The sequence below is a fragment of the Rhinatrema bivittatum genome, chromosome 1, assembly GCF_901001135.1.
Source record: "Rhinatrema bivittatum chromosome 1, aRhiBiv1.1, whole genome shotgun sequence".
Lineage (NCBI taxonomy): Eukaryota > Metazoa > Chordata > Amphibia > Gymnophiona > Rhinatrematidae > Rhinatrema > Rhinatrema bivittatum.
In genome coordinates, this window is record NC_042615.1 from 803,538,241 (window position 1) to 803,610,329 (window position 72,089).

Consider the following 72,089-nt stretch of genomic DNA (forward strand, 5'->3'; position numbering starts at 1 on the left):
CAGTGAGTGAGAGAGAGAAAGACAGAGCACTGTAAGAGGATGACCATAAATCGATATATCTACCCCTTTACCTTGGTCTGCCTAGTGTGCTACAGACCCTTATACCAGCTCTGGTCTTAGGGCAATTTCCAGAACTGTCTTTTGATACAGAGTTCACCAGGTCTCATACAGAAAGTGCATCCATATTTCACCTTTAAAAATTACACAGGGGAAAAATTACCCACTGAGATTTGCATCTGCTTTTTCCGAGGTTACTTATTTTCACTGAAAAACAATGGGACCAGTTTTGAAAATGCAAAATGAAGGCGCATTGTTGCATTCTCTTCCCTACCCCCACTGCACGAGTACGCCCTCCAAGCGATGCAGGTAAAAGTATGCAGATTGTGGCTCAATGCACAGCCTTTTATTCACACACAGTTTGTTGTCAGTTTTTTAAAAAAGCCCTTTTACCTTGGTAAATAGTCATTTATATTAGTAAATGGCTTTTGGAAATGGCTTACTCTCTGTGTTAAGGTTTGCATGGGACAGGAGAAGAAGGAACAATGCGAGGAGGGGGGTGCATGACTGTCTGCATTCATGGGTGAGGAAGGAGTAGGAGCGCAGTGAGAGTGTGAGCAGCTGAAGGAGAGGGGTGGGGTGAACATGAGGAGGAGAAGAAAAGCAGTGGAGAGAGAAGGTCAGACTGGTGAGGGTGGAGAAAGGGAGAGGAGAGGAGGAAAACAGAGGCAAGAAGGGCATGGGAGGAGATGGCAGGGAAACAGGGGAGGCAGCACCAAGTGCCAGCAGTGATGCTGAGGCACGGGCGCAGCTGGAGATGCCCCCAGGAATTGTAAAGAATGAAACAATCTGGAACCAGCTCCTGTCCAGGAAATGTGAGCCACTCCGTTCCCTGCCTTGAAGGCGCATGACTGGAAGTGATAACAGCGGAAGTCAGCAAATTAGGAATGGCGCCCAGGACCAGCAAGCACGTCAGACACCAATACCAGGACTGCGAAGGCACCATCTGGGAGAAGACAGCCAGGACATAGCAATGGGAGAGCAAGACGGACGATGTTCATTCTTGGGTAAGTCTATTGAGCCTGTGCATCATGGGACCACAATCTATCTTCCGTCTCTCAAGTGGGTCTCATACAGCTGCACAGTCACATCATAAGGGAGCAGGGTCAGTAGCTGTTTGGAATTATCTAAAGAAAGATATTTGTTTTTTATCAAATTATTTTTTTTCTCAAAGCTTTTTAAAGACCTGACAATTCTCCAAAACCTATAGTGATTACTGTCTTAAGTACTAACATTTTGTTATTGTAAGAATTATTTTAATTATGATTCTATTGGTTTATTGTGCTTGCATTGTTTTATTGTATTTTATGTTGTTACATTTGTTTGAGGATTCTTATTCTTATTATTTCTGTATTATTGATGAGCTTCGTTTATTGTATTATTATTCCATATTCTATACCTTGTGTGCATCTGTGGTGAGAAGTAAATAGTTATTATTATTATTATTATTATTATTATTAACCCTAAACATGGACACGAGGGAGGGGAATTCCCAGCCCCCATGATATCCTTTTTTGGACAGCAGTGATGAGGCAGGGAATACCCCAGCAGGGTTTTACATTTTTTGACTGTGTGGAGGCATAAGGGGAGGTGGAATGACTGAATGGATATTTTTACAAATCTTTTTGAAGCAGGGACATAGGGAGAGAGAAGAAGGAGCCAGTGAGGTGTTTTTTGTTTTCTTTTTTGAAGCAGGGTGACGAGGATGGTGGAGAAGGGATTGGCAGAGACAGTTTTTAAATAATATTTTAAAGTGGAGATTCTGGGGGGCGGGGGGGGTGGGCATGGGGACATTTTTAAATGTTTTAACTGTATGATAGGATGTAAGCAAGGAAGAACAGTAAGGATTCATGTTTTGTTAAAATAAATTCCAGGAAGGTGGTAGGGAAAGAAGGTTGGCAGGAAGGGAAGGGGGTTGGCCAGCTAGATTTCAAGCTCTTATTGCGGTGCCTACCTTTGGCCAGCCAAGTTTGGTGGCTAGTGCTGAAAATCATTGTTAACCACCTTTCTTTCTCCAAACGAATTCAGCCCCCAGGTTGCCCAGAATTTCACTAGGTCAATGTTGCCACCTAGTGAAATTCATTAGCCTTTACACTTTCCACATACTTTGATCTAGCTAGCTAAGTTCTTATTTATTTATTTATTTTATTTATTTATAGGTTCTTATATACCGTGGTACGTATAATCATACATCACCTCGGTTCATAGTGAAACAATAAATTAGCAACAGGCTTTACATATAACAGGTTAAACAGTAGAACAATTAAACGGCTACAGGCTTTATAGCTGACTAGACCTCTTTGAATATTGACCTCTATATTAGTATGTTAGATGGGGGTTAACCCATACTCCTGGAGAGGAGTGCGTGGGGTGGCAGTGTGGCCTGTGTCATCCAAACATATGGCATGCTTCTTCCTGCTTTAACACTTGTACCTCTTAAAGCAGGAATGCACTCTGATGTCCAGAGTGCATTCCCAAGTCCAGGCAGAGACGGGAGGATGCCAGTGCAGGACACCAAATGCCATCACCCTGGGGACTCAGGAGAAAACGTTTAGTCTCACATTCCTAACGTAGTGCCATGGAATCCCATATTCCCCATGCGAGTCCCGGAGCAGGTAGAGATATCTTCAGACTAAAGGCAAGAGCAGAGATCATGACATCAAAGACATCCCACACCAGCCCCCCACTGGCTAACTCCGTTGTCATCTGGGCAAGATCTTCCAGCACTGAACATCAAGGGTCAGATTATTACATCCTTCCTGCTTGCTAACCACCCAGTAGTGTGGGGCTGAGCAACTCATAGAGAAAACACAGTCCATCCAGGACTCAACTCTATGCTAAATGAACTGTGTTTTTAGAACCATCAAATGGAAATGTTGCAGAATCTCATGGACAGAATGGCAAAGCTTTGTATGACCAGTGTGACTTGGACAGACTGACAACAGCCATCTCAGACCTCTCCTTAACCTTCCGGTTCGACTTTGACACCCTTGTTTAGCACTTCCTTCAAGACCACACCGCCCTTAACCCCAGAAGTCTTAAGCATCATAGGGCTCCAGACCAGAGGTGGAAGATCTGGAGCTGGACCTATATTCAATGGGGGCAAGGGGCTGCATACTGGAGCCAACCAAAGATGAAGGTGTCCTGTGGTGCTTTACTGCTGAAGGACTGTGCCTTTTGCACTTCCCTTTCATAAAAGGATGAAAGTCATTGTATCTTGGTTTTAGTACGGTACATGACATTTGCAACGTTATTTCTATACGGATTGTCAATCTGAGTTTTTTGGAAAAAGTGTGTGTTAATGGGTTTGGTTGTTAGGGGAAGGGAACCTTTTTTTTTATGCCTCACCCCAAACCTCTGATTGAGACATGAGAAGCAAGGAGAAAAAAGTGAAACTTGAAGAGTTATTGAGAAGACGTTGCTTCCCCTTTCCTGCCCCTTGTATCCTTCTCTTCCATCAGTATATACTATAACAGGAATGAATGACCAGCACCTCTCGGCAGAGCCCAGGATTTTGCTTACTTTATTAACCTTAGCTGATATTTTCAGTCCTTGGCATTCTTAGCCAACCAAATTTTTTTCATTTTCCTTCTCACTCCAAGTTATTGATTTCCTTGTTATATGTAACTGCTTTTCTGCACTATTGTTCAAATTGTAAAGTTTGTTATAATTGCACCCCTGTTTCTTGTGAACCAGCATGATGGGACTACCGTCTTGAATGTTGGTATATAAAAAACTTAAATAAATAAATAAAAATAAATAAATGGCCTTTTGCTTTACTGACTTGGAATTCGCATCTAACATGAAATCTGATAAAATAGACACATTTTTCATTGCAATTTCATCATTAAGAGGCTGCAGGCTTTTGTTGTACACATCGCTACCACTTAATGAAAGCAAGATTGTCTTTACTGTTTCTGGATTAGCACTGGAGTGGGTGCACCCAGCATGGGAGGGTTGCCTAGGGATGGTGATATGCAACACATAAAGAGGGCCTGCAGTCTATGTACCTGCCTGCTTTCCACTCCCGAAGGGTTTCAAGGATGGCTTCACAAATTGTTATGCTACTGCTTTTTTTTTTTTTTTTCATGGTATATATCAGCTCAAATGTTAATCTTGGGAGCTGGTGTTTGATGGCCAGTGACTAATGGATATGAATTTTCCCCATTAGCACCCATTCCCTCCCTCAGTTCTCCTCTCTAATGCTCTAATCTTCCGAAGCTTCTTCTGTGGTAAACAGGCTGTGCACTAGGGATGTGAATCGTGTGCCATATCGTCTTAACGATTGAAATCGTGTGGCAGGAGAAGAAAATCGTGTTAGGCACGATTATTTCGTTGAAAAATCGTTAAAAATCGTTTTTTCCGATTAGTGCGCACTAACGGGAGTTAGTGCGCACTAACTCCCACTTAGTGCCCACTAACGGGAGTTAGTGCGCACTAACAGAAATTGATAAAATTTGACACTTTTCAGGTCAGTTAAGGTCAGTTTAGGAATGAATATGTATTCCTATTGGCTGCCCTCTTATTTATTCATGTTACCAAGGTTCCCACTGACAGTATATGGGGGATGGGAAATGGAAACAGTTGGTAGCTTGACAAAAAAAGTAATGTGATCAGTCAATGTGACTAGAACTTGTGCCCTAACCCTGATACCAGGGGTGTTGTGATCTTCCTGCACACAGTGCCCTAACCCTGGCACCAGGGGTGTTGTGATCTTCATGCACACAGTGCCCTATCCCTATTAATACCAGGAGTGTTGTGATCTTCCTGCACACAGTGCCCTAACCCTGGCACCAGGGGTGTTGTGATCTTCCTGCACACAGTGCCCTATCCCTATTAATACCAGGAGTGTTGTGATCTTCCTGCACACAGTGCCCTAACCCTGATACCAGTGGTGTTGTGATCTTCCTGCACACAGTGCCCTAAACCTGGCACCAGGGGTGTTGTGATCTTCATGTACACACAGTGCCCTATCTCTATTAATACCAAGAGTGTTGTGATCTTCCTGCACACAGTGCCCTAACCCTGGCACCAGGGGTGTTGTGATCTTCATGCACACAGTGCCCTATCCCTATTAATACCAGGAGTGTTGTGATCTTCCTGCACACAGTGCTCTAACCCTGGCACCAGGGGTGTTGTGATCTTCCTGCACACAGTGCCCTATCCCTATTAATACCAGGAGTGTTGTGATCTTCCTGCACACAGTGCCCTAACCCTGATACCAGTGGTGTTGTGATCTTCCTGCACACAGTGCCCTAACCCTGGCACCAGGGGTGTTGTGATCTTCATGTACACACAGTGCCCTATCCCTATTAATACCAGGGGTGTTGTGATCTTCCTGCACACAGTGCCCTATTCCTATTAATACCAGGAGTGTTGTGATCTTCCTGCACACAGTGCCCTAACCCTGATACCAGGGGTGTTGTGATCTTCCTGCACACAGTGCCCTAACCCTGGCACCAGGGGTGTTGTGATCTTCATGTACACACAGTGCCCTATCCCTATTAATACCAGGAGTGTTGTGATCTTCCTGCACACAGTGCCCTAACCCTGACACCAGGGGTGTTGTGATCTTCCTGCACACAGTGTCCTATCCTATACCAGGAGTGTTGTGATCTTCCTGGACACAGTGCCCTAACCCTGACACCAGGGGTGTTGTGATCTTCCTGCACACAGTGCCCTATCCCTATTAATACCAGGAGTGTTGTGATCTTCCTGCACACAGTGCCCTAACCCTGACACCAGGGGTGTTGTGATCTTCCTGCACACAGTGCCCTATCCTATACCAGGAGTGTTGTGATCTTCCTGGACACAGTGCCCTAACCCTGACACCAGGGTTGTTGTGATCTTCCTGCACACAGTGCCCTATCCCTATTAATACCAGGAGTGTTGTGATCTTCCTGCACACAGTGCCCTAACCCTGACACCAGGGGTGTTGTGATCTTCCTGCATGCAGTGCCCTATCCCGCCTGCATTACTAGTGAGAGGCTGGCTTCACAGACAGGGGGGAGCTTCCTGACCCTCACTCCTCCCCTCCCCATGTCCCAGCCAGTGAATGGTGTGTGGGTGAGGGGGGGGAGGATGGTGAAGGGTGAGACAGCTCCTTCCCTGCATTACTAGTGAGAGGCTGGCTTCACAGACAGGAGGGAGCTGCCTGACCCTCACTCCTCCCCTCCCCATGTCCCAGCCAGTGAATGGTGTGTGGGTGAGGGGGGGGAGGGAGGATGGTGAAGGGTGAGACAGCTCCTTCCCTGCATTACTAGTGAGAGGCTGGCTTCACAGACAGGGGGGAGCTGCCTGACCCTCACTCCTCCCCTCCCCCTGTCCCAGCCAGTGAATGGTGTGTGGGTGAGGGGGGGGGGGAGGATGGTGAAGGGTGAGACAGCTCCTTCCCTGCATTACTAGTGAGAGGCTGGCTTCACAGACAGGGGGGAGCTTCCTGACCCTCACTCCTCCCCTCCCCATGTCCCAGCCAGTGAATGGTGTGTGGGTGAGGGGGGGGGAGGATGGTGAATGGTGAGACAGCTCCTTCCCTGCATTACTAGTGAGAGGCTGGCTTCACAGACAGGGGGGAGCTGCCTGACCCTCACTCCTCCCCTCCCCATGTCCCAGCCAGTGAATGGTGTGTGGGTGAGGGGGGGGGAGGATGGTGAGGCTGAAACAGCTCCTTCCCTGCATTACTAGTGAGAGGCTGGCTTCACAGACAGGGGGGAGCTGCCTGACCCTCACTCCTCCCTTCCCCCATGTCCCAGCCAGTGAATGGTGTGTGGGTGAGGGGGGAGGAGGATGGTGAAGGGTGAGACAGCTCCTTCCCTGCATTACTAGTGAGAGGCTGGCTTCACAGACAGGGAGGAGCTGCCTGACCCTCACCCTTCCCCTCCCCATGTCCCAGCCAGTGAATGGTGTGTGGGTGAGGGGGGGGGAGGATGGTGAAGGGTGAGACAGCTCCTTCCCTGCATTACTAGTGAGAGGCTGGCTTCACAGACAGGAGGGAGCTGCCTGACCCTCACTCCTCCCCTCCCCATGTCCCAGCCAGTGAATGGTGTGTGGGTGAGGGGGAGGAGGATGGTGAGGCTGAAACAGCTCCTTCCCTGCATTACTAGTGAGAGGCTGGCTTCACAGACAGGGGGGAGCTGCCTGACCCTCACTCCTCCCCTCCCCATGTCCCAGCCAGTGAATGGTGTGTGGGTGAGGGGGGGGGAGGATGGTGAAGGGTGAGACAGCTCCTTCCCTGCATTACTAGTGAGAGGCTGGCTTCACAGACAGGAGGGAGCTGCCTGACCCTCACTCCTCCCCTCCCCATGTCCCAGCCAGTGAATGATGTGGGGGTGAGGGGGGGGGGAGGATGGTGAAGGGTGAGACAGCTCCTTCCCTGCATTACTAGTGAGAGGCTGGCTTCACAGACAGGGGGGAGCTTCCTGACAAAAATAACAAAAATAATAAACAAACAAGTTCTAGTCACAAGATCATGACGTTACTTTTTTTGTCAAGCTTCCAACTGTTTCCATTTCACATCCCCCCAACCATTACCTCAGTGGGAACCTTGGTAACATCAATAGATAAGAGCACAGCCAGCCAATAGGAACACATATTCATTCCTAACTGACCTTTACTGACCTGCAAAGTGTCAACACTTTGTTTCATTTTCTGTTGGTGTTCGTGAGTTTCCAGTTCCATTTCCCATCCCCCCAACCATCACCTCAGTGGGAACCTTGGTAACATCAATAGATAAGAGGGCAGCCAGCCAATAGGAACACATATTCATTCCTAACTGACCTTTACTGACCTGGAAAGTGTCAATTTGTATCATTTTCTGTTAGTGCGCACTAACGGGAGTTAGTGCGCACTAACTGGGAGTTAGTGCGCACTAACACGATTTAATGATTTTTAACGATAAATCGTTAGAATTTCTATTGTATTGTGTTCTATAACGATTTAAGACGATATTAACATTATCGGACGATAATTTTAATCGTTGAAAAACGATTCACATCCCTACTGTGCACCTCTTGAGGACAATTTGTGGAAGAGCCTGACATCTCATAAGGAACAGAATTTAAAGGAAAATCTTTCCCATGAGCTGTTCAGCAACGTGGCGCTCGGATTTTCATTTTTCCTTAAGCTGTCAGTCTTACCCATACCCATTGACCTGATGAGTACACATTGTGTTTATAAATGGTTTCTATATATAGTCCTGCCCTTTAAACATGATTGGTGAGGTCAAAAGTACTACCGCATGAACACAGTGCACAAGGTCATGATGCCCAAATGTCGCTGCATGGAAGTTTCAGAAGATCAGTTGTTCACAAAGTTTGGATAAAAGTTTACCATATAAACACATCCAAATTAATACATGTGAAAGAACCTTCATTTTCTAGCCTGATCTTGTTAAAAAAAAAAAAAAAATTCTGAATCTCATTGGATCATTCATGCATGAATACCTTCTTATCTATAATGTATAAGCATCTAAAAAGACCTACTATATGTCCTAACCCAAGGGTGGGCAACATCAGTCCTAGAATGCCACAGATAGGTCTGGTGTTCAGCACAGCCGCAGTCAATATGCATGAGATAGATTTACATACAATGGAGGCAGTGCAAATATACCCCATGCGTATTCTTTATGAATATCCTGAAAACCCGACCTGTTTGTACACTCCAGGCCCGGTGTTGCCTATATCCGTGCTAACCCATGATGAACCTTCATATTTACTACAGTATATTTTATTTTATTTATTTATTTAAGGTTTTTATATACCGGCAATCATGAGAACATATCTTGCTGGTTTACATGAAACGGGAGTGCATTAAATACATCAAACTAGAACTGAGGTGACCGAAGGTACAGTTACAATTAACAAGGGTAGCAAAACTTATATGAATAGGTCCTTGCCTAATAACAAGGGGGTGTGTTATTATGTTCATGGTAATGCTTGCCTTGATAGCTGTAACACTTCCTTTAGATATGATAACAGACAGTGTTACAATACGACAAGACTGCTCTCACCCAAAGACTAGACAAGAGACTGAGATGCAAGGGGGAAAAGAATTAAAAATCAATCAAAGTAGTGGAGCAGGATGGCAGGTTTTCCTCTATCCATTTCCCATATTTTGCTTTTATATGCCCAAGCCGGGGACAATATTCAGTCACTAGTCAGACTACAAAGGTAGCCAGACAAACTAATCCAGCTAACCTTGAAGGGATATTCAGTGGTACAGACACACTATTGAATAATATAGCTGACTATATGAAAGATGGCCAGATCACTTTTTCCAGCTAACCTTAGGACTACTCTTTGGCACAGCCAGCGCTATCGGATAATTTATCCGACTAGCTCTGAATATTGGAGTCACCCAGATTACTTATCTGGCTGACTTAATTCCTCCTAGGAATGCCCCTGGAATGCCATTATGTTATCCAGCTAAATTTTAGGGAGATAATGAGTTATCCATCTATAATTTAGCCAGATAAGTGCCAAAAATATTCAAAAGTCAGCATTTAGTTGGATAACATGTGAGTTATTCAGCTTAAATGGCTCTGAATATTGACCTTGCAACATTTTACGAAGCACGCTCAACAGCATGTCCCCTATCGGTTTTCAATGAGCAATACAATAGCACACATTATGAATGTTGCATCATTATTCATCAGTTCTTTATTAATTTTTTGTTTCATGAATGTTTTTTATGGTTTGAACTCTCCCATTACCTGCGGAGTCACCAGGCCCCATTTTGTCTAAGATTTGTTTGTACCTTTTTCTTTTAAAAATGGCGCTTTATTAACCTTGCAGTTGCCATCTTTCAGCCAAATTTTAAATCTCCCTCCCCCCCCGCACGTAAAAAATGAGGGTTATGCGCGTGGCCAGGCCTTGCGTGCACCGCACGCAACTTCAAAGGGGCCCGGCCATGCGCGTAACCCCCGTTGTGCGCCAAAGTGCCTGGCCCAATTAAAGGAGCAGTCCGGGGAATGGGGAGGGGCGTGGCTGGAGGCGGCCAGTACAGCGCCCATTGCTGCTGTACCGGGGAAGGGATCGCCGGCGAGCGCATGTTGTTACAGCTCCAAAGGAGCAGGAAGCAACAACATAAAAACAAAGAAAGGTAGCACAAAGGGTTTAGAGGGTGGGGAGGAGAGGGGAAGTGTAGAGGAGTTTAGATAGAGGGGTAGGGAAGTTCCTTCCCAGTCCGCAGAGCACACCAGAACACCTGATACACAGTTGTGTAATCTGGAAACCCTGGCCCAGAGTTGGGTTTTCCAGAGTGATTTGAGCCATCTACGGTGGATTATGAGATAAGTGGTTTTCTCTGCATACAAAAAAAAGTGGTATTGTATCTTTTGGTTGCTATAGCACTTTCCAATTGGCAGTAGCCTTTAATGGAATTAAAATCGGTGTATAAACAAAAAATAGAAAATAACAAGTTCAATGCTCTTATTATTTTTATGACGGACTGAATTCCGCCATCAAATGTATGAAAATCGCTACTCAGCTATCTCCAGCATCTAATGGTTGCTAGAAGATCTCACTGTCATCCCAGCGTGACTGCATTTCAATCAAGTCCTTCTTCAGGGGATGTTTCTCCAATGTGAAAGTGCCACTTGGCAAAACGGGTTATTTCAAATGCATTAGGCAGCTTCCAACTCACAGCTATTTTTTTGTTTATACACCGATTTTAATTGCAAAAAAAGTTTTTCAAAAATATTATATGTGGTCTCTTAATAGAGATCAGGAAGGTGGATGGCTGTTGATGATTACACCCTCTTCCATACAAATCTTTTCATAATATAGAAAAAGATTTTTTTGTGATAGTGAAATATTTTGGTGATAGTTGATTTTGTCCATTGCCCTTGCTTGATTGAGGGTGTTTTTTGGGATTATTTTTATTTGTTGTTGCACCTTCAGTGGAGTTTGTTAGTTTTTTTTGAAAATTGTCAGCATTTATTTATCCAAATAAGTCATTATCTGCATCAAATGTAACCAGATAAATGAGAGTTATTTTGGGGACATTCTGAGGTGGAGCTGAGTTAACTGTCAGAGCAATGTTAGACATGCCAGGAGCTGGATGATTCTTCTGAGATCTGGGCCAATGGTAAAGCATTTGGGGAGGTACTGGATGGGTTAGGAGGGGTCAGATGAGTTGACTTGAGCAGGGTGAGGGTGGCCTTGTTGATGATCTCTTCCTAATTATTTTATTTGGATAATTCATGGGGAAATGTGGAGAGAGGTTTTTTGGACCTAAAGACCCACAATGGTATGTCAATATTCGGGGAGGGGGAGGAGGCTTGGGGAATCAGGAAGTTTGGCTGTATAAGGCTGGTGGGAGTGGGAGACATTACTAGCAGCCCTGTTCTTTTTTTTCTTTAAATTTGGAATCACTGCTTAACTGGATAAAGTTATCCGGGTAAATATACCTGGATAAATCTAAAAGCTAACTGACAATTTTTAAACATAGGGCCACATTTTCCAAGGCTTTTCTCTCATTCTGTGTCTATAAAGAAAAAAGCTTAATAAATCAAAACCACAGTCAGGTTTAAAAGTCATGTGGGTAGGTAATGGTATACCTGGGTAATTTTATCCGATGATAGAGAGTGGAATGATTATCCTGCTGGATATATCTGTGTTGGGGTTTGAGGTAGTTGTGGGTGGATCCTTGGGCTGGTGGCAGATGACCACGCCCCCAGGGGAAGATCCCGAGAGGGACCACCAGTCAGGCTCAGAGTATGGAGACAGACACACACTAGTTCTTTTATTAAACAGTATATTGAACCACCAGAGGTGGCAGCAGTGAGCTGGAAGTCCAAGGAGGCAGAGTAGCTTAGGTAGAGTAACTCTTGCTAACTCGATTAGTTAGCGATTTCTGAGACCTTATATATCCGGTACTGATGATGTCATCTCAGGGGGACGCCCCTGAGGTTCGCGCCATTGCTGGTACATCAGTCGGGGCCGCACCACACGCGCGCCCTTAGGCCCTTGTGAAACATGGCAGACTGCAGCGTCGAGCCGCTCCAGAGACGCTGGAGGAAGACGGCAGAATGACGCCGCGGCAGCCAATCTTCCACTTGAGCAAGAGGGAGTCACCAAGGAGGTGAGGAGGGCGGAGTGGAGACGTTGGGCAGTGATGGTCGCAACAATCTGATAACTTTCCTGGCTAACTTCAGCTGGATAATTTATCTGTTTATGTATTCATTTGAAAATTGACTTCATTTTAATTATAATGTTTGGCTTAGCATGGCAATCTTTTGATGAATATGACCTAATGTTTATGATCTCACCATTTTTTATAGTGGAAGATTGTCAGGGGGAACGAGAACCTCTAGCTGGCTTTCAGTGAGGGTCTGCCCTGAGTAAGAGCCGGAGCCTTGTTTCTGAGCTGCTGGGTGACCCCCTTCATCAGAGACTGAGCTACCTGGAAAGGGTTTGTCTGCAGTTTCAAGAGGGCACTTACAACCTCGTCCCTGAGGATATAGCTAGGTCTTCAGAGGTTCCAGTGGGATTGTTGAGAACATCACGGTGTACCTGTCGAGTCGATGGTTAGAGGGCCAAGAAGAGCTGATCTGGCAGACCAGGAGAACCCTGTGACTGCTCAAATATACGTAGCTGTGTACTTGTTTCTGTAAGTGGAAGAATATTTTGGAAGTTCTGTTTTAAATATTGAGTCTGCCTGTCAAATAAGTAGAAGATTGATGTAACTGGATTAATTGACTCAGACTAGTTTTGGATGGTGTTTGGGTTATCCTTAATCTGTATAGACTTACCCTGCAAAAAAATAAAGTCAGGCTGCTGTTTTGGTTCTGTTTATAATTCCTCAGATTAAACCTCTGCCTATACTCTAAACTGGAGCTGACTCGTATGCTGCAGGGACTTCCTCAATCTGACAAAGAGATAGAGACTGGGGAAAGCTGGCTTGGGTTTCGATTGTGTGTTCATTGTTTAAAGTTTTACAGCACTGAACATGACCTTCATCTTTCAGCCACAATGCCTGTCAGTATCTGAGTCCATTTAAAAGGGAAGGATTGTATAGTGGCCTGTCTCAGGCTGAAGTCCACGTATAGAAAGTACATGGAGACTTCAGCCAGAACTTTCAAAGCAGACTTATGAGCGCAAGTGCGTTGTGAAAATTACAGGGTGTGCGCTGAACCCTATGTGCACACGTTCATGACTGTTTGCGAGGAGGTGAAACTATGTACATCTGCACTTATGCTCATACTTTCAAAACTCGAAAGAGTGCTCATAAAATGGTTCCCTTACTCCAACTCCGCCTCTTTGTAACACGCAGAAAAGTACGTACGGAATCACTACCACGTGTATTTTTGCTCATCCTGCCCCAGGTCAGTTTTCTAAAGGCCAGTTTGCTCACATAAAATGACATTTTATGCATGTACATGCTTTTGAAAATCAGGCCCTAAATAGTGAGCATGGTCCAGGGCAGGCGTTAAACTGTAGGCTTTGGTGAGTACCTACTAAATAGCATGTGGAGGAAAGCAGAGCACACTAAAGCCAAGTTTGCACTTGAAATTCCCTTCATTAACTCGCTAATTTTAGTGCATATGCACTAATGTCACAGGGGCTTGATTTAGCATGCACTCTGGGGGTCTTATAGGCAAATTTTAAAAGTCCAGTGCACGCCATAGCCGAAGATACACACAGACATCAGGCTGCTGCGTTCCACGCAGATTTTAAAAGGCGATCCGCATACGTGTGTATCTCTCAGTACGCACACAAAACATTTTTGCTGAAAAAGGGACCAGGCATGAGCAAGATCCAAGTGGGGCATGGGCATTCCTGGATTTATAAATCAAACCAGCATGCACACAAGCACACGCTGGAGTCCGCTACCACATAACTTTACTTCTGCTATGGATGGCATATAAGTTATAAAACAAAAAAAAAGTAAAGAGCTGAGCAGGACTTTAAGGGTAGGGGCAAACAGGGTAAAAGGGAGGCAATTTAACTAGGTGGGTTAGGAAGTCCTATCCATTACCCGGGTGAACTGGGAATGAACTGGGGAAACTGGCAATTGAGTCAGCACATGTGCCTACTGAAATCCTCCCACTTATGCAGTAGAGACGACATTTGCATGAACATGCACGTTTCCATATAAAATTGTGCGCACATGTATACACATGCAGCCTATTTTATACCACACATGTATATATGCGTATAAGTTATAAAATGGCTGTATACTTTGGTGCAAGCCGGCATAAATGCATACATGTGCACCCACACAGCTTTTTCAAAGTTACTGTCCCAGTCTATAATGCACTGCTCCACATGGATGTTAAATGGTCTTTGCATGCATGCTAAGTTGCTAGTGCATAGATATATATACCTTTGAAAATGTATCTCTAAAAGATGAAAAGGAAAGAAAAGAAGAATCTGTAATTTCTCCTTCTCCCTCTCTCAGCAGATGTGGGAAGTTATTTTAAGCAGTTAGCTTTTATGAAGAATATTGTACCAGGATAGAAAGTATTGAAGCAGAGAATCACTGGTATTATTAGTGTAATTATTTGATATAAGGCCTATAAGTTCTGAGAACAAATATGCCATTTTTCTTAGCCTGCTTCTAACAAAAACAAGTCATGGGATCCAATATATTAAAGAGCAGTTACTCAGCAGGCTATGTGCACATCTCAGAAGAAAACAGGACAGTAGCCACTTGGCCACACCTAACTGCTTGCTGATGTAATAAGAACAGACAGTAGCAATTTGTGTGCAGATATTCAGTGGCATAGCCGTGCCACTGAATATCCTTATAACATAGCAGAATACAGCTGAATATTGAGCCTCTACTTTTAAGCCTACAAAACTCAGCCAATTTTCATAAATAAGGTATCCATATATACTACAATTGAATATTGGCTTTTAATGTAGTTAAAAGTATGTACATATATACTCACATCATCTAAAAGGATAGTATGTAAAATAAGCATGTGTAAGGGTGGCACAAAAGTGTTTCTATGTATATCACATAGGGATGTATGCCCCAAAATTTGTTTCATTTGCTTTTTTAATTTCAGGTTTTTTTCTCATTTTATTCGGTTTGTTTAATATTTTTTTTCATTTTGGTTCAAATGAAACCGAAATAAAACATTAAACAAGAAGAAAGAAACCCAAAACAAAATAATAACTGAACCACTTATTTAAAAAAAGGGGGCTTCCTGTGGCCCTAAATAGCCTTCATAGGCTAAAAAAACTGCCCTAAGTCTGGCCTCAAGGCCTAGTCTGGGGATGGGTCTGGTACTGAGGCTGAACCCAGCTCTGAGGCCTAGCCTTGGGCCTGGCCCAGTGAGGAGAACTAGCTCTGGGCCAAGCCCAGTATGAGGACTAGCCCTAGTGACTAGATCTGGCCCTGGGCCAGACCCAACACTAAGGCCTAACCCCAGACCAGAGCCAGCTTTGAGGCCTTACCCTGGGCTGGTCCCATTCAGAGGCCTAACCCTGGGCTGGGCCCAGCTCCACAGTCTAGCTTTGGGCTAGGCCCAACTCAAAAACCTAGCTCTGGTCTGGTTTCAGAGCCCGGGCATAGCCCCAGGGCCTGCCCGGAGCAGGCTGGAGCTGGATCTTTCACATGTGCCAGCGCTGGAGAGCTCCCATCCTGGCCCATTCTTACCCTCTTTTCAGATCACATATTGAAATGAGCAGGAGCAATGCCCAGTTGCTTCCTTCAGGGTCCTGGTGCTTTAAAAATGGCACCGTCTGCCTAAGGACAACACTGAAGTGAATGTCACTTTGGTGCCTTCCTCCATTGGGACCAGCATCATTTTGTTGTACTACTGTAGAAATATATGGCCATAGATCAAAATGTTATCAAGGACATTACTTCAGCACTGTTCCCAGGCAGACAGTGCCATTTTTAAAGCACTGGGCCCTGGGGTATAGTAACTGGGTATCTCTCCTGCTTGTTTAAATGCAGGAAGGGGATAAGAGGGGGCCAGAGTAGGAGCTACCTGGTACCGGCACTTGTGAAGGACCCGCACCCATTCCACTCCAGACAGGTTCTGGGGTTAGGCTGCTGTGCCGCACCACCAGAGACCCATTATTTATAATGCAACAAATAAGAACATACCTGAAATTTTTTAAATATTTTCATTGGAGGCTATTTTTATTTTGTTCCATTTGCTAATGCACTAAAAGTCATCTCAATGTGCATTTGTTAAAAACAAATTGACATCGCTGGTATCAAGGTCTTCATAGGGAGAGAAGGAGTGTATAGTGTTCCCTGACACGCTTCAGAAAAGGGGAGTTTCACAAAACTCATGGGCCCACTTTGAGTCATGTTCTTTTCTTCCATACCCTGTCCCGAGGGGAAGCTTGGACTCAAGGCTGGGGTTCTTGGACCCTAGGAACTTGAAAGATTGTTTTTCGATCCAGAAATGATCTTTACATGGAAGAGACAGAAGGAGATCTTGTGGAAGAAGGGAGTCAGTCCCATACTCCTCATCTGCTTTGAGAGATTTTCTCACTGTACAAATTCCAAGAAGTAGTGTTCTTACAGGAGTCAAAGGGAAGACTGCCAAGCATTGAAACCTTGCTTCAGACCTGCTGTGAGGGAAGCTTGCAGAAGCTCATCCTTGCCAGTTCAAGAGATTTCCAGTGTTCAAAACCTGGGTCAAAACTTGGCCCCAGTACCTCCAAATGAGCTTCTACCATCCAGCAGAACAGGGTCTACACATACAGGCTTATCTTTATCCATTTTTTAAATATTACTTGACTGCATGTAGGTTTCAAACAAACGTCTGGCCTTCGCAACCTACTTCATCGTGCCCTCTTATTTGGATAAGGCTGATTTGGGTGTGTAAACTCTTGTTTTTACAAGTACAATGGAATTGTAAGTCTTTGAAAACATATCCCTGTGAGTGCTAAGTATATTTTGGAGGCAACTTTCAAATAGGATATTTAGTTGCTAACCTCACAGTTATTGTACTGTATGGGCTCTATAGATAATTTGTAAAGGGTAAAGTGCATTTGCCAAACAGCCTGTGTACTTTTCGCCTGCTAAAATAGCAGGCATGCTTTTGAAAATTCCAAAATAATAAAGGGGATGGAACAGCTCCCCTATGAGGAAAGGCTGAAGAGGTTAGGGCTGTTTAGCTTGGAGAAGAGACGGCTGAGGGGGGATATGATAGAGGTCTTTAAGATCATGAGTGGTCTAGAAAGGGAAAATGTGAATAGGTTATTTACTCTTTCGGATAATAGCAGGACGAGGGGGCACTCTATGAAGTTAGTAAGTAGCACATTTAAAACTAAATGGAGAAAGTTCTTTTTCACTCAATATACAATTACGCTCTGGAATTTGTTGCCAGAGGATGTGGTTAGTGCAGTTAGTGTAGCTGGGTTTAAAAAAGGTTTGGATAAGTTCTTGGAGGAGAAGTCCATTAATTGAAATTAATCAAGTTGACTTAGAAAATAGCCACTGCTTTTACTAGCATCAGAGCATGGGATCTACTTAATGTTTGGGTACTTGCCAAGTATTTGTAGCCTGGATTGACCACTATTGGAAACAGGATGCTGGGCTTGATTGACCCTTGGTCTGACCCAGTATGGCAATTTTGTATGTTCTTAAGTTCTTATGTATGTGCACTCTTTTCCTTTCGTAAGCCAAACATATCCCCAGGAATACTTCTTTTTAACATGGCTGTGGAAGCCTGCATGCATATACTTTAAGCCAGACTAAGGGCAATTTTAAGGCAGGGTCAGCTTACCTGGATAACTGGCTCTGGAAACTGAACTCTTTGAGGGAGGCAAGCTCCATACAAGCCACACAGCTACAGGGCCCATGGGTGCTTTCTACCGGCAGTTTTTGCACACGGTTTGTGAACTGAAGGCACGCCCGTGCTTTCATGCTGAAAATAACCTGAGGGGAAAAAAAAAGTTCCCCGCAGGGGCGAGCTCCTGCTTTCTCTGCCATTATACATTTTTCAACCAGTACCAGTGGTGTAGTTTTACAATCCCATACATAGTTTTCTCTTCTCCCCTGCGCTAGTCCTGCCCTAGGAACGCCTCCGCTGCCATGCGTAATTTACCTGCATGCAAGACGGGCAAATTTCAGGCAGCCAGTTCACAGGGGTAAGGTGCTTTCTGCCCTCTTATCAGGGCAATTTTCATACTACCCCCTCCGGCTGCAGAGTCCACGAGTAATTTTTACCCACAGTTCTTTGCACCAGATTTCAAAGTAAAAGCAGGCGCATACTTCACCTTTGATACTTGCCGAAGGGAAAATTACCCACAGAGGTTGCGCCAGCTTTATCCTGTGGATGCTTTCCTTGATGAAACTATGCATGCTCTTTCTTCCCTTGTCCTAGCCCTGTCGTGGGAAAGCCTCCGGTACAATGTCGGTAGACTTATTCATATGATCTGGAATTGCATGCATTATTTTACACACAGTCAGGGTGGATGATTTTCAGAGGACCCTTTTGCACAGGCTTTACCTATGGAATTGGCTTTGAAACTTGCTCTCTTGGGGGGAGATAATTGCATAACAGCCCCATATACAGTACGCCACACCCATTTTCTAAGCAAATATATGTGTGTAAGTTCACTTTAAAAATTACCACATCAAAAACTATCTGTGTACATTAGGATGAATGTCAATGCTCAAGGATGTGTTGCTGTAAATATGAATGGACTGTGGGTTTTGGAAGTAGAAGTGTGTGGACTGTGGATTTGTAAGGAAGTGGTGGGAGTCTGGAGATAGAAATGTGTGTGTGTGGCGATGTGTGTGGTTGCAGGGGGTTTGTGGTGAGAATCTGCTTGGGGGGAGGTCAGTGCTTATGGTGGATACAGGTGGGGTATGTGTGCATTTGTGTATATGTGTGGGTCGTGTAGTACATGTGAGTGGGGTGTTTTGGGCTGGTGTGTGGGTTAGAGTAGGAGTGTTGGGATTTGTGTGTGGAAGGTGAAGGAGCATGTGGTGTGTGTGGGTTTATTTGGAGGAGTGTGGGTTATGGGTTTGTGTGTGCATTTGTGGAGGGTATTTAGGAATAGAAATGTGTGTGGTGTGAGTTACCATGTGAGGGTGTAGAGTGGTGGCTGTAGGAATGTATGTGGATAGGTGCGTAGGTGTAGGAGGTTTTTGATGAGGGTCTGTTTGGGAGAAGTGTAAGTGGAATTGAGGAGTGAGTGTGGGGGGGGGGTGCGCGGGGGGGGGAAGTCTGTGATTGTGAATTTTCATGGAGAGGTGTGGCTGTGTGGGAGTAGAAGTATGTGGGATATGGGCTTGTGTGTGTGAATGGCAAGTGTGTAGGAATGTGTAGGGAATATGCAGTGCGTGTTTGTGGTCTGTGGTGTATGTGACTTTGGATTTGTTGGGAAGTGGCTTTGAAGATGCCTTTTCCAGTTGCTTTAGTGATTATTGCCTGTTTCTCTCTCTCTGCCTGTGTTGCTGGAAGGGTTGGGGGTTTTAGACTGCATTGGTGGCCAACATTCTGCAGCTCTATCGGTTTCCCATAGAAAGGAAAAGGGATTACTTTGGGTGGCTCAGATCTCCAAAAATACTAGGGATGTGCATTCATTTTGTTTTGTTTCATTACTTTATATGCATATGCTTTGTATGTGCATAAAATCATAAATTTGATGTATACATACTGTATATGCAAATTGATCTGCGCTTCAAAATTCATTTTAAGGATGTAAGTTATGAAATGCAACAAAAAAAACCCCAAGAAAAACAAAAGGAATTTTTTGTAGTTATTATGCCTACAGATAGGCAGATGGATGCATGGACAGATAGATATCATCCCTTTTCTACAATTCATTTCAAGATTCCATTTCTTAGACTGCATGAAAAGTGTCCGCATGAATGGAAACCCTGCCCAGACCCCGCCTTCCTTACAACCCTTCTCCAGAATGCAAGGAAACAGGTACACACAGGTCTTGTGCACACACTTTTACCATACCGGGTGGGCAAGTCCAAGAAAAGCCATTTCTTTGGAAGAAGCACTAATTTACTCAGAGAAATAGGTTTTAAAATTACCTTCCCTATGGATAGAATTTAATTTACTTACAAATCTATGTTGAATTTAGAGCAATAGCCCTGAATATACCATACATGTTATGGGGAGCGCTGAGAGAGCGGTCCCCCTTAGAGGGAGTGTGCCCTTGGGGCCCTGGCACGATCCCAGGTGGATCAGGACCGCACCAAGGGTAGGTGTAACGTGGGTGGCGAGAGACAACCCGACCCCCAGCCGGACCTGCATGCCTCTGGAACCAACTGTGGAGTGGTGGTAATGAACATTCCTCCGACCGTTCCCGGCCCTTTCGGACCTGCTGCTGGGATGGCAAAAGGCAGCAGGCCGGGCTCAGGGCTAGGGCAGACGAAGGTTCAGAAACAGGAGATGAAGACTCGGGAACCAAAGACTGTAGACGTAGACTCCGGAACATGGAAGGTTCAGACATTAGCACGGTCCCTCAGGGCGCCCTACACAGCCAGTACCACTGGTCTGGTCACGGACCACCCTGTCCTACATCCACAGGAGCAGAACCAGCGCAGGACAAAAACAAACAAAGGTTCAGGAACTGAAGACAAGGACTCGGGAACTGTAGATTGTAGACATAGACTCCAAAACATGGAAGGTTCAGACATTAGCACGGTCCCTCAGGGCGCCCTACACAGCCAGTACCACTGGTCTGGTCACGGACCACCCTGTCCTACACCCGCAAGAGCGGGACCAGCACAGGAAAGGAGAAGTGCTGCAAAAAGCAGTCCAGAGCAAGGTACTGCACACCGGCAGTCTGAAGCAGGGTTGGAACATCAGGATCAGGAACAAACATCAATGAACAACAGGAAACATCAGGAACATGCAAGACACCAGACACCAGACACCAAGCTGAAACAAACAATGAAGACCTGATGGAAGCGCTGGAAGAGGATACATCGAGAATCGTGTAACTCCAATGCAAGGCAATGCATGCGTGCTGGAGAAGAGCTTTTATACCCCAGGAGCAGGCAACTCCCTGGGAGGAGTCAAGATGGGCCGCCCCTCGCTGACCCTATAAGAATGGAGAGAAGCCGCAGGCTCGCCCCTTAGGGAGAAGGGCATGGCCCAAACCAGAACATCCAGGCTGCAGTGGAGCAGGCCTTGAGTAGACCCTGAACACCGAAGGCCTCCCAGGCCGTGGAGCAGGATCCGGACAATTGCTCAGGCGAGGCCCTGGCTTCGGTGCGGCCTCCAGAGAAAGGTGAGAGGCCTCCTGTGGCATAGCTACAGGAGGAATCATAACAATACATACATAAATACATATATTTAGCTTCTGAAAATGTTTCAAAATCCAAATCCAATTTAGTTTTCTAATCCACTATTCCAATAGTCCCACAGAGGCTCACAACATCCAATATATCCTCAGCACCTCTTATTTGATTCACTTGACTCTGGTTTTCTTTTCCTTGGATGAAATTAAAGTTAGCCTATCAAATCTTTCTTTACCTATTAAAGCAAGTAAAGACCTTGTTTCAAAAAAATTGTATGTTCGAGTCACAAATAATGCCCCTGTGAAAACAGAGCCCAAACTACTAACTGTTGTTTTATCTTACCTGCAGCTAAAATTAGAAAAAGAAGAGAGAGTTTGTTGTTTACTTGTATACCTTACAGATGAAACTGCTTCCTACAAGAAACATGTCTTATTAGAGGAAAAACAAAATTGAAAAACTATGAAGGCAGAAACAGGTAGATTTATGAGGGCAGTAGATAGGGAATCTGTGATTCACTATTATTTGTAGAAATCCTCCCGAGGCATGAAGCCTTCCCATCAATGTGCTCTGAAAGGCAATTTCCTAGGCCTCTCTGGGGGTTTTCCAGAAGAGAGGGGTCACTGGCTAAAAGTACGAAAGGAGTTTTATACGCCGGAAAGCAAGTCAGCCACCAAACGGACTCTGTACTGGAGGCACGTGCTGTGTGCACAGATAGTTCTGCTGGGCAGAAATAGGTCACAGACATCCTTCCTCTGCTGACTAGTTTTTGGCCCATGCTGGAACTGCTGAGTACCCCTGATATACTGGAAAAATGAGTCCTGGAGGAAGACCGGAGGAAAAACTGCTGAGGGAGTTTACTGACCCACTATGGCAATTCTCTACGAATTAATCTCTTCCAGTCTGTATGAGGAAGCAAATGACTGACTCCCCCTCCTTTGCGGGGGATCTCCAAAGAGATAATTCTTTATTACATTTAATACCAAGCGCAGGACTCTATGTAGGCTCAAAATATATTCTATTGGCTCAATTCATGCAAATGTTTTTCTTTCGGCCAGGAAAGAGCAAACAGTGACAGATACTCTGGTTTTCATGACATTGAGAGAAACAAAAGATGTTCAGGATGGGGAGGAAAAAATAATTTGCCATGACTCGAAAAAAAATATCTAAACTGCAGAGGAGGAGAGACCAGGACAGAGAGTCTTCTAATGTCCTCAGTTCTAACCAAAGAGTTTTTCCCCTAGAAGTGATTCACTTAAAGGCATGAAAGAGCCATACAGCCCTCATGGAGCCACGGGCGTTATGTACTGTATATTAATAATACATTCTGTATGGCATCCTACCTAGAAGTCTGCCTCAGGCAGCTGTTACAATCACATAGTCCTTGTGTGCTCTTTTTCACTCCTTTACACTTTTTCTGGAAGTCCATTTTCAGCTCCCACCTCCCTCCTCCCTCTGCTTAGATTGCAGGCTCACATGCTGATGCCACGAGGATTTCTTTAAACCATAGATTACAACCATAATGGTTAAACAATGCACGGGGATTTTGAAATGAAATCCCCCTTGCATAAGACCGCTCTCTGTTCTGCTCCTTTTTTTCCACTGAGAAAAGTAGCATGATGTTGACAACGCACTTTTCCCTGGGGGGAGGCAATTTTCAAAGGAGAGTTTTCCACGGGTAAACACCCATCTATGCTTGGATATCTCTTTGAAAACTGACACCTTGAAATCTTTTTCTAAAAATTCTTGCATGCTTTTTCTTGCTTTACTCATGACTCATCTCCTAGCCTGGTATAATAACACTGAGGTTAATCTCTTAACTATAACTCTCTATATCTCTGTCATGAACTCATGAATTGTTTCAGTTAAAAAGGTATTGCTATATAGAAAGGATGATATATGCTGTTCAAATCAAAACCTTGAATGGACATTTGTTGTTTTAATTGGGTTGTATGATTGTGTGTGTGTGTGTGTGCTAGTTTAGTTTTTAAAGTGTCTATATAGGTGAATATGTGAATGTTTGCAATAAATATTACACATGTTGTAAATGTGTTGGCTCTCTATTTGTGTAGCAGAGTTCATCTCCTAGTCTGCCATCTTTTTCAAATGCTCCTGTTATCTTGGTTGACCGAGCCACTACGTACATAATAAACTGTGGTGCAGATCCTGAGCAAAAGACTGAGTGTAATTCATCCAACCAAGTCTCCAGATGACCATTCGCAAACATCTTTTCTGCTCATCATCCCACATGGCCTGCTGCGTCGTACAATTAAGAAATGAATTGACCAATCTTCTTCATTAATCTTCTGCAAATCTTTGGTCATTTGTACCATATGCCAAGGCATGTCCATGTGATGCGTCAAGAGATGGTACAATGTTCCCGTGATGAATCAAATTATGTTTCATCAGATGTGAATGTGGCTGCATCATTCATTACAATGATGTCTGGAAATTCTATTCCATTATATATTTTCATTATATAGGGAGATCCTTCATTATGCCCTTTCTGCTGTTCTTGTTGTTGCTGCTGTTTCTTGGATGACTAAGATAGCCTTGTTCCTGCACTTTGTCGTGTCCATCCTGAGCAATTGTATGTTGAGTGTAGTGTAAACAATTAAAGCCAATCATACATAATGTTTTTAAATCTTTCTTTTATCTTCTTCTTTGCTGAGCTACTGGGCTAAAGGAGATGCTAAAAAAAATATATAATAATAATTGGCATAGCAATATTTCATGTTAACGACTGGCAAAAAAGACCTGAAGATAATATCTGCTTGGCGCAGAGTTTAAAATAACTAGTTTGATACCTGCATGGCAATGTTTGTTTTCCTGTAAATTTAGATTCAAACATTAACTTTGTGGCAGGTATGTGATGGCATGACAGTAGAATTTTGTCATGAGAACACAGATTGTCTCTTTCTTGGACCATTGTGGAGTAGATTAAACATTGCATCTTTGTAGTGGCATACACGTTTGGAATAATAACATAGTAAATGATGCCGGAAAAATACCAAAGTGGTCCTTCCAGTCTGTGTAGTTTTGATTCCTCTGCTTTGGATAGAGGAGCATAAAATGGGTAATTTTTTAAAGGGATTTGCCGCTGGTAAAGCAGGGTAGGGCAGGAGCATGTGTGTTATGCTCGACGCCCGCGACAGCCCAGTGGTGCGGCCCTCTCACCTCTCTGCACATGCTTCAGGGTCCAGCTCCTCGTCGCTGGCGGCAGTGGGCCGCCAGTCTTGACCTCAGACTCCTGCCAGCACCTCCAGCCCTGTTCCACTTCCTGGGACCTCCATCCAGGATGCCTCCACTCCTCGGGCCTCTCCGCGGGCCTCGCGGAGAGGCGCCGCCGGCAGCGCCACACTCCCTAGGTATGCAAGCGCGCATCAGTGAAGGATTTAAAGGACCTGCGGCGGGAACCTGGCCGCGGGCCCGGATGCTGACGTCAGCTCCTTCAGCACATAAATACTCAGCATCGCCTTTGCAACAGGTCTCCTTGGTCTCCTGTTCCTGGTTTCCGAGTGCACGTTGCTGCAGTACTTGTTTGTTTGTGTTCCTGATTCTCCAAGTTCCCGGTTCCTGGTTCCTGTTCCGCTTTCGTCTCGTCTTATGTTTGATTGACTTCCTGGATTTGACCACTGCTTCACCTACCTGCCTTCTCTAAGCCTGACCACTGCTTCGCTTGACTTCATCTACCTGCCTTCTCCAAGCATGACCACTGCTTCATCTGACTTTGCCTACCTGCCTTCTCCAAGCCTGACCTCTGCTACATCTGACCATGCCTGCCTTCTCCAAGCCTTGACCATTGCTACATCCGACCATGCTTATTTTCTCTGTGCCTTGAACTTTGCTACGTACAACTTCGCCTCAGACTCTCTTCCAAGTGCCGCCTGCTTCTACTCAAGTTTGACAGTGACACTTTTGTCCCTATCCTCTGGACATGGACTATTAAGGCTTCGCCTTCCTTTGCTCAGGCACCTTCAGTATCCCCCTGTTTCTTGGTGCTAGGGTTTCTGTTCCACATCTGTCTGGGATAGGATCATGCCACCTGCTGGCTGCTGTCTCTGGGCTGAACCAGCTACTACTGATATCCAACCTCAAGGCCCACCTAAGTCCTGCTGGCCCCGACACCCGAAGGCTCAACCCTAGGGGAACGTGGGCTGGTATAGGTGAAGCTCCAGTAGCCTCCAGCTTCAGTCCACTCCGCCTGCTGACGGTGGGGACCAGTAGGCCCTCGCCTGTTGGTTGCATCAACCCTACCTCAGCCCAAGGATCCACCTCCGGCGCAACAGTGAGGGGATCATTCCTATCACTTTGGACCCTCCAGGCTATGCGGTAAGCTGGGTACAATAGGGGGCTGGGGAGCAAACCTCTTGATGGGGGAGGGGTTGTGAAAGGGAGTAGAGGTTAAAGGCTGAGAATGGGGTTATTTGCTGGGGAACAAGGCTTGACCTGGGCTACTGTTAGTATTATTTATGTGCCAAACTGGGGGGAGAAGCCCAGGGATTATATTCCCGCTCCCCCCCCCCCCCATGTCACCAGGGATATTTTGGCAGCGTTGGATGGGCATGTTGCAGAGTCTTGCAGCCCCTTTAAAGGGTAGGACCTGTAATGGAGGGGACCACCTTCACGTGCTGCTAAGGCCAGGAATGCACACATTTCCTAACCATGGCAACGCATGCAAAAACTCATCGAGATTTATTAAACTGCAGTTTTTGGTACCACTTCTTAATAAATCCTGCAAAGTATTTAACTGTGGTTAAATGGCACGAACTGAGCAGTTTTACTGTGGCCTAGGTAAGCAGGTCCCTTAGATGCCTGCATCTAGGCAAATGAATTGCATTCCTAAATTTCAAACCTTAAATTTTAGGTATATTTTCAACTGAAAACGTAGGTCCCTAAATTCAGCTGACAATCTCCTAAATTTAGGATGCAAAATTTTAGGGACACAATTGAGGCACTGAATTCTTTTTTTTTTAATTTCTCCCATTGGATCTAAGCATGGATTCCTGAGTTGATGTTTTCAGATGTCAGAGCCTCTAACGTTTCAAAAACAGCCCCCAGAAAATTGCTATTTCTAGAAAACAGAAAGATAAATATATGCAATAGTGACAAGTTCTTTGTCAAAGGATCAGAATATTAGTAGTTAAACAGAATGTTTTTGCTAAGTCTTGCTGTGTGCAAAATATTTACATGCAAATTTCTCCAGTATTTAGCATAATCTTATTTCTGTCTATCTCTATCTCTATCTTGCTTTCTTTCAGTAGCTGGTAAGCATCTCCAACATAGAAGGTATTATTATAGTTCCTAACACAGACTGATACAATCTTGATATTATTTTTTCTAAAGGGAAAGTATCACGTAAATAATTCTTTCATAATGTCCCAGGAAATTGATGGATTAGCTGAAACATCTTTGCTGATCTGTATTTATTAAGATTCATGAGTTTTCTGATGGTGGCAAGTGGAGCTGGAGACACAGAGGTAGGAACAGGCTAAGCAGGGAAGCCATAATAAACTGCAATGCACTAGTATAATATTAAAATGAGCTGCCCCTCCACATCTGAGATTTAGAAAGCAGGTTTTTATTTAGACTCCTTTCTTAGACTATATGGAGCAGTGAGGCAAGGAGGATAAGCCCTTGCCATATTTCACCTTCTCTTATTGGTAAAAAAAAAAAAATGAGGTGCAAACCACGGTTTAGGCTTGCCAATGTTGCCTACAGGATAACTAAACTAGGAAGCATGCCATGCCATTGTTTTGTGGCTACCAGCTCTCTTATTCTTTATTCCATAGTTACTTTACAGGGATTTTAAGGCTTAAGATGGTTGCCTTTTGCCACTTCTAAAAAGTATGGTGATTCCCTCGAAACACAGTTCACTCAAGACATGGATCCATGTCTCTCAGTTAAGTGCTTTTTAAATGCATACCAAAATGGCCTACAAAAACGTTTGTTCATGTTTGAAAGCTGGGACCGGTGATTAGAGCTACTACTAAGCCATGCTCATTCTATGGACTTCTGATACAGAGTTTGATCGACCTTTATACATTTTTCCTTCTACTATTTAACTAATTGCTTTGTTGGCTCAGAATGTTTATATTCGTAAAGATTAGAGATAGAATCTCAGTTATATTGTCCATAAAAGCATGCAAGTCACATGCAGGGCTTGCCATCTTGCCATCTGCCCCTTAGTGCGCTCCTTGGAGCGTCCCAGAGCAAGAGCCATTACCCACCCTTATCCATCCATCCAGCGATCACACATCCACCCATCCAGTCTCCAGCGGCACTCATCCAGTCTCCAGCAGCACTCATCCAATCTCCAGCGGCACTCATCCAATCTCCAGCGGCACTCATCCAGTCCCCAGAGGCACTCATCCAGCAGCACTCATCCAGTCTCCTGCAGCACTCATCCAGTCTCCAGAGGCACTCATCCAGCAGCACTCATCCAGTCTCCTGCAGCACTCATCCAGCAGCACTCATCCAGTCTCCTGCAGCACTCATCCAGTCCCCAGAGGCACTCATCCAGCAGCACTCATCCAGTCTCCTGCAGCACTCATCCAGTCTCCAGAGGCACTCATCCAGTCCCCAGAGGCACTCATCCAGCAGCACTCATCCAGTCTCCAGAGGCACTCATCCAGTCCCCAGAGGCACTCATCCAGCAGCACTCATCCAGTCTCCTGCAGCACTCATCCAGTCTCCAGAGGCACTCATCCAGTCTCCTGCAGCACTCATCCAGTCTCCTGCAGCACTCATCCAGTCTCCAGAGGCACTCATCCAGCAGCACGCATCCAGTCTCCTGCGGCACGCATCCAGTCTCCAGAGGCACGCATCCAATCTCTAGCAGCACTCATCCAGGCTACAGAAGCACACATCCAGTCTCTAGCAGCACATCCAAGCTCCGGTAGCACTCATCCAGCACCGATCCAACCTGAACAATAATGTACTACAGACCACGCACCTACAAATCACTCATCCCAATCATGATTTCCCCCACTACACAGTTACTAGGCCTCACCCTATTCACCATAATCCTATTCAACGCCCAATCTCTCACCAACAAAACTCTTATACTCAACGACATACTGCAGGACACAACCCCAGACGTTTGCGCCATAACAGAAACATGGCTCAAATCCACGGACATCACACTCATTATCCAATTACCAACGCAGACTTACGATTTCTTCTCCATCCCAAGACAAAAAAAAAGAGGAGGGGGTATCTTCCTAGCTGCAAAAAAATCCTTAAGGTTCTCACACCACCCCATCAGTACAGTAACTAAACTAGAACTAGGATTGTTCAAATCAGAACAACTCCAAATCCTGCTAGTCTACGCCCCGCCAGGCTTACTAGAGTCAGACTCCTCTCCTATCATCGAAACCATAACTCTGCATCTCAATCTTGACTCCCCTGCTATAATCCTGGGTGACTTCAATTTACATGTTGACAAAGTTCCCCTCTCTACAAACTGTGAAGCCCTCCTCATCGCACTGTCAGCGATGGGATTCAGACAACAAATCAATAAACCCACCCACAAAGCAGGCCACACGCTCGATCTACTCTTTACAAACACTGGTATTTCTCTTACAAAACAACCAAATTGCAAAAAAGTCCCATGGTCAGATCATTCTCTAATCTCCACCAGTTTTTCCTTACCTCGATCAGACTCCAAACTCAACTCAAGACCCTCTTTCCTATACAGAAAACCTTGCAACTCGGAACATCTAAGTAAAGCTCTAACCTCGGATCTACCACTCATTGAAGTATCTACCCCTAACGCTGCCCTCCAATCCTGGTCCAAAATAACAAAATCTATAGCAAACACTCTCTGCCCACTGACAACCAAAACAAGGTCTGCTAATACATCCAAACGTCAACCCTGGTATAATGATGAACTACGAAAACTCAAACAATTACTTCGGCAAAAAGAAAGAAAATGGCGCAAAGCCCCTTCACCAGCCTCACTCTCTGATTACAAACGATCACTCCATCTTTACAAAAGTACCACGTTGAAAATCAAAAGAGACTACTATGCCCGAAAGGTTCATCATCTCAGCTTTGACTCAAAAGCTCTATTCGCCTTCGTTTCCAGCCTCACTAAACCTATCACTCCAGATATACCACCCGAACAAGCCCAGACTAAAGCAGACGAATTGGCTCTTCATTTTAACAAAAAAATATCGGATCTCCTTAATCAGCTGATTCCAAACACTACGTCTCCAGATAACACATATCTTCCCCAAAATAAAGACATCCAGCTTAATGCCTTTGAACCCATCACAATCACAGAGATACAAAATGTATTAAAAAGAATGAAACCGTCATCACACCCATTTGATCAAATCCCTACCAAAATGCTTCTTCTTATCCCAGACACAATAGCAAAAACCCTAGCAGATATTATAAACTGCTCCTTATCACATGGCATCTACCCAGATGACCTAAAAACTGCCTCAATCAAGCCACTGCTAAAAAAACCAAATCTAAATGCATGTGATCCCAACAACTTCCGCCCTATTTCCAACCTACCATTTATAGCTAAAATCATGGAAAAACTGGTAAACACCCAACTATCCAACTACCTAGAGGACCACAGTATTCTGTCCCCAAACCAATATGGTTTTCGCAAAGCCGCAAGCACCGAAACGCTACTAATTTCACTCATGGACTACCTACTCTCTGGTATTGATAAAGGCCAAGCATATTTTCTAATCCTCCTTGACTTCTCGGCGGCCTTTGACACCGTCAACCACGCCCTTCTTCTAAAACAGCTGGCAAACATTGGTTTAACAGGTGCCACACTAAACTGGTTCAAAACATTTCTAGAAAACAGAGGATACAGAGTCAAAATTCATAATAAAGAATCCCAATACCACCCTTCTAATAGAGGAGTGCCGCAAGGATCATCACTTTCACCCACCCTTTTCAATGTCTACCTGCTACCACTCTGCCAACTACTAACAAAATTAAGCCTGAAACATTTCCTTTTTGCAGACGACGTACAGATCGTAATCCCTATAAAAGAATCAATCTCAAAAACAATGGAATACTGGGACAGTTGCCTATTAGAAATTAAACTTCTCCTCAACAGTCTAAACCTTGTACTCAATGCTTCGAAAACAGAATTCCTGCTCATATCACCGGAAAACAATAACACACTTCCTAAACCACCCACACTCCTTCAAACAACCCACGTAAGAGACTTAGGAGCCATCCTAGACAATCGTCTCAACCTCAAAACATTCATTAACCAAACCACCAAAGATTGCTTCTACAAATTACATATCCTGAAAAGAATAAAACCGCTGTTTCACACTCAGGACTTCAGAACAATCTTGCAAGCAATAATCTTTTCCAAACTAGATTATTGCAACTCATTACTATTAGGCCTCCCAGCTTCTTACACCAAACCTTTACAAATGGTTCAGAACTCTGCAGCCAGAGTCCTTACAAATTCCAGGAAAATTGACCACATTTCACCTATTCTCAAAAACCTCCATTGGCTTCCGATCCACTATAGAATCATGTACAAAACCATTAACATCATATACAAAACTATCAACCAACACACGCAACTTGACCTACAAATACCACTTAAAAAATTCACCTCCGCCAGGCCTATCAGGGAACACTACAAAGAGTCACTCCAAATTCCAAAGGCCAAAACCTACCAACATAAATCCTTGAGTCTCAGAGCCTTCTCATCAGCAGGTCCAGCTCTCTGGAACTCGATCCCACCTGATTTGAGACAAGAGCCATGCTCTTTAACATTTAGGAAAAGACTAAAAACTTGGCTTTTCAAAAAAGCATTTCCAACCCTTGAATAAAACCTCCTCTCACTAGCACTAACTCGTATGCAATAATGGAATGTAAACACGAATCAACCATCCTCAAACCCTCTCTCACTAATTCCTGCTGAATATTTATCATACTATTACCATTCACAACTGTCATATTTATTCATTTGATTACCTATGTACCGTTTCATAGTCTTATTTTTTCACTTGCTATTCTAATGTATCAATAGGCTGAAATGTAAATATTGTGCTGTTCAATTTCTCCCCTTCCATCCCAAGTTTATTTTCCTTGTTTTTTGTAACTTTCCCTCTCCCTTTTTCTGATTCACTGCATTTAAAGTTCAAGGTTCTTATTGAAAATATTGTTTTTTACGTTACGTTATGCTTTACACTCCTTGTTATTTGTAAACCGGGTTGATGTGATGCCTATCATGAAACTCGGTATAACAAAAACAATAAATAAATAAATAAATAAATAATTGAATGGGTGAGTTTACACTGTGATTCCTGTATGACCAACTTGTAGTAGGCATGTGAAGCTGATGATCCTCGAAGATTTCAAGAAGGTCCAGACTTTTGACTTTGAAGTTGTGTCTGTATGCATATAACCCAGTAAAGAGCCTGGACCTGCGATTTCCAAAAGTATCTGATGGTAGGGGGTATGAAGAGACAATAATATCCACAGGTGGGGTGGTGGCTGCCACCCCAACCAAAGTTATTGGTAAGTCGACTGAGGTCCTTGCTATGACTACCACTGAACCAACTGAGACTCTCTACACCACCCTTAACAGCAACTGCAAGGTGCTTGTGGAAATGTACTAATCTGCTGGTGTCAGCAGTGGCACCGCACACCCACTTAACCATGCCCGCTTTACCATGAAATCCAGGACTGAGTTGGGTCAACCCTGTACCTTCACTAAGAATACCACATGGCCCATGACCAGAATGTAACCAAACACCATGCACTGCAGGACTGGACCTTTTCTTCAGCCCCTGTTACTGAGGAAACAAAGAGGCTGAGCAGGAAAAAGCAGCAGCCAATGAAGAGAGGCATGGCCTCCTCTCACCTTTAAATTTCCTGCTCGCCCTCTCTTCCTCACAATCGCTGGACCTGTAGCCCTCCAAAAGTAACTCCAGTAGTGGCCCAGATGCAGAAATGCATTACGGATGTGCAATCACTGGAAACAAAAATGGAAAATGAGACAATTGAATCTGTTTAAATTTCAGATCATACAAAACAAATTTGGCCCACAAACAATAAAAATTAAGGTTCTATTTGTTTTCAGCAAAGTATTGAAAATAGTATGCAGTATTTGCAAATAGTGCACACTATTGGCAATACTTTGCCGTAAATGAATAAAAACAAAACAAAAAAAAAAAATAATAATAATAATAATAATAAAAGACCCAAAAATAAAATACAAAAAACCCCACAAAAAATGAAAAAAAAAACCCCAAAAAGAAAAAATGGAATATTTGGCTATGCATATCCCTAGCATGGGTCACTGATGGCATCCAAAGCTGAGCAACATGCTTGGTCCAATGTCATCAAGAACAGGATGGTCTGCTGTACCACCAAGCTGCCACACAGCTGGGGAAGAAAGCCAGTGAGAAGACGTAGGGGGAGGAAACCCTCTCTCCACCAGTGCCACATGATGAGAGTGGTACTGGGGCCTAGGTTCCCCATTACTAACTGAAAATATGAGCTTCTCACCTTGTGAGTTTATACCCACATATCTACCTATAGAACCAGTAGCTGATAACCAGCCTTGGTATTCTTAAACATTATGAAATGTAAATTATATTCAGTGAATGTAAATTTTAGCCTGCTGCAACATGCTTTGAAATCTCTAGACATATGTTTCATTATATACACATTGGGGCAGATTTTAAAAAAGTACGTGCGCGCGTACTTTTGTTCGCGCACCCGGCGCAAACAAGAGTATGCCGGATTTTAATAGATACGTGGGTAGCCACACGTATCTTTCAAAATCCAGGGTCGGCACACGCAAGGCAGTGCAAAATCGGCAGCCTGCGCGCGCCGAGCCGCACAGCCTGCCACTGCTCCCTCTGAGGCCACTCCGAAATTGGAGCGGCCTTGGAGGGAACTTTCCTTCCACCCCCCCCCCCCCGCACCTTCCCCTCCCTTCCCCTCCCTAACCCACCCCCCAGCCCTACCTAAACCCCCCCTACCTTTGTTGCGTAAGTTACGCCTGCCCGAGGCAGGTGTAACTTCTGCGTGCCGGGCTGGCCACCGGCGTGTGATTCCCAAGCCCGGGAGCCATTTCAGAGGCCTCGGCCACGCCCCCGGGCCGGAACCACACCCGCGGCCCCGCCCCAAATGAAGCGCCGCTGTGTCACGCCCCCCCAGAAAAGCCCCGGGACTTGCGCGCGCGCGCAGGGGGAACTTCAGGCAGGTTTTCGGGGGGTACACGTGTGTTGATTGCCCTATTAGGTATTCCCATGCGATTCAGAAAGCAAAATGTGCAGCCAAGCTGCACATTTTGCTTTCATAAATTAGCGCCTACCTTTGGGTAGGCGCTGGTTTCTGCCGGCACCGGGAAAGTGCGCAGAAAAGCAGTAAAAACTGCTTTTCTGTGCACCCTCCGACTTAATATCATGGCGATATTGTCGGAGGTCCCGAAAGTTTAAAAAAGTAAAAACTAAAAAAAAAAAAAATGTTTAAATGGGCCCGCGGCTCGCGGGTCGAAAACCGGATGTTCAATTTTGCCAGCGTCCAGTTTCCAAACCCATGGCTGTCAGCGGGCTCGAGAACCGACGCCGGCAAAATTGAGCGTCGGCTGTCAAACCCATTGACAGCCGCCGCTTCCATCAAAAAAGAGGCACTAGGGACGCGCTAGTGTCCCTAGCGCCTCTTTTTACCGCCGGCCCTAATTAAATAAAGTAAAATACTGAATTGCGCGCACAGGAGAGTGGCTTGTGCGCGCGCCGGGAGAGCGGACGTTCGCCCGCTCTCCCACGATTTTACTGTATTGGCCCGTATGTCTGGGCAGCACTGAATGTCAGTGCAGATCAGCAAAGTGAAACCATGTTCCAAGAATGCCCCCAGCACCATCTCTTTGTATCTGGGAAAGGTTTGTGCAGTAACAAGTTATCCGGACAAAATTTAGCTGGGGAGCGGGAGAAAATCTTGGTTTTATCTGGTAACTCCAATAGCTACCCAGGCCAAATGTTTAAAATTTTAACCCTGTTTCCTAAGGGTAACTGGGCAGAAGAATGTGACCTTCCCCCTCTCATATGAGGTCCTGAGATGGTGTAAAGTTTTGTGAACAAAACACCTATATGTTATGATCGTCAATTGCAGATGGCTGCGACCGCATCTACTCACGTCCTGCACCATCCTGCTTCCTCTCCAGGCCTGCTTGCGGCACGGGCCAGTCTCTGCCACCACGTTCCCCGTGGCTTCTCATGGCGGTCGAGATGCTGCCGCCACCCTCGCCTACTCCGGGCCTTCCTAGGTGCGCGTGCGCGCCTTCTGACCCTCTTTTAAAGCGTCTTCGGCGGTAACCTCGGGGGCGTCCCTGATTGATGACGTCATTGGATCAGACTTCTTAAGCTCCACCTTCGCCCTCAGCTAGCCGACTTGGCAACAACTTCCATTACTACTCTATGAGCTCCTTTTCCTTCATTCCTGTGGTGACGCTACTGGACCTTCTTGGACTCTGGACCCTACCTGGTACCCGCTCCTTGGGGGCCAGTGTGCGCGCTCTACAGGGACTTGGTCTGACTTCCCCCGCTCCTTGGGCTGGCCCTGCGCCTTCCAGAAGTCCTATCCTGCTGGCTCCCTGCTCCTCGTGGCCGCCTTTGGGAATGCCTTCACCACTTAGGAGTTCTATCTCTGTGCTTCCCCGCTCCTCAGGGCTGTGCCTACGTTCTATACTGAGACTGTCAGTGCTTCCCTGCTCCTCGGGGTAGTGCCTACGTTCTATATTTGGGACTATTGGTGCTTCCCTGCTCCTCGGGGCAGTATCCTTGATTCCCTCACTGGTCACTGCCGGCATCTCCCACTCCTCGGGCTTCCCTGCTCAGCGGATTGGCCTGCGTCATCACATCAGTACCTCCTTTGCTGCGCAAGCTCTGCCCCTCGGGATTGCCTCTCCAGAATACCTCCTGCACGTCCTGTCTCACGCTCCCCACTCCACGGGCCTACCTAGCGCCATCCCCTTCGGAGGTCTCTGCCCAAGTATTGATCTTCAGCCTGTCTACTTACTGTGGGGATCCCTCCTGGCAGTGCCCCTTACCCCGCTCCTCGGGACCCCTCCACAATTTTACCAGAGGTCTCCATTGTGCCTGACCTCATCTCCCGACAGTGTGGACCTGTGGGGCTCCTCCCCACAGGTGGTAACAACTCGCACCTCGGGCCAAGGGCCCACAAACCCACACACCATTACACCATATAAGTGGTTGTCCAAGTTTGCATAGTGAATCAGGGGATAATATGCATGGTGAACACTGAAGAGGAGAGGATCACCTTGCTGGTGGCTGAAAGGAATCAGTAAGTTTTGCTTGAGAAATTTTTTAAAAATATAGGGGAGCAGTAAACTCTTGGGGTATATTATTTAGTGTTTGTGCTTTCAATAGTCAGTAAGACAGCTAAAAAACAGAGGTTAGTGTGTTTATTTTTAAATAGTCTGTCAGTAAGGGTGCTAATAAACAGAAATTAGTGTGTTTGTATTTCCCAACCCTCCCACTCTTCTCTCACCTTCCCCTAAGTCATCCTTTAATTTATAGGCAGGTACCACTTTCACACTAAAAAAAAACAAAAAAAAAAAATCAGCCTTTTAACTTTACTTCATAAACTCCCTGTAGGCCACTACTAGACATATAGTGAATTCACTAATACATTTAAAGGACGCTAATTAGACACATTCCTACTCCCATAGCAACCTAAAACTTAACTAGGAACTGAATAAATTTGAGATGACGGCAGCAGTCCAGCAGTAGGAGAGGGGCCTCCCAGACTTTTGCATAGAGTGTCACATGTATGATTTTTTTTACCTGCCGGTGAGAAGTTGTACATGTGCATCCGATGCAAAGAGCTCCTGTTTCTCAGAGAATGAGTCAGATCCATAGAGGCTAGAGTGGCAGATCTGGAGGAGCTGAGGCAGGCAGAGAGGTATATAGATAAGCCCTTAAGGGACATAGTAGCCAAGTCTCAACTTCAGACTGGTGTTGCGTTTGTGCCTCTTCTCGCCCCTCGCTCCACCCTCTCTACCTGGGATGCGACTCCCTTCGGCTCTGACGGACAGATGCGGCCACGGCTTCTCTTTGGCTCTTGGTCCCGGTTCCCCAGGGCTGGCCTTACACTATGGATCCGCCATGTTCCTGATGTAAGGGCACACGCGTGCGCGCGCTCCAGACTTTGTACCAGCAAGGGCGCAAATCTCGGGGGCGTACCCCCATAGTAACATCAGCTATTTGTACTTTAAAAGGTCTTTGTTTGCTAACCTCTAACGAGTTAGCAAGGAACTCCAACAGGACTTGCTTCGGCAGTCCACGATACTTTGCAACAACGATCTGAGTCAGCGAGGGGAATCCTTCTCCACTGCTCGGCCTTTTCAAACTTACCAGGAGTACCCGCTCCACGGGGGCTCCGCTCTCTCTTCTTGATTTCAGATTGCCAGAACACTTTGAAGACTCCTCATTGCCTGAAAGCGATCGCGGATGTGAACATAGTGTGTTCTATTACACAGGAATCGGTACTCGCTCTACGAGGGTCTACATTCCTATTGCTCTGAAGACTCCCTTCCGTCCAAGACGTTATCGGAGGTATAGAGATCAAGAGTTACATTGGCAAGATTACAGATAGGAACTGGTACTCGCTCCACGAGGGCCCATGTTCCTAGAATCTTATACAGACTCTCTTCTACTCTAGAAGCCATTTCATATACAGAAATTGTGAGTTCTTATTACACATTGTTTGTGGGAACCAGTGCTCGCCTACGGCTCCTGTTCCTGAATGTACTGAAGACTCTCTGTAGCATAGAGACCATTGCAGACATCTACTATTGTGAGTGTACCATCTTGTATCCAGTATACCCTGTCTACTCACTACTTCTAGTCTCTCTCTACAGCTCAGCGACCCAGAGATTATATTCCAGTATTAGAAGTACTTCAGCCTTGCCGAACACAGTGACTCACTACTGTCACCTCTGGTGGTCCAGCTTCCAGTGTAATAAAGAACTATTGTGTTTATCTCATATTCTAGCCTAGCCGGTGGTTCCTCTCAGGATCTCCTCCTAGGGGCACTGTCATCTGCCATCAGCCCAGGGATTCACCATTTCCTCCAAGTGGTCATTTCCTTTCACTATTGTTACCCTGTGGGAGCCAACCACTAACTCCACTCACAGAAGTATTATATAGACAGCTACTCCTCTTACTTGAGACTTGCCAGCAGCTTATATATACAAATTGCTACTCCGTAGCAGAGGCATGATAGATTGCTATCTCAGTAGTGAAGTACAATATACCTATTGTTAGCTCCTCTCCTCAGAAGAGTATCATTATACAAGATTGCCAACTCCTCTTCCTTGGAGAGTTGTTCCATAACAGATTGCTAGCCCTTAGCAGATTGGTATCAGATTGCTACCTCCTTTCCTTACAAGAGCATCTAACAGCAGTTTGCTAAAAGATCTACAGATAGCTAACTCCTCCCCTCTGGAGGAGTAGGTCATGTCATATCGCTACTCCTTCCCCTTTCAGGAGAACAGCAGAACAGCTTGCTAACTCCGCCCTCCTGGTGGGGTGAGCGACAGCAGATTGCTAACTCCTCCCCTCTGGAGGAGGAGAGCTTAACAGATTGCTAACTCCTTCCCTCTGGAGGAGGAGGAGAGCGAAACAACTGGCAGCCCTGGTGCTGCCTTGGAGGAAGAAGGTCTCATGATAAGAGAGCATCAACATGGTGCAGCAGAAAAGGATCCTGTAGCAAGGACCTGCTCTCCAGGTGGTGCATTGTCCTTTCACACCAAGAATGTGTCTCCCAGGGCTACTGCCGCGAAGGGAAGGGTTAGATCAGCCATCATAGTTGTGATTCGATTATTTGGAATGTAGACAGCCATGTGGCTGGTAGGCATGAGGATCGCCTTGTAACATGACTACCTGGAGTAAGGTGGCGGACCTCACGCATCACCCAGATAGGATTTTAGACAGAGCTGGGGAGGAGCTGGCTGTAGTAGTACATGAGGGCACCAATGACATAGTAAAATGTGGGAGGGAGGTTCTGGAAGCCAAATTTAGGCTCTTAGGTAGAAAGCTGAAATCCAGAACCTCCAGGGTAGCATTCTCTGAAATGTTCCCTGCTCCACATGCAGGTCTCCAGAGGCAGGCAGAGCTCCTGAGTCTCAATGTGTGGATGAGACAATGGTGCAAAGAAGAGGGATTCAGTTTTCTAAGGAAGGGGAAGGGGAGTCTTTTCCGAAGGAATGGGCTCCACCTTTACCAGGGTGGAACCAAACTGCTGGTGCTTACCTTTAAAAAGGAGATAGAGCACCTTAAAACTAGAACAAAATGGCAAGCTGACAGTCGCTCAGAAACGCAAGGTCGGAGGGAGGTATCTTCAAAGGATAGTAATGATGCATTAGAATTAGGGCATCCCGACAGTGAGGTTCCAATAATAAGAAAAGTAGTCCAAGTGCCTGAAATTAAAAACTCACCTGAGCTAAAAAATTCCAATGTATCCCTCTCAATAAAAAAATGCAGAATGAAAATACAAACAAAAAACACACTTTGAAATGTTTGTATACTAATGCCAGAAGTCTAAGAAGTAAGATGGGAAAATTAGAATGTATAGCAGTGAATGATGACATAGACTTAATTAGTATCTCAGAGACATGGTGGAAGGAGGATAACAATGGGACAGTGCTATACTGGGGTACAAATTATATCGCAATGACAGAGGAGCATCTGGGAGGCGAGTTGGAGTTTTATGTCCGGGATGGCATAGAGTCCAACAAGATAAAGATCCTGCATGAGACGCTGGGTCTCATTTTCGAAAGTATCGCAGGCCTGTGGTACTTTATGAAAATACGGTAATAAGGGGCAGGGGGCCTAAACGGGGAGGGGGGCGGTCCTGTGCTAGCCGGCAGCGATCATCGCGTCCAATAACTACACCCTAGAAGGTGTAGTTATTGGGCGCAAAATAGGCAGTGAAAAGGCTCCTTACCTTTTCGCTGTCCACGCCGTCCTCGCACAGTCGGCCCCGATGATGCCCCGACTCCTCCTCTTCCAGGGCCGACTCCGCCCCGATGTAGGTAGCACAGGCATGCGCTACCTTCACTAGCTATCGCAGGCTTGCTCTGTTAGTGCAAGCCTGCGATAGCCTTAGAAAATAGGCCCCTATATGCACAATCGAATCTTTATGGATAGAAATCCCTTGTGTGTTGGGGAAGAGTATAGTGATAGGAGTATACTACCATCCACCTGGCCAAGACAGTGAAATGCTAAGAGAAATTTGGGAAGCTAACCAAATTGGTAATGCAGTAATAATGGGAGATTTCAATTATCCCAATATTGACTGGGTAAATGTAACATCAGGTCATGCTAGAGAGATAAAGTTCCTGGATGGAATAAATGACAGTTTTATGGAGCAATTGGTTCAGGAACCGATAAGAGAGGGAGTTTTAGATCTAATTCTCAGTGGAGCACAGGATTTGGTGAGAGAGATAATGTGGGGGGGCTGCTTGACAACAGTGATCATAATATGATAAAATTGGAATTAATGATAGGAAGGGGGACAGTAAGCAAACCACAGCTCTAGTGCTAAACTTTGAAAAGGGAAACTTTGATAAAATGAGAAAAATAGAAAAAAACTGAAAGGAGCAGCTACAAAAGGTAAAAAGTGCACAAGAGGCATAGACATTGTTAAAAATACCATCTTAGAAGCACAGTCCAGATGTATTCCATACATTAAGAAAGGTGGAAGGAAGGCAAAATGATTACCGGCATGGTTAAAAGGTGAGGTGAAAGGCTATTTTAGCCAAAAGATCTTCATTCAAAAATTGGAAGAAGGATCCAACAGACGAGAATAGGATAAAGTATAAGCGTTGGCAATTTAAATGTAAGACATTGATAAAACAGGCTAAGAGAGAATTTGAAAAGAAGTTAGCCGTAGAGCCAAAAACTCACAGTAAAACCTTTTAAAAATATATCTGAAGCAGAAAGCCTGTGAGGGAGTCAGTTGTACCATTAGATGATCGAGGGTTTAAAGGTTCACTTAGAGAAGATAAGGGCATCGCGGAAGATTAAACAATTTCTTTGCTTTGATGTTTACTGAAGAAGATGTTGGGGAAATACCCGTTCCGGAGAAGGTTTTCATGGGTAATGATTCAGATGGACTGAATCAAATCACGGTAAACCTAGAAGATGTAGTAGACCTGATTGACAAACTGAAGAGGGGTAAATCACATGGACCGGATGGTATAAACCCCAGGGTTCTGAAGGAACTCAAAAATGAATTTTCAAATCTATTAGTTAAAATTTGTAACCTATCATTAAAATCATCCATTGTACCTGAAGACTGGAGGGTAGTTAATGTAACCCCAATATTTAAAAATTGATCAGGGGTGATCCAGGAAACTACAGACCAGTTAGCCTGAATTCAGTGCCAGGAAAAATAGTGGAAAGTGTTTGAAAGATCAAAAATCACAAAACATATAGAAAGGCATGATTTAATGGAACAAAATCAGCATGGCTTTCCCGAAAGCAAGTCTTGCCGCACAAATCTGCTTTACTTTTTTGAAGGGGTTAATAAACATGTAGATAAAGGTGAACTAGTAGATGTAGTGTATTTGGATTTTTAGAAGGCATCTGACAAAGTTTCTCATGAGAGGCTTCTAGGAAAAGTAAAAAGTCATGGGATAGGTGGTGATGACCTTTAGTGTATTAGAAACTGGTTAAAAGACAGGAAACAGAGAGTAGGATTAAAATGGTCAATTTTCTCAGTGGAGAGGGGTAGGCAGAGAAGTGCCTCAGGGATCTGTACTGGGACCCGTGCTTTTCAATATATTTATAAATGATCTAGACAGGACTACGATGAGTGAGGTAATCAAATTTGCAGATGATACAAATAATTCAGAGTAATTAAATCACAAGCGGATTGTGATAAATTTCAGGAAGACCTTGTGAGCCTGGAAAACTGGGCATCCAAATGGCAGATGAAATTTAATGTGGATAAGTGCAAAGGGATTATTTTGGGAAAAATAACTCATGCTATAGTTACATGATGTTAGGTTCCATATTAGGAGCTTCCACCCAGGAAAGAGATCTAGGCGTCATGGTGGATAATACATTGAAATCGTCAGCTCAGTGTGCTGCAGCAGTCAAGAAAGCAAATAGAATGTTAGGAATTATTAGGAAGGGAATGGTGAATAAAACGGAAAATGTTGTAATGCCTCTGTATCGTTCCATGGTGAGACTGCACCTTGAATACTGTGTACAATTCTGGTCGCCACATCTCAAAAAAGATACTAGTTGTGATGGAGAAGATACAGAGAAGAGTGACCAAAATGATAAACGAGATGGAACAGCTCCCTTATGAGGAAAGACTAGAGATCAGGACTGTTCTGCTTGGCAAAGAGACAGCTGAGAGAGGATATGATAGAGGTGTTTAAAATCATGAGAGGTCTAGAATGAGTACATGTGAATCGGTTATTTACTCTTTCTGATAATAGAAGGACTAGTGGGCATTCTATGAAATTAGCATGTAGTACATTTTAGGGGTGTGCATTCGTTTTCGCCGTATTGGCAATCCGCAATGTATATTGCACTATTTGTTGTATTCGTGGGGAAGTGAAACGTATCGCGATTCCCCACGAATACAACAAATTTTCGCTGAATTATTCGGCCGCCAATTTAAACAACCCCCCCACCCTCCTGACCTCCCAAAGACTTACCAAAACTCCCTGGGGGTCCAGGAACCATACCCTGCACTCAACACACCCTCAGTACCAGTATCAAAATGGCGCCAATAGCCTTTGACTTACTATGTCACAGGGGCTACCAGTGCCATTGGTCAGCCCCTGTCACATGACCATCAGCGCCATCTTGTGCTCCTACCACGTGACAGGGGCTGACCAATGGCACCAGTAGCCCCTGTGACATAGTAAGGGCAAGGCTATCGGCGCCATTTTGATTCCTGGCACCCGACGGCACGAGTGCAGGATATCGCTCCCGGACACCCGCTGGACTCCCAGGGACTTTTGGCCAGCTTGGGGGGGCCTTCTGACCCCCACAAGACTTGCCAAAAGTCCAGCGGGGGTCCAGGAGTGACCTCCTGCACTCAGGCTGTATTGCCAGCATTCAAAATGGCGTTGGCCCTCACTATGTCACAGGGGCCGACCGTCGGCCCCTGTGACATAGTGAGGGCAAAGGCTAGCGGCTGCCAGTACTCAAAATGGTGCCGGCACTACCTTTGCCCTCATATGTCACAGGGGCCGGCGGTCGGCCCCTGTGACATAGTGAGGGCAAAGGTAGCGCCGACCATAGTGGACCACCAGGGAGTTTTGGTAAGTCTTTGGGGGGTCAGGAGGGTGGGGGGGTTGTAGTACATTTAATTTTAGCTGGGTAACGAATAGATTTAGATGTATAACTGTATCGGGGCGCCATACGGACATATGCAACGTATCTGCCCCCCGACGAATACGTATCCTGAATGCAACGTATGGCGCCCCTTTGCACATCCCTAGAACATTTAAAACTAATCGGAGACAATTCTTTTTCACTCAAAGCACAATTAATCTCTGGAATTTTTTGCCAGGGGATGTGGTTAGTGCAGTTAGTGAAGCTGGGTTTAAAAAAGATTTGGATAAGTTCTTGGAGGAGAAGTCTATTACCTGCTATTAATCAAGTTGACTTAGAAAATAGCCACTGCTATTTCTAGCATCAGTAGCGTGGGGTATAGGATACAGGATGCAGGGCTGGAAGGACTCTTGGTCTGACCCAGTATGGCATATTCTTATGTTCTTAAAATTCCTTGCTTGCGTAATACATTTTTTATTAATATATGTGAGTATGAAATGTTTTAACTCAAGTTCATCCTATTTCATTTATGTAACAAAAGAGCTGAGTAATGGGCTTTCTGAATAGCTCAGACTTTTACAATGTGAGTAACTATTTATGCCTGTTAAATGCCTGCAAAATTTAATGAATTGGCTTCTAAATATTTCAATCTAATATGCTAATGGAGTAAAACAATACTTTAGTAGCTTAACATCCCCATGGATGTAACAGATTTTGGCTCTTTTATAAGCTTAAGCAGCACCAACAATCCCTGCTACACCCTGGAGTAATTGACTTGAGCATTTGATAATATAGAAAATTATCTGTCACTTGTCCAAACCCGACTCTCTTGTCCCTTGACCTAAGGATTGTGAATAAAGATGGATATTGGCCATTCTATAACTTTTATTGCTATGCGTTCTGCAGAAAAGAAAGACCTGACGTGGCATTACAGATTATTGAAAGCTAGAATTCTTCTAACAGTGGTAGCCTAAAACAACATAAAATTTTCTGACATTTAAATGTCACTAATTAAGAGTTCATATTGGTATGCAGATCAATAATCCCTCACTATTATTGATTAGCAAATACCTCCCTGCCTATCAAAATGAGCAATCGACCTTATACGTAGCTGATCTTCTTACTGCAAAGTATAACAACATCTCCCATGGTTTAAATTTCCCAATAAGATAACTCAGGCTGCTGGGAATGATTGGTTGCAAGAAGCAATAAAAGGAGACATCAATAGTAAGTCTGTTAAACAACCAAAGTTGGGGAATCTTCATGGCCACCTGAGAGCTGGTGCCAAACACAAATTATAATGCGTCCAAGGACAGAAACAGACAGGACACTACAAAATCAGCAGTGTTACGACTATGAAAATAGCAGTGTAGAAATCATTCAATTTATCCGTAAGATAGTGAACTATGTTCTGTGGCCCTGACTAAACTTGCGTTAAACTGGTATCGAGGTGCAGAAGTTAGAGCACACAGCTGTGACACCTTAGTTCAATTTTATCTTTTCAACCACTCTGTAATCTAACCTCGACCTCCTTATTCTCAAGCTTTGCTTGTGAGCTCTTTGTTAAATGGCCATTGTAACCATAAAAATGATCTTGCACAGCTTTTCTGTGCACTGATTGAACAACATAAACCATAAATATTACCATTGTATTATCATTAGTCGAGCTGCTTTTCTTTGCTGGAGTAAACCACTGAGACAAAACAAATGGGTTTTCTGTACATGGTTTCTATAATAAAGATGTTATTATTTTAACTTATCCTTTGATGGGTTCAAGGTATACTCAAGACATTCAACATTCCTTTTTTTTTTTTTTTTTTTTAGGAGTGATGCCATTAATTTTTCTTCCATCAAGATCTGCAGATTAGCTCGTAGTTGCCAGCTTCCTCTCTTCTCCCACTCAGCTTCTAGTTTAGTTGGAAATGACCAAGATAGACCCTATTCCAGTTTGCTGGAGCCACTCCTTTTCCCAGTGAATGACCTAATAGGGTTGACACAGTGATGCTGCAAGCAGCCCTCTAAGCCTCCTTAAATTGTTAGGTTAGATAAAATTAGACTCATTTGTCAGTCACCCTCAGGTTTGCTAGTTCTCCCCAGATTATCTCTTCCCTGTATGGCAGAGGTCCTCCTCCCTTCTGAGGGTTTTGGTCCATATTTTGACTAAAACACCCTAGCAAATGAAGAAATGCCATGGAAATTGCCGGAAGCCTGGAAATGGATTGAGTTGTTGGGTGGAGGGGAGTTAAAATCTGATCATAATAAGAATGAGAAAGGCGCTTTTTTCTTTTCAGGACAAACAAAAACTTTGCAGCCAATCAGTGGTCTTAATAATCAAGTGGCACAGATTCATTGTCTCTGCAAGCACGCTTAACAGAAGTTTTAGCTACTGTATACCTCTTTAGGGATAACCCAGGCACAGGGGCCTCATTTATTACAATGTTTTTCCCATTCGGTGCCCAAGAAAAATCTTTGATAAATCAAACCTTTGGGTACACTCAAAAGCAATATCTCTTTCAACATGAGATAATTGTGCCACTAAGGAGAAGATTTAGATGCATGGATCTTGGCTGACATTTAAAATTTATAATAAATAACATCTGCATACCTTTCTTTGCATTTACAACCACATCTAATGCAAAATATAAAATGGCAGTTGCTGAGAGAGCTCAGGTTATTGAAATACGGCTGTAATATAGAAGTGATAGTTAATGCATTCAGCTAGCTCTTTCCTTGACATAAAAATAACAAAATATTCCCTATATTAAAGCCTCCATAAAGTTTTTAAAAACTTACTTGAAAAAGTGAGAGAAAAATAAAGAAGAAATATTATACTTTTAAGAATCCTGCCTGTTTCCCTTTTCTCTGATAAATATCTTGGAGGGGTTTTTTTTGTTTTGTTTTTTAGATTTTTCAGACTATATCTTACATTTCTCTAAAAGGAGGTTCTGATGAAATTTGCATAAGGAAGTTGCTTGTTGCACTTCTGTCAGAAAGGCCTGCTTGGCACAGATGTACTGTTAGGAGCCTCGGCATTAGTTCACCCAAAATAACTGCACCAGAAAACAAGGAAAGCATTTTGGTAAGTATCAGTATCACTTTTGGGCAAGGTTAAACTCACAGCTGATGATGGTGAGGATGGAAATAGGTTATAGGTTACATTATTTATAAGCTGCCTACACAAAAATCCCTAGGCAATTTACAAGCACAAAAATGCATACTAGTCCATTAAAAAAATCAAAATAAGCAAAATGAACACAAGTTAAATTAAAAAAGAGATAATAATGTTATACAACACAAGTAAAACAAAACAATCTCAATAAAAACATGTAGTTATAAAATAAAACCAGGAATTCTAAATCTCAAGCAGTCATATTAAGGAGTTAGAAAGTACCCCAGTTCTCACAAATATGTTTTGGCGAAAAGAAAAGCATTTAAATGCGTCTTATAAGTTTTAGTACATACCATCTTCCACTGACTGCAAGGCATTCAGAAGAATCGACTGATCTATCCCTGTTTTTGTTTTGATGTATATTTTGGTTCTGTTTCCTTTAGAACCTAGGTGGCCCAGCATTGTTTCAAGGAAGCTGAAAATACCACCAGGGTGGTATTTCCTGGAAGTCGAAAGATTTCTTGTGCTTCATATTTTAGAATTTATTTGTATCCATCCCTAAGGCCAAAGAACGCAAATGTTCTAATTCATTCATTCTTTCTACAGTAATATCGTTTTAAATGCAATACTTTGGGGCAGATTGGCTAAGACTCTTTTTCCCATGCTATGGTCCCTGTTTATTAAACATGTTTCCCGTAGACATAAAATGGGAAAAAAATCTTTAGAAAACTGGAAATCAGATCCTTTGTCATGATGGGATATATGGTCATGGCACTTCTTGAGCCAAGGCTCTCTAAAATATTAATTCTTATAGGTTGGCCCCACAAAAGAATAATAAAAATATTAGACATGTGCAGAGACAAAATGTTGGTTTTGGTTCATTCATTCGATATGTAGGTCACCTCCGTTTGTTTGGTTGATTTGAAACAAAAGCTTTTTTTTGTTTATTCATTTAATTGATTTGGTTGCCGTTAAAGTAAGTCAAAGGGGAAGCACTGCAGCCTATTAGGAGTTCCACAATTGGGGTTTTCTCCTCAGTTCTACTGAAAATTGTGGAGAGAGATCATCAAATAGGGGGAAAAAACTCCAAGGCACCAAGACTGTGGCAAATTGCACCAAAAGTGACGTGAATGACCTAAGGCACTATAAAGGGGCAAAGGAGTACCAGCAGTAGCAGGAGCTCTCCAAGGCATGGTGAAAGGAGCAAAGAAGCAGCAAGAGTGGGGAAAAATACCCCAAGGCTTCAAAAGGGGGCACCACCAACATGAACCTTCAAGGGTGCCTCATGAGGCCAAGTGGGACCAGGAGTGTCATCAACCTTCTAAGGCACCATGAAGGGGGAATGATGTGGAAAAGGTGGCAGGAAAAACCCCAAGGGGCAACGTGGCACCAAGAGTGTCATCAAAACACCAAGGCACCACGAGAGGGGCAAAGCAGCCCCTCACATTGGCAAGAACACCCCATTGTGTAGAGTCTGAGGCATCACAGCAAGGCAAAGTGGCAGAAAGATGCTTAAGGTGCAAAGTCTGGGTATGACAGCAAAGCTGAGTGGAAAAATGACTCCTAAGGTATAGGATAAGCAGTAAAGAAGCAAGGCCGAGTGGCATAGGAGATGGCTGTCTTCCTCTTGAAGCACTTGCAGCTTGTCCGATTTAGTAAATGAGCATGATCTATCAGGAATATAATTTTTGTAACATAAGTTTTTATTACAGTCCCTACTTAAAACTGATTTTGCTACTCAGTGGAATTTTGGGTTTCTTTTGAAATATGTTTTCTGAATGAATGTTTTGTCACAATCAGAACATGACAATGATCTCTCCTCAACGGAACTTTCCTGGTAATTTGTGAGGTTTGCTTTGTTAAGAAAGTGTTTCCTATATTCTGTAGCTGGACACAGTGTCTTTCTTTTGTTCATTTTCTTGAGTTGCTTTAGCTCTCACTTCCTACTGAAACCTTTCTCACCTTCATAACATATACAAAATCTCATCTGTGAATGTTTTCTATGGTGCCTGCATTTCTTTTTTCTGCCTGTTTTTCTGTAGTCTGTATATGAATATTCTCTGTCTTTGGTATCAGATCTCTGCTGTGATTTCAGAGTTACTAGATCCCTGAGGCATATCACACACACATCACATAGAGTACATATTTCATTTCTGTTGTATGATTTCTCTGCTCTTGCACTGTGTATGTGTTATTACTGGCACTTTGCTCACACAGAGGAGAATTCTCAGCTGAGTTTCTTGCTGAATTTCTTAGCTTTTTTTCAAAGATAAATTTATTCCTGCACTTTTTTTCCCCCAGATAGAAGAGGAGGAAGTAATCTCTCTGTATCTTTCTGGTAACATGTATTCTTCCCTTCAAGATTCTCACTGATCTTCCAGTGATGTGTCCCTGTATTAATGTTGCTGGAATAAAGGTGGCATGGGATAAACATAGGGTATCCCTAGTGGCTAAAGGATGGAGAAGAAGGAAAGGAGTAATCCATGCTAACTGGGGTAAGCTGCATAGTGCAGCAGTTACTACACTAAAGAATTAAAAACTAAATAAAATAAAAATAAACTTTATGGGCAGACTGGATAGACCACTTTGTATTTTCCTACCTGAGATTACTGTGTTACTGTAGTACTGTTTGCTAGAACCAGAAAAGAGATGGGGTAGAAAGAGAAACATGATTTTTTTTCTATTTTAACATTACTTTTTTGAGGATCAAAACACCCCAGTATAAACAAGAGGGTTGGAGAACAAATCTGAGATAAGAGAGGAATACAACAAAAGAAGAAACTTGCATTTAAAATTTTATTTTTTTTTCAATTTTATTTTGGGGACAAAACACCCCAATATAACCAAGAAAAAAGAAGGCTGAGAGGACGAGGCTAGGATGCTAGAGATGTGAATAAAACTGTAAGGTAGAAAACCTGAAAAGTAATAGGGAAGGAGGAGAAACTTGTCTTTTTGTTCATTTTTTTTTTACCTGTTATTTCAAGTACTAAGTTCCACAGTATAATCCAGACAGAAGTAGGGTAGAGAGAACTAGGCTAGGTTAAAGAGCTGCCTGAAGTTCAAAGTGCATCTTATATACATTAAGGAACCCTCAGCATCCTTTTGGATCACCACCGTACCTGGGAGGTGGTGCAGTATGGCTTCTGAGGTCCAAGTGAGCGCAGATGGAGGAATCAGCATAGCTGAAGTTGGTAGATGGGCCTGCATGGCGTTCAATTGCTGAGCAAAATCCTGAAGTAGTCCAGTAATATGGTTAAACTGCTGGTAGGCTTGCTGGATTAAACCTTGGAGGAGACTGGCCAGAGAATTCAATTGCTCCTGTTGTTGCTGCACCTGGAGTGCCAATCTAGTAATGGCCTGGGCTGAGGATGTGTCTGCCAAACTCATGGCCTCAGAAATCTGTAAGGATTGTGAGCCCTAGTGCTGTGGCAAGTTGATGCAACCTAGTAGGCAAACCTACTAGGCTCCTACCATAACTGATGAACATGCCTTGGTCTGGGGCAAGCTGAACCTTTGCCTTTTCTGCAGCCGGCAGATGCACCCAACGCCAGTGACTCGCCTCCACGGCAAGCCGCTAGCCGGCATACACAACCCGGATCCAGCCTCCCTCACGGTAGGCCCTGCCGCGACCGAAACCTCCCGGACAAGACCGCGATCCTGACCACGCTGACCAGACCCACCACCTCGGCAGGCCCGACCCCGACCGGACTTACCTCCTCGGCAGGCCCGGCCGCGACTGGACCCACCTCCATAACCGGACTCACCTCCTCGGCTGGCCCGGCCCCGACCGGACCCACATCCTCGACAGGCCCGGCCCCAACCTACCTCCACGTGAGGCCACGCAGTGCAACAAACCCATGGCCAGACCAGGAAGGCCCCAAAAGCTCTGATCCCGCCCACCGATGCACCCAAGGTGGCGGCGTGGGACCCGACTACAAAAACAAAGGTAGTGCACCTCAGCCCTCTTTCTGCAGCCGGTAGACACACCCAACGCCAGCGACTCGCCTCCACGGCAAACCGCTAGCCGGCATACACAACCCAGATCCGGCCTCCCTCACGGCAGGCCCCACCACGACCGAAACCTCCCAGACGCGACCGCAATCCTGACCACGCTGACCAGACCCACCTCCTCGGCAGGCCCGACCCCAATCGGACCCACCTCCTCGACAGGCCAGGCCCCGACCTATCTCCACATGAGACCGCGCAGTGCAACAAATCCATGGCCAGACCAGGAAGGTCCCGAAAGCTCTGATCCTGCCCACTGACACCCAAGGCGGCAGCATGGGACCCAACTATAAAAACAAAGGTAGCGCGCCTCTGGCGCGCACCCCTTAGCACATCCCCCTCAAGAATCAACAAGAACCAACTCTTCAAATCACCACCCTTCCAACTCAAATTAACTCCCCAACTCAAATAACTGAAAGAAAAACCACTTCCTACCAAAACTCCAAAGATGGCCTTAACACCCAAAATGAACCATCATGAAAGACACCGACATCTAATCAATATCCTCTTCAATAATTCAATAAAAAACATGATCTATCTCACTTTCTTCCTCATAAATGCTCAAGCTCTAACAAAAAAATTCATACTCATATCAGAGATCATGCAAGAAAAAAACCACGACTTCATCGCTGTGACTGAAACCTGGTTTAAAAATACAGACCAAGTTATCACAAACCAACTTAACAACAATGCATACAACCTATTCTCAATTCCCCGAAAATCCCGCAAAGGAGGCGGATTACTATTAATCATAAAAATACATTTCACAATGAAACCGGTCCCACACACGCTCCCGCAGCAATATGAAGTAACCATCTTCGACTCAGCAAACCTGCAAATCTGCATAGTATACTGCCCCCCCCAGACTTCTTGACAATGACATATCCCCACTCATAGAACATTTCATAACACACATCAGCCTTAAGAAACCTACAATTATACTTGGACATTTCAACCTCCACATGGACATCATTCCCGGATCACAAACCTGCCAAACCTTTCTTGACGTCCTCTCCACTTTAAGACTCACCCAACAGGTGACCAACCCAACACCCAAAGCTGGCCACACCCTCGAACTGATATTCACAAATGACTTCTTCTCAAACACAACAATATCATACACACCAGTCCCATGGTCCAACCACTACCTCCTGCACTGCAAGACCCAAGCAAACATTAGCAACATGTCTGAAACAAATGAATCATACACCTTCAAATACAGACCATCCTTCCAACCTGACCTCCTCCAACAAAAACTCAGAAAACATCTAACAAATCTATACCTCTCTAACATAAATATGGCCACCCACTCATGGCACCAACTTACAATGGAAATTGTCAACATAAATCCAGAAAGAACAAAACAGGTCAAGAACAAAAGAGAAAAAACAAACTCTTGGTTCAACACCCAACTAAGAGACACCAAATCCAACCTAAGGAAAAAGCAAAAAGAATGGTGAAAAAATAAATGTCCTCTGACCCTTGAAAGATATTGCACACAGCTGGCAACATATAAAAAGCTGATTAGCAAATCTAAATGAGACTATTACAGTAAACAAATTCCAAAACTCTGCTAACAACTCAAAATCGCTTTTCAACATAGTAAACAATCTAATATCAGACAACAACAACAATTCACATCCAAAACCAAAAACCTAAGCCAAGAACTTGCACTTTTTCAAAAACAAAATCAGCAAAATAACAGGAAACATCAACAATTCCACTAACCAAGATAAGCAGCAAATCTTCAATAATATAATACCCTGGTCTACCTTCGATCCCATATCAACTACCGAAACAGAGAAACTATTAAGAAATCTAAACCCAGCTTGTCATGAACTCAACACAATTCCAATTCGTGCCCTAACGGAAATAGCCCAAACCATTGCTAAACCATCACGGCAATCATAAATAAATCTCTAGAAGAAGGTGAACTTCCTGTCAAACTAAAAATCGCAACAATTAAACCCATAATAAAAAAAAAGAACCTCAACCCAGATGATCTGAACAACTACTGACCAATCTCAAACCTACCCCTCCTCGCCAAACTGACAGAGAAAGCAGCGCTTAAACAACTCAACGAGCATCTCGAAACAACAACATCTTACACCCCAACCAACACGGATTCAGAAAAAATCATAGCACAGAAACCTTGCTACTCAACTTATCAAACACAATAATAAGAGGCTTCGACAATGGACAAAAATACATCCTAATCCTACTCTCCACTGCATTTGACACGGTCGAACATAAAAGCTTAATATCCAGACTAGCTGACATCAGTCTTTCCAGCAAAACTCTCGACTGGTTTACATCCTTCCTTAAAAACATATTCTTCAAAGTAAACATCAACAACCAATCATCAGATGCCATAGCTCTTGAAACAGGAGTACCCCAAGGATCCGCACTTTCAGGCACCCTGTTTAACATATACCTACTGCCTCTTTGCCAGCTCCTCATGAGTCTCGGTGTCACATACTATATGTACGCCGACGATATCCAATTAATCATTCTCGTAACAAACACCATCTAAAATGCATTGAAACTCTCAGCTACTTATCTCAACACCATAACAAACATGCTAAACCACATGAAACTATTTCTTAACATGGACAAAACTGAATGCATACTGCTTGAAAGAAAAAACTCTGGAATCAACACGAACCACAACATACAAATTGACAACACACACATCAAACTAAAAGACAACGTGAAAGATCTAGGAATATGGTTAGACCGAGAGCTTAACTACACCCGGAGCCCACAAAATGCCGCATCCGCCACTGTGACCAATGTGCTCTGACCAACATGCTCTCTCGCCCGCACATCGCCATCGTCCGAGCCCATTTATATTGTAGATTGAAAAGTACCAGTCCAAGTACAGATCCTTGAGGCTGTCCACTTTTTACCCTTTTCCTCTGAAAATATTGACCATTTAATCCTACTCTGTTTCCTGTCTTTTAACCAGTTTGTAATCCATGAAAGGACATCGCCTCCTATCCCATGACTTTTAAGTTTTCTTAGAAGCCTCTCATGAGTGTCTTTGTCAAATGCCTTCTGAAAATCCAAATACACCACATCTAATGGTTCACCTTCATCCACATGTTTATGTTTGTGATGGCAAAACCGAACAACGGTATATACAACTCGATAAATAAACAAATAAATAAATTAATTAACCCCTTCAAAAAAATGATTTGTGAGGCAAGACTTCCCTTGAGTAAATCCAAGCAGACTGTGTTCTATGAAACCATGTCTTTCTATATGTTCTGTTATTTTGATCTTTAGAATAGTTTCTACTATTTTTCCCAGCACTGAAGTCAAGCTCACTGATTATTTATTTATTTATTTATTGTTTTTTTTATCTACCGACATTCATCTCAATTGAGATATCACACCTGTTTACATTCAGGTACTGTAGGTATTTCTCTATCCCCAGAGGGCTTACAATCTAAGTTTTTGAACGATTAGGGTTGAAGGTGTGTGAGATTTGGCCAGTCCTTACATTGTGAATCTCATACCAATGGACTCATCTTTTCAACCAGGAAAAGGACTGAAACCAGTAGACTGTATTTGAATGGAAGTTTAAGAGCCAAAACTAAGCTGAAGTTCAACATATTCATCTGAGTCATCAGGAAAAGAAAATGTTAGGCTAAAATATTTCACAAGTTTAAGTGTTTTTTTCTAGCTTCCCTTGTTTACTTCTTTGATATACAGCACGAAAGTTTTGATAACTTTGAGGGAGGAAGCATGTGGTAGATCAGACTTAAAAGTAACTCATGCAAGATGGAAAAAAAAAAAAGGAAATGGATATCATGAGGCGTTAGAAGGAGTTGTATTATCTGGAAGAGAGAAATCTTTTGTGGAGTCGTGTTTGTGTACAACCGAATGGTATTGAATGATAGAATTCCCATTTGCTGCTATCTGTGATTGTTTCAAGATTGAATTAGACACTTGCACCTTGATGGATTGAAAAATAATGGAAGAGGCAGCCAAATTATCTGTGACATTATCCAGACAATCTAGACAAAGTAGTGCATCCTCCAGACATAATTCAGATTATACCGTTTTCCAAAGCAAGATGTCACATAGTATCATCACAAGCTAACAGGTACAATTTTAACAATCACAGCAATTTTCAAAAGCCATTTACGTACATTGTGCAAATAGGGGTAGATTTAAAAAAATTGCGCGATTGCGTACTTTTGTTTGTGCACCAGGCGCGAACAAAAGTACACTGGATTTTATAAGATTCGCGCGTATCTTATAAAATCCGGGGTCGGCGCGTGCAAGGGGGTGCACATTTGTGCAACCTGCACGCGCCGAGCCCAGCGTGCGCTGCCTGTTCCCTCCGAGGCCGCTTCAATTTCGGAGCGGCCTCGGAGGGAACTTTCCTTTGCCCTCCCCCCCACCCCCCCGGCCCTATTTAAACCCCCCCTTACCTTTGTTGGCAGATTTACGCCTGTTAAAAGCAGACGTAAATCTGCGTGCGCCAGCGGGCTGCTGGCGCGCCGTCATCCAACCCGGGGGCTGGTCCGGAGGCCTCGACCACGTCCCCGGGCCAGCGCCATGCCCCCAGGCCCACCCCTAAACGCCGGGGCCCACCCCCGAAACGCCGCATCGTTTCGGGAATGCCCCCGACACGCCCCCTCCCCGCCCCTTTTACAAAGCCCCGGGACTTACGCACGTCCCAGGGCTCTGCGCGCGCCGGCAGCCTATGCAAAATAGGCGCGCCAGGGCCCTGCGTGCGTAAATCCGGAAGGATTTACGCGCGCAGAGCTTTTAAAATCCGCCCCTTAATGTGGGTAAAACCTATTGACAATTCAATGGCACATATTGTAGCAATTTTCAAAAGACCACTTAGGGGGTCATTTTCCAAGGAGTTACCACAGGAGATAATTCCGCAAATCGCGCTAACAGCCGTTAATGCGATTTGCAAACATTTTATTCAGGGGGCAGAGCAAAGGTAAAGTAGGGAGGATTTATCGTGTGCCGCAGTGTTAGCGTGGCTCCTAACTACAGCTCTTTCATTTGTGTTATGTTGTATGCTAGAGGCTGGTAAAGGTTTATTATGGTGGGTGAGAGAGAGAGAGAGAGAGAGAGAGAGAGAGAGAGAGAGAGAGAGAGAGAGAGAGAGAGAGAGAGAGAGAGAGAGAGAGAGAGAGAGAGAGAGAGAGAGAGACGTGCTATAATGTTGCCTCCCTAGACAGGTATTTGTATCCCTATGGGAGGCCCACCTAGTAACTCGAGGTGAGGGTTAAGTATTAGTGTAGGGGGGTAGGGGCCACTTTGACATTCTACGTGACACCTACGAACAGAACAGTGGTCTCTTGTGAAGATTTGATGGCCTTCGGAGTGAGGAAACTCACTCCAAGATGAGATTTGGGCAATGTTCTCTCCACCTAGCTTGTTGTTGCCCAGGTAGAGTGTCCATCAAGCTAGGTGGAGAGAACATTGCCCAAATCTCATCTTGGAGTGAGTTTCCTCACTCCGAAGGCCATCAAATCTTCACAAGAGACCACTGTTCTGTTCGTACGTATCATGTTGAATGTGAAAGTGGCCCCCAACCCCCTACACTCATACCTAATCCCCACCTCGAGTTACTAGGTGGGCCTCCCATAGGGATACAAATACCTGTCTAGGGAGGAGACATTATAGCAGGTTCTTGTTCTCTCTCTCATCTCTCTCTCTCTCTCTCTCTCTCTCTCTCTCTCTCTCTCTCTCTCTCTCTCTCTCTCTCTCTCTCTCTCTCTTAGCCTGCAGCATACTGAAACAGGCTGTCCAGAAACATCATGAACCACAATGTAGCCCAAATTGGGTTAATAGCACAACTTGTGCTTAGAGCATGTTGCATAGCTGTTATCACAATGTGCAATACACATGCTTATTAGCATAAGGTAACACCCCTTTTTGGTATCCCATGCGATATTGGAAAATGAGGCCCTTAGAGTTGTAAAGTGCATTTATACATATAAAACCCAATTTTAAGCTAATAAACGCTTTTGAAAATCAGGCCCTATGCTTTTGTAAGGACAAGTGATGGAGGATGGTTTTCCTAATTTTCACAAACTGTTCAGGAGAGCATTTATTCAGCAAATTAACACTAACAGAACATAAACTGCAATCAACAAAATGGGTTGAGAAGCTAAAAGCATTCACACTGGTAAGAATGCAGAGGGAACTGATGAGAGGACTCTGCTTTGGAGCACATCATTCAAAACTTTGCCCATGCTAAGACAAGAAGATACATTTGTTAAATATCTACTTAGCAGTGAACATTTGGTAATACATGTCAAGATGTGCTCCTAACACAATATAACCCATGTCTTTTCAAAACAGGAATGACAATTTTCAAATTATTTTGCCCAGCTAACTTAGCAGTTGCCAGGGTAAAACCATATATTGAAAACTGAAAACTGAACTTTCCTTCTGTCTGTAAGAGTATGATACACATCCTTTTTACCAGGGCAAAATGAAGGCAGATCTGGGATATGAGTTTTGGCTGGGGGTGGAAAAATTCAGTGCAAAGATGACATTTTCAAATTTATATGCACTATTTTCAAGAGAAAAAGTATCCATAGAAAAAGATACGTGTAAGTTTTTAAAGGGAAAGCATGCTCATACTTTTATTTAACAGATTGACCATGTTATTTTTTTTCTCAAGGCACTGTAAAATATAAAAAAATTACAATAAATGACTGTAAAATAAATACAATAAAAATATTTCATACAAAAATAAAGCAATAAAAATAAAAATGTAATCATAAAACTAAAAGTACACAATAACCAAGAAATATGATAATATAAGTCAAATTACCAGAAAAAATAATAGCATTTGAGTCAATCAAGTTCCAAGTTTTAATAGCCATCTTAAACTGGGAAATATTCCACAGCATCCTAATTTTGATTGGTAAACAATGCCATAAAAACACGAGATAACATGAAAAGGCAAATAACTTTGTACTCACCTCGTGGGCATATCACAAATGAAGCACAACAAGCAGGGCAGTCTGAGAGGATCCCAATTGTCTAGATTTTTATTTTATTTAAGTATATTTAGCTCATACCTTTTCACTGGTACCTTAAGAAGAGGTACATTTAGTTACAATAAGGTATTTCCCTGATCTCATAGGACTTAAGAGCTAAGGCCCAATTTACCAAGCCTTTTTTTCCCCATTCTGTGTCTTGGTAAATTAGGCCTTAAGTTTGTACCTGAGTCAATGCATGGTGATAGGACCTGCCCAAGGACACAAGGAGAAACAGCAGTATTGAACACCGGCTTCCCTGCTTCTCAGCCCACTGTTAGACTACTCCTCCATGTTGTAGCAGATAATCCAGATATGGCTTTAAAAGCTGTCTATGAGAAAGAGGACCTAACATATATAGAGCTTCAAAATCATTTCTGAGATATGGACTCCAGAACTGAACACAGTACTCCAGGTGAGGCTTCACCAAGGACCTGTAAAGAGGCATAATTACCTCTTTTCTTGTATTGGTTATTTTCTCAGCTCTCGTCATAACCCCATTCATTTGCTGAATGAAAATAAACTGTAAATAAACAAAACAAAACAAAAAGAAGCAAAACGGAGCCTTCACAGGCCCCTAATACTACTTGCCACCCTCCTGCTTCCTCTCACCTTTGCCAATATTCCGGGGCCATGGCCTCCTGGGGCCCCTTGAACCCCCCTCTATCCCCTGTAAATGAGGAGGCAAGGGTCCTCTCTAACCCCAACCTACCCCTTCCATTGATGTTTTCCATTAAGAAGGAGTCAGAAGAGGTTCCCTCTCACTTCTGCCTCACTGAAGTCCCTTTAAAATTAGTACCAGTTGAGATTTGAGTCAAGTTGTTGCCAATAAAATGGTACAAATTTCAGGGCCTGATGATGCCATTTTGTTTGTATGACATGTAACATGCAACCATACAAGAATATCGTGCCACCTATCTCTGAGACCGGCGCCATTCTGTGGATGTTAACTTGGCATAGGTCTCAGGGCTGGATGGCACCATTTTTAAAGGGAGTCCGGCTGGGCAGGAACAAGTGGAGATCACTTCTGCCCTTTCTTGGTGGAAGACCCTCACTGATGGGGTAAGTGGGGATTGTGGAAATCACTAGCCTTGGCTCATTTACTGGTGATGGCAGTAGGTGCAAAGTTCATGGGCACAGAGGCACCCACCACACTACCAGCTGCCAAATTTTAAAAGGAAAATTCTGCAGGGGGTCTCCCTTTTAAAATGCACTAGAAGGCCCCATGGGTACTTTCTGTAAACAAAGCACCCATTTCAAAAATTGACCCTAAAATAAAATATATTTTTGTATACCTTTACTGTTAATAAAAGTAGGATGGCAGTTTGCATTCTGAATGGTGCAGAAATTTAAACAATATTGGAGCAATTTTCAAAAGTGCCCACATAGATGTAGAGTGCAGTATTGAGTTGCTAGTTAGAGAGAAAGGTCGAGAGTTATCCAACTAAGAGGCGGTGGCTGAATATTCAGTCCCGTTCAGCAGCCGCCATTTATCCTGATAACCACTTATCTAGCTTGGGCGGGCTGGGTATAAGCATTCTGGGGAGTAGCTACTTACCCGGTGGATATGTAGCAATATTCAAGCTTATGTTGGTTGGATATAAAGTTGCATGGATGTGCGTTATCCTGTAAACTAGTGATGTATTCAGGTGTATTCAGTGGAATAGCCCTACCGCTACATATCCCGTGTTGGTTTGCCGGATAAGTCTTATCTGGCTAATTTTCTTAGCCATTCACTTTTGAATAATTACCTTGTAAAGTTCACGGGTACCCAAAGAACTTGTTCCTATTCTTAAAGGGGCCATACCCTTTGCCATGGGAAAAGCATGTACAGAGATTTGGACCTGCATTTTCTGCGAATACATTTCCCTTGAAGAAAAGAGCAGATAGGTTTGATTATGTAAATCTATTGTTGTTGTTTCCCCTTCTTCGATCTAAATACACCCTTGAGGCCATCTACCTTTTGCCTTGGTTTAATCCTGGAAGCACATGATAGGAGACTATTAATAAAAAAAAAATATATATATATATATATATATATATATAAATCCTGGCAGGTTTCATGGAGAAAATATCTTCCCTTGTATTTCCGAAGAAGAGCCGTTTTCCCTGCACAAATCATTTCTCCAACCCTCTCTGTTAGGGGCCTGTCTGGGCTCCAGCTTCCCCTTCCTCCATTATAAATTTGAAGCAACTAAGGAAATCTCCACAGTATAAAAAATAGTATCTTTAGCATTAGAGCACGTCTGTAAATCGTAATGACACCTTTTCTGTCGCTACAATGGATTTATTAGGCTGGGACATTCTCCCCTTTGGACTATCCCATGGATTGAGACCTCTAATGCTTTGAAACTCTGGATGTGTTTTGCCTTTCCCAGTCAGCACAGATTTGCCTTGATGTCTTCTGGGGTTTGTAGGCCCAGAGGAGGGCTAGAATTGTATTATGCACCCCTTATGCTATTTTGCGTCCTATAAACAGCAATTGTCCCACTTATACCTACTTGCCAAAACAATATAACTTCACAAAACTGTAGTTTGAGGAAGAGAATAATATAAGGCCTAAAATCCAGAAGTTAGAAATCTAAGTATTCTGTTCTGCAGTCCACATGCTGCAAAGAATGTTTGTCTGATCAGGCTGAAGAGAGAGAGTTTTTTGAAATAGATTTTATTTTCATTCAGCATGAAGTATAAAAGATCATTTCTCTAATACTTAGGAGAAACTGGCAATGCCTATGATTTTTTTTTTAAACAAAGAAGTATATCAGCTCCACAGAATAATCATCTTACCAGAAACATTTAATCCCTGCTCCCTGGGGCTTTTCACTTTGGTTTAAGCAAGTGTTACTGCCGACTATTAGCTGGGGTCTTCAAGTCTATGAAGACCAAGTCAAGCATGACTAGAATATGAGAGAATGTTATTAGAATAATTGATGGTTCATCAAAGATAACAAATGAATAGAATAAAGGATTTTTTTTTTAAAACATAAAGTTAATACCCAGAGATAATGGAATAAGAAGCCCAGATTGTGCTCTTTTAGCACGCAATGCATTGCAATTCCTTTTAGGCCTCAGGAGAGTGAACAGAATCAAAAACTTAAATAGCAACTAGTGTAAAGGATGATATTCAGCAAAATAACGAAATATATAACTTTTCCACAGCCTGAAGAAAGATATTCAGAGGGTACAGGCGAAGGAGGAGGCAGCAAAATCTTTAATACCTCCCATTTCCATGTGACGGGGGATCAACAAGGCTGTAGGGATATAAGAAGACAAAATGATATAAACAGCGGCAAATTAATGATTCTCAAAAGATGGAACTTTCTCAAATGATACCTAAAACAGAACCAGCGGAGCCTCAATCAATTAAATCTTTGCAAACACATAGTTTCATGCAAATGGAAGGCAACATAAAGTAAGGCAAAATAACATCTTTGTGTAAGCCCACATAAGATGATTTGTATCACTTGGAATAGTTGTCATAATTTCTCAGCCTTGCTATATTAATTCCTACTGATTTAAACATTTTGTGCAATATGTATTTTGGGTTACAAATGTGCTTTATTTTGAAAATGTTTCTATAATATCAAATACTTTTTTCTTTTTAATCCCTAAAATGATTCTCAAATTAATTAATTACACCCCATAATTCCACACAGTTCACAAAATGGAAAGGACATCTCAGCTCATTCGCTACCAAGGCTATCTAATACTTATGTAAAAAATTCCCAAAGAATATCCACGTCGATTCCAATTCAATGACTATTCACAATTCTAGAAGCTGGAAGAAAACATTATTTAATCTGTCCTCACCATGAACCACATTTTGCCTCTCTAACAGCATCAGGGGAATATATTGTGTGCCAAAAAATGCTTCTTAAATTCATTGCATCAAGGGCATTAATTTAATTCCCAAAACACTACCTGACAGAGCGAGAAACATATTCATGTATAAAGCATAGATCACTGGTTATCTTTTGGAGTTTATAGCCCACCTCCCTTTACTATAGTTGGTATTGCATCAGTTAAGTATGTAAATGACCAAAGTCACATGGCCAACAGCCAATCACAAAAAAAATCCTCACACATCAATGACTTTTTAGGTATCAATGTAGCCAATCAGAAGGCAAGATTCTAAATTAGGGATGTTCAGCCCCCCACATATTTCATTTGGTTTATTTTTCATTATGGGTAATGATTTGTTTTTATTTGATTCATGGAATGTTTTTATTTTGTTTAGTTCATTTGTCAAACTGAAAAAAACAAATACTCCCCTCCCTATAAAAACAAACAAAAAAAAAATCTGGCCTCCAGTACTCCTGGCTAACCTTCCTGGATCAAAAAACTGCCCTAGGCCTGACCCAGTGCTGAGCCCTAGCCCCGGGCCAGGCCTGGAGTGAAGGCCTAGTTTTGAAGCCTATCCAGAGTGGACTGGGTCCTTGACAAGTGCTGGGCCGTGAAGCTCAGATCCTGGCCTCCTCTTACCTCTTTCCTAGCTCCAGCATTAAAATGGACAGGAATAATTGCCCAGTCACTTGCTTGTGCAACCCAGCCCTTGAAAAATTGAGCCATCTTCTTGGGGCCAGCTTCAAAGTGACATTACTTTGGTGTCTTCCTACAATGTGGCTGGTACCATTGGGTACTATTTAACTTAGGGGGTAAGGAAGTCCTATCCCTTACCTGGGTGAACTAGGAATGAGCTGGGAAAACTGGTAATTGCGTTGGCATGTAAGTCTACTAAAATCTCCCACTTATGCACTAGAGGTGGCATTTGTGCACACATGTGTGCTTCCATATAAAAGTGTGTGCACATGTTCATGAATACAGCCTATTTTATGCCATCTTCACATCTATGTGTGTATGTTATGGCCGCGTCCTTTCATGCAAGCCGGCATATGCACATATCTGTGCTCCTGCGCGGCTGTTTCAAAGCTACCATCCCTTTGTCAAAATAATTAAAACAACTTATTAAAACATTAAAAAGAAGCATTTTTTGAAAATATATATTTTTTTTAGCCAATGAAAAAACGTCTCACGCTGTTTCTAAACTGAAATGAGAAAAATATTCATGAAATTTTGGGTTTTTTTTACTTTTCATTTAGTATGCACTAACTCGATTTAGTACAATTTATTTGAGGGGGACAGGTAACTTTGAATCAGCCTAGCTGGTGTACATGTACATGCGTATTCCAGCTTGCACGAATGGACGCAACCATTTTATAACATACATGCATATATGCGCACTTGGTATAAAATCGGCTTTACGTGAGTACATGTTCTCACAAATGCCACTCAACAGGGTAAGTGGGGGGATTTTAAAAACAACACACACTGACGCAAGAGCATTTTTGTTTTTCCCAGTTTGTTCCAGTTTCCCAGTTAACAGATCAGACTTCATAACCCCACCTCCCCTGTTATATAACCTCCCTTACACCCTTTTAACCCTGACCCTTAAAATCCCACTGACTCACCTAGTTTTTTCTTATTTTAATACTTACACACCATCCACAGCAGAAGTAAAGCTATGCGGTAGGGGACCCCTGGTACACGCTTGTGTGCATAAATACTTATGCACACATTTCAAGGCAACTTCCCAGAGTACCCATGTCCTTCCCATGCTCTGCCAAGACCACGCCCATGCTCCGCCTCTTTTTTAAACTTTTTCATTTGTGCGTGAACCAGGAGATATGCACGTACTCGTGCACTTTTTAAAATTTGTTTGGTTAGCGAAGGCCCAAGACATGCATATCTCCTGGCTTTGGCGTATGTAGGGCTTTTAAAATCAATCTTTTAGTGTGTACCATTACAACTCAAAGAGAGGACAACTTTCAAAACTCTCTATGTGCATGCAATTACCCATGTATATGGGTGCAGGTGGATTTACTACTATATTTTATAACCTGCATGCAAATGATATGTGTAGGTTATAAAATAAAAGTACATATGGCACGCACATATGCTTGCAAATGTAGAAAATGCAACCCATACAAGTTCAGACTTATCCAGAAAAGTAGCGCCACTTTTCCGGGTAAGCTCCGATTTATGTGGCTATCTAGCAGCACTTAGATAAGTCTGAAAAGCACTTATTGACAATCTAATTAGAACTTTTTTGACTTATCTAGGAATATAAGATAGCTGGAGAATTCTAAAATTCTTAATAATAATAATTATTACTACCTTGTTCTATGTACAACGCTCTGACGTTTTGTTTTGTTTTCCTGTAAACCGACGCGATATCCTAGGATGAACGGCGGTATATAAAAACCAATAAATAAATAAATAAATAAAATAAAAGCGTTAATTATCTGAATAAATTCAAATTTGTCTTCTACATAACAGTAAAGGTGCTACTTAGCCGGATAAGTCGAAATTTAACCAGATAAGTGTGCACAAATGATATATTCATGTATTTTTTCTTTGAATTTTCAGAGGATATGCAAATAGATTTTACTCACGTAACTTAGACATATTTACCCCACCTCCCCCTTAAGTCACATTTTACAAGCATAAGTCAGGGGATTTTATAACATACGGGCAGCAATGAAATTGCCCATTTTGCCAAATGGTCTACCAGTTCATCCAGTCCATCAACAGCTCACGAAGACCATCCTGGCTCTTCAGGCTAAAGTCTCCTCATTTCAACTAGACCCCCTATCCTGTCATTTTTTCACTTAAAATATTTACAATCGCTTTCACCACCTATTGAGCAGGAGTAAATATGCACAATAAAAGACTTATGTGCGTCACTTTAGCAAACTGTTAAATATCAATTTATGCGCATGAATCTTGGCCCCTCCTTGGAATGCCCTGGTCCGCCCATTTTTTACACATGCAAGATTATTCGTGGTCCCTGATATAGGCACGTATGTTGCAGCTTTTGAAATAGCATATATACATGCATACATGCTATTTTTTACACATGTATAATTTGAAAATTCACCTCAGAGTGCACACTAACTCAAATAGTGTGCATAAATAAAAAAAGTAAAAATAAAACCAAGATCTGCCCTTCACTCTCCAGCTACCCCCACCCCCCTTCCATTAATAGAAAGCCAGATAGGGTCTTTCCTTTTCCCCAGCCCCCTAAAATAACCTGGTGCCATCCTGGAACCCCCACACTCCCCCTATTGTTAAAAAAAAATATCATTGGTGGACAGTGGAGGGTCTGGGGCACCCCCTAGCCCCAGGCCCAGTGGGAACCATTTTTTTTTAAATGGTGCCAACCAGACTTTGCCGTACCACGTGATGGTGCAAAGGTTGGTTAATGCCATTTTGTAAAATGGCACCAGTGGGGCTAAGGGGAGCCCAGGCCCTCGGCTGTCCATCAATGAATATTTTAAAGGTAGGTGGTCAGAGGGTTCTGGGGAGGGGGCACTAGTCCAGCAGTGTATTTTTGGTGGGTTGGGGAGTGTGGTGACCCAACCTGACTTTCTAATTAATGGAAAGGAGGGGCTATGGGGTGGGAAGTTGCTCTAGTGATGGAGTATTTCATTAAATGGGGGGGGGGCTCTGGAGGGTTGGGATTTAATGGGCAAGGGTTTGAGAAGGACGGGGGTTCATCACCACACAGTGGAATTTAGCTTTTTTTAAACTTTTCCTTTGTGGAGCTGCCTCAAATGGCAGCCACAGGGTGGTCGGGGTGGCTAATAAGACCTACAGTGGCTTTTTTTTAAAGTTGTTTGGGGGGTTCCTGTTGGGCCTCCTGGCCCTTTAATTCTAGTGCAAGAGCATTGGGACCCACATTAGGGTCCCGGTGCTCCCAGGCTAGAATGACTTTTTCACCAAAAGCTGAAGATAAAATACCATGACTGAAAAATGTCTAAATCAGCCACATTTTATTTTACTTATTAAAGGCTTTTTTATACCGAATTTCTTGATACAGATCAAATCAACTCAGTTTACATAGAACAAAGTTTTAACAATAACATAGCCAACAAACAAATTAATATGAGACAGATATTGGCAGAGGCGAAAGTTACATTGTAACAAGGGCGAGCAACTGGGGATTGGAAAAGAAGAGGGGGGAAATACAATAGGATACTATATACTGTTGATTATACCCGGGTTCAATCCCCGGCTTCTCCACCATTGCTGAATATACTGATGGTATTTCTGCTAAAGGAAAAACACCAGAAAACACCAGAAACCTTGAATGCCAGACCCTGCAGGAGGAGTTATAAACAACTCTTGCAGGACTTCAGAGATAACAGATGAATCAACAACGTGAGACACAGGAGGAGATAGCGCCAAGGGTACGAAAGATAATCTGTGGGAAGGAATGTGAAGGGAGAGGAGATAAGGTGGAGACGAAGCAGAGAAGCATAATAAATTTGTGGTTTGAATTGTGCAAGCAGAGGCCAGATGGCTTGCTGACTTTGTTTTTTAACCTATATAAGTATGGCTGATATGAAGCCAGTTAGTTAGAAAAAAAAGATGTTCCTGCGCGAGAGATGTGCTAGCTATAACCATTATGTAAGTATGTAGTAATTTCTGTCACTTACTGTATATCCATTTTCCATTTGCTCATGTACATGCTTTGAATGATATATAATAAAGAATAGGAACGTAAAATAGTATCAGAGTTGTTCTTGTGAACAATAAAAGTCGAGCCTATTTTTTACAATTTGGTGGAGAATGCCGGCATCCGACGTGTGTTTGCAGAAGCTACTCTGATTGTTTCTTGTGAAGAGTAGAAGATTCACGTTCTTTGGTGATTCCCCAGGGCTCGGACTGATCAGCCGTGGCCCGGGAGTAATCAGTTTAAAGCCAAGTCCTGTGTGAATCTTGCTGAAAGGTGCACTTAAGGGTTTAGATTCACGTTCTCGGCAGCAGAGGCTGAGTCCTGTGTGAATCGTGGTGATAGTTTTGAGTAAAAAGGCGCCAAAGGTTTTAACGCTGCAGCATTTGTTGTTTTTCTTGTATTTATTGTCTGGTTTGCTATTAGCGTGTATATTTTTTTTGTGCCTATTTTACATTGGTTACTGTATTCAGTTACTGGTGCGTAGAAAAAGTAGACGGATATGCTTAGAATTGTTCTTAATGCTTAGAACTGTATATGCTTAGAATTGTATATTTTAGTACTTAGAACTGTATACCTTTAATACTTAGAATTATTACGATTGTATATCGATAAACATATTATTTTACTTTTACCTGATTCCTTACATTTGGAGACGAGGGTAGGGATGGCTTTATTTCAAAAGGCTTTATTTACAAGGAAAGCAAAGCAGCCATCCGAACCTGTTACTCCTGTGGATGTTAAAATCCCAGGATGGGAAAACACTCCCTATTCTGTGCTGGCACAGGACTGGGCAAAGAATGTGGGATTGGCAGAAGCATGGGATATAGGTAGCGAGCCTGTAAATATTGTAGACAAATTACAAGAGGTCCCAGTAAAAAAAGGGAAGGAACTGGAGGCAGTAGGAAGACGTGGCTGGCTTTTATTAACAGGATACAGAAACTGTCACGAAGCAAAGCACAGTTTGCAATTGAAATTAGCTGCACTAGAAAAAGAAATGGATGGTTTGCAAAAAGACAACATTATGTTGCGATGCCACTTAGAAACAGTTTCCCAGAAAGCAGACTATTATCAATCAGTGACAGAACAAGTGGCTGTGCGGCTGGCACAGCATAAATATCGAAGGCGTAGACAAGGGAATAAAATGAAAAATAAAACATGGGACGGGAATATTTGGGATTCCACAGATACAGACAGTGCAGAGGAGGCAGAAGTAGAATCCCCATCAAAAATAAATACTGTCGAACAAGCATGCCCTATTGTTTGGCAAGCAGTAGAACAGGAGGCTACCCAAGTGTTAGAAGATTTCACATAGCAAGATAGAATGGGGCATGAGTTTCCCGCTATACAGACACAGAAAGTTAGTGACCAGCCTTTAAAGGCAGCTGGATATCAGCCTACAGGGAACTCCGCTAGGATTGATATCACGAACAGAGTCCATTGTACTCCCGTTATAGAATTAGATTCCCCAGCCCGTGAACAGATTAATGAAACATTTGGAGCCTGTGGCTATCCGCATAATGACCCAGCCTCTTTAAAACCTTTAGACAAGTGTTTAAGAACAATTGAGGGACAGAATGAAAATTGTCATGAGACAACAGCAGATAGGGTAGATGCCCCAGTGGCACACAATACCCCAGTAACACACAATACCAGGTTTAGGAAATGGGAAGTGCCTGGCAACACTCCGTTACCTTTTATTGCCCCTATCATTCCTTTCTTTGCAGTAGTAGAACACTTTTTTGCTCTACCGCTCTTACACAAATATGTCATGATTATGTATCCCATTCTGTGTGTATTTAACTTTAGCATTATGAGACAACAGAAGGTGTCGTTTGTTAGGAAGTGCAAGGACAATAAACTAGAATTAAAAGCAGCAACTAAGAAAAAGCACTTTTTGGAGCAGCAGTATGTGGGAAGAACCCATGGTATTCTAATGCCTTAGCAGACAACTTCTTTTGGTGATATAGAAAATAAAAATTGCATACATCTGTAACAGGATGTTGAAGGGAGGCTTATATTTAGTTAGAAATTTTGTGGCATTTGTTATTGAGAAAATGACATACAGAAAAACATTTTGTCACAAACCCCTGGATTTTACTTTCAGTATTTACTTTCCCTTCCCGGCAGGCCCCTATGTGGCCTCAGCTGATAACCTAATGAAAAGCTTGTAATATTTTAATTGTGCAGCTATAGATTTAGCTAAAAGATTTTACAGAAGCAGGGAGAGACTAAACTTTTTTTCTTTTTCCCATCTATCCCACATGACTAAACTTGAAGGAATATAAACAATTTTGGTTTCAGTGATTAAGGCAATTAGAATCTTTTAGTTAGAAGATAATCAAAGTAGTGATTTTTAACCTTAATGATGCTGCTCAGTTACTTATAGCTAGCCGTTTAAAACTTTGTAATGTGATTTAAAAGATTACAATTAACCTCTCTTTGTATGTGAGATTGTTCTTTTATAGATTTACAAGAATAAAAGCTGCCGTACAGGAAGCTGAGGGTTTTTCTCTCTCCTAGATTTTGGTTTTCTTTTTCTGAACAGATCTGTTTTAAAAATTCTGATTTTTGCTTAATTGTGGATCCAAAGATTTTTGTTTTTACTTGTAAAAGGCCTACGTTTTGAACTTTAATGTTCGATAATTGTTTTCTGTCTGTGGTTCTCTGTCATTATGTGTTTTGTTTGTGTGTCATTGTGTGTAGATGAAGACAGGGTGTACTGACTAGAAAAGTGCACTGAATACACAATAGCTTCTGACGTCATTTAAGTGAAGCAGTCACTGCTAAAGTTTTATTGACAAAATGTTTTAATAATGTTTTAGAGTATATTATGCTAAGGGTGACTTTTTGATTACTTGCCAGTACAGTTTTACCCACGGGAACGTAATGTATTTGTCTTCCCTACTATGAAAACACAGGCCGCAGCTTGTGTAGGAGTACTGTCTCCAGTCAAGGCCTAGTATACTAGATAACAGTACTTTCCCATCACTTGTTTAGGTACAGGTTCAAGTGCTGCTGTTAGTAATTCTCCACTCCAAGAAGGGGGGCCTTTCCCCGTAGACACCGTCAGCAAAATGTTTTTTTAATAAAAAAGCTGAGCAGGCTTGAAGGAGGGTCTAGCCAGTACGGCAACCCCACAAGCTTTTCCTTGCAAATTCCAATTGCTTTTATTATGTTTCGCAAAAGTACAGGTTTTGTTTTTCCCTTCTCTTCAGCAATGAGGGCAGAGATATCCTTGTAGCTCAGAGTTCCTGCTGACTAACTAAAATTGGTATTATTCCACAGTGGCTCCGAAGGCAAAGAAGAAAGCTGTCCCTGCTAAGACCGAGGCCAAGTTAGAGTGCCTTGTAGTAGCGCCTTCTTGAGGCTTAACAGAAATATGAAATAATTTGACTGTAATCATTTTGTTGTATGCCAGATTCTATTTTCCAGGTCGCCAGCCTTCCTGCCATGAAAAAAGTGAGACTGATATCTTTATTTTTTCCAGATTTTTCCAGGTTATTTTCTTTTCCACTTTTAAACAGAATTCTTATTTTTGTTTTACCCTGGCCAATTCAAACATTTTCCAGTTTTTATTTTTGGTCTAACTTTACTTTTTGATTTGATTTTTGAGCTCACAATATGTGTTAATTGTTATTTTGTCTTTTGTGCAATGAATAGATGGGTGACAGTTTGAATGAAAGGATGTCTAAGCATCTGGGTTGCTTTTGTCTGAATATTGTATTTCTTTATAGAAAAGTGGGAAATCAAAGAAGGGTTAGATATTATGTAGCTGTTTCTTTGACTTATGATAAAATAATATTGGATATCCATATGAATAGTGTATATAGGGATTATTGCATACCAGAAGTTATTGATGTTTATTGTAGAGTTTCTTATTTACTTAATTTTGATTTTATTCATCTTATATCAGGTATTAATCCATACACACAAACATCTGAATTAGTGCTGGGAGTGCAGCGGCTTTACTTCGAGGACAGCTTACAGAGTGCTGTGCTGCAAGACATATTCCCTTCATTTGTCATTGACCTCATAACTTGAAGTCTTCCCACCCTGTGCCACAGAAGATACCTTGAATCTTTCATTTTATGGACTGAAGTGCTCAGAATTTCCTTGTCCCATGGGGGTGGCCTTACTTAGATAATGTTTTTAAGTAATATGTATATCTCTTTGAAATGTAATCACTGATAATTATGATGAAATGTGAATGTGATACACCCAGTTGTACCTAGTCACACTGTTACTTGCAATTGTTATTATTTTGATTCTCACATTAATGATACTGTTTGAGTCGATGCAGTCTTATTGCTCTGTAGTTGCTCGTCTCTGTTCAGACAATACTTTTTTCTATTTTAGAAAGACCTAGACTAGATTGTTGAAACAGTCATTTTTGTTGTTGTTTTTATGGCACCACCAGGGGGTGGGGGAGTATGTATTACACCTGAGTTTAACTGTTCCAGATACCTAAAAGATAATGAGACTAGCAGGCTGCATGCTGCCAGTGGGAGATGCTGTTGAGCAAGGACCTAAGACCATATTTCATCGAGGGGTGGAGAGGCACCCAAATACCTGCACATGTGGATGCAGGCTATACTGAGCGCAGTAGGCCTGATACTGGATAATCAATGAAAGGTGGCCTATATATATATATATCCTGATGAGCTGGGTGTCCCCCAGAAGTCAGAGAGGCCAACCACTAGGGATGTGAATCGTTTTAGGACGATTAAAATTATCGTCCGATAATTTTAATATCGTCTTAAACCGTTATGGAACACAATACAATAGAGATTCTAACGATTTATCGTTATAAATCGTTAGAATCGTGAGCCGGCACACTAAAACCCCCTAAAACCCACCCCCGAACCTTTAAATTAAATCCCCCACCCTCCCGAACCCCCCCCAAATGAGTTAAATAACCTGCGGGTCCAGCGGCGGTCCGGAACGGCAGCGGTCCGGAACGGGCTCCTGCTCCTGAATCTTGTTGTCTTCAGCCGGCGCCATTTTCCAAAATGGCGCCGAAAAATGGCGGCGGCCATAGACGAACACGATTGGACGGCAGGAGGTCCTTCCGGACCCCCGCTGGACTTTTGGAAAGTCTCGTGGGGGTCAGGAGGCCCCCCACAAGCTGGCCAAAAGTTCCTGGAGGTCCAGCGGGGGTCAGGGAGCGATTTCCCGCCGCGAATCGTTTTCGTATGGAAAATGGCGCCGGCCATACGCGTATGGCCGGCGCCATTTTCCGTACGGAAAATGGCACCGGCAGGAGATCGACTGCAGGAGGTCGTTCAGCGAGGCGCCGGAACCCTCGCTGAACGACCTCCTGCAGTCGATCTCCTGCCGGCGCCATTTTCCGTACGAAAACGATTCGCGGCGGGAAATCGCTCCCTGACCCCCGCTGGACCTCCAGGAACTTTTGGCCAGCTTGTGGGGGGCCTCCTGACCCCCACGAGACTTGCCAAAAGTCCAGCGGGGGTCCGGAAGGACCTCCTGCCGTCCAATCGTGTTCGTCTATGGCCGCCGCCATTTTTCGGCGCCATTTTGGAAAATGGCGCCGGCTGAAGACAACAAGATTCAGGAGCAGGAGCCCGTTCCGGACCGCTGCCGTTCCGGACCGCCGCTGGACCCGCAGGTTATTTAACTCATTTGGGGGGGGGTTCGGGAGGGTGGGGGATTTAATTTAAAGGGTCGGGGGTGGGTTTTAGGGGGTTTTAATGTGCCGGTTTTGCGATTTTTAGATTTTTAGATTTTTCACGATTTTTCACGATTTTTCACGATATTTTACCCCCCCAAACGGCAACAATACGATTCCCTCCCCCTCCCAGCTGAAATCGATCGTTAAGACGATCGAGGACACGATTCACATCCCTACCAACCACATACAACAAGAAGAATGGAGATCGCAATGGATGACGAAGATTCAAGATACTGAGACCAATCACTGTGGACACTCCTGGCAGGCCACAGGCACGCCTTGCTACTATTTTAAATTGGGCAGATCTCTGTGTCAGTTAAACTCCAGGGCCATGCAGTTTAGATGGGGCTCAGGTATTGATAAGGATATTCTGACCCATTACTCAGAAGGAGCTTTTTCTTGCCAATCTGATTGTTAGCCCTTGTTTTTCTATGTTTGCTAGTCCTAAAAGGACCAGTGTTTAATACATGTTTATACATATTGTTTTGACCTATGTAAATATAGATTAGCACACTGCCTCTCATTAATTACAGCACATGTTATTTGTAGCTGAACATCTTCATTCTTTGAGTCACGAATTCATTGATGACCGGTTGCTCCGCTATGTTAAATTGGCTCCTACATCCTATCATACTTGTCATGTGTATTTGTCTCCTGTGTTGACCCATTGTGTTCACCAATTAAATTGACCACACCCTCCTACTATTGCCTCTTCCACTACTGTGGATTGCAGGACCTGATTATTCAGGGGTGGAATATTAGGGAAACTGCAGCATCAGCTGCAGCACTGAGATTTGGTCTGGGAAAAGATGACCTATCCCATCATTGGTGGGATATTCTCACTGAAAAATCACCCTCAGCTGCAAATATTTAAAGTGGCTTACTCATCCATTATTGATAACTCTATTCAGTAGCATTGCATTAAATATGTGGAATTGTGGTTTGACTTGTAAAATTTAGAAACGACCAGAATCTGTAAAGACAAATATGATAGAGGGAGGATTGTTGTCTCAGTAGACTTGTACCTGTATTGCCCCAGAAACCCGAAAAATTGGAGTCCAGGCATCATCAGACACGTTACTTGTCTTCATTAGAACCCACATGTGATGGAAATGTTTCATTATTTAGTAAGCAAGAATCACTAGCATTAGCATTAACTTTGATTAGTGTACCTGCT